The sequence below is a fragment of the Myodes glareolus genome, chromosome 9 (assembly GCF_982192425.1).
Source record: "Myodes glareolus chromosome 9, mMyoGla1.1, whole genome shotgun sequence".
NCBI lineage: Eukaryota > Metazoa > Chordata > Mammalia > Rodentia > Cricetidae > Myodes > Myodes glareolus.
The window spans coordinates 20,734,872-20,806,506 of NC_142034.1; the positions used below are offsets into that span (position 1 = coordinate 20,734,872).

The window sequence follows — 71,635 nt, forward strand, 5'->3', positions numbered from 1 at the left end:
ACAGTGTTTGTCTCGCAAGCACAAAGAACTGCGTTTGGTTCCAGAACCCATGTGAAAAGCCAAGTGTGGTGGTGTGTGTTCCAAATCCAGCTGCTGGGAAGGAAGAGATAAGCTGACCCCTGGGATTTGTTGACCAGCCATCTTAGCTGATGCAGTAAGCTCCAGGTCTGTGAGATCAGATCTAAAAAACAAGCTGGTATCCTGAGGGATAACATTAGAGGCTGGCTTTCACACGAACACACATTTACACACACACACACACACACACACACACACACAGAGGGAGAGGTAATAATAATAATTTGGGGCTAAGGTGGGCATCTTTCAATCCAATGGGGCCTCTACACAGTTAGGAAAAAGAAGACCCATGCTTCCTTATACCTTGACCATCTGTCTCTGCCAGCCTCCTCTTGCCTTGGGTACTAGCTCACTTACATTCACACAGCCCTATGAGGCCTCTCCTACCAATGACACTTCACCACTGAGGATAAAATCTCTCATTCTCTTTTGACCATAGTGCCCAGGGATGACAGGACTAGATTCTTTAAATGGGGACCTCGCACCGACCTTCAGCATCTCCAGACACAGGTGGCTGAGGTGGCCAGCTCAGAAGCCGGCCTATCTGGTCATGGAATGCCTGTTTGTCACGAGCAATGGGGGATATTTCCAGCATTCTGAGGGATGGCTCAGGTGTGGCCCAGCTGGGGGCCTCCAGGGTCCCCAGGACCTCCCCTTGACTTTTTTCTTTCCTCTTCCCCTTTCAGCTACCCCCAGCAAGACCAGAAGCCAGGGCCCTTCCCTTCTGGACCCACTCCCCTTGGCTGCAGCCAAGGGCTTTCTCTGCAAACAGACACCTCCATCCATCTTCGTCTCCTGGCCCCACAGGGCCTTGACAGGAACGGCTGACTCTGAGGAGGTGAAAGGTGTGGTGCCCGGCCTTCACCTGACAGATGGGCTGCGGCAGGAGGGGGCTGTTATTCTTTCCTGGCCTCAGAAGAGGGGCCTGTCAGGAAGATGTAGAGGTGGCGGCCTTGTGGTGCCCCCAGGGGGGCTGACAGACACCAGCAGCTGCTGGGGCACCAGGGTGCCAGGGCCTAGGTTCCCAGCACAGAGCGTCCCGCTGCGAGCCCGCCCCATGCCCTTCCTGACCTCTCCACCCACCCCACCATGACCCAGTGCCCACCCCTTCCCAGGGCAAAGGGCCAAGGGGGCCTCCCTGAGATGGGGACCCTGGGCCAGATGTGAGGAGGACAGTCCAACAGGGATCTGGTTACAGCCTGTCAGGTCAGGCCCCCGGGCTTCCTAAGGAGCCCGCCCCCTCCCGTGGGCTCCTGCCATCACACAGGGCCTCACAAGGGCTCTTCCTTTGGAAATCTCTTAGTGCTCTCCTGCCCACACGTTTTTCATTTAGATTCGCTGGGTTAACAAGGAGTGAACTTAGGAGCCTCGCTCATCTCTTGCCCACTCTACCTTTCATAAAAAGTTTTATTCAAAATTTCAGGTGACCCAGTCTGGGGGCACATAACCGGCAATTTCAGCGCTTAGAATGCCGACACAGGTGGGCGGTGAATTTGAGGCCAGCCTGGGCTACCAAGTGAATTCCAGGTTAGCCTGAGCTACATAATGAAACCCTTTCTCAAAAACAAAATACAGGCCAGGGAGAAGGCTCAGTGGAAGAAGTGGGTGCTACATATTCTAGTTTGGGTCCTCAGCACTCATGGAGAAGCTGGGCCCCGAGGCTGTGGTATAACCTTAAAACCCCAACATTGGTGTGGAGGCAGAGATAGGTCAGTCTTAAGGAATCGCTTACCACCAACCTAGCCAAATAAATGGTAAGCTCCAGGTTCAGTGAGAGACCTTGTCGAGAGACCGAGTGGGCAGGTGGATCTCTGTGGGTTCGAGGCCAGCCTGGTCTACAGGGCTAGTTCCAGGACAAGCTCCAAAGCTACAGAGAAAGCCTATCTCAAAATAGATAGATAGATAGATAGATAGATAGATAGATAGATAGATAGATAGATGATAGAGCAATCAAAGAAGACACCTGGCCTCTACATGTGCATGCAAAGATACACACACACACACACACACACACACACACACACACACACACCACTGCTTACAAATTAATTTAGGAGAGTAAAATTCCCAGGCAGTAGGCTGGTTCAGCCAGTGCAGGCTGCCTGGGTCCTGAAGCCCTTCCCCTATAATGTGGCCTGGTACAAGCTCCTCAGCCTTTCTTCATTCCGGGGGAGTCAGATGGTTAGAACAGTGCAGGCTGCTGAGAGCGCTGCTGCAGATGGGGGCAGGCAGCGGAGGTGGGGGGGCTCACAGTGGGTTTGGGGGTAAATCAACTGGAGAGACCCAGAGAGGTGAGGTGTACTGTCCCACAGACTTAAATTCACCTGGTACCTGCTGCTCCTCTCCAGGAGTCCTGGTGTCTGAGACCAGGGGTTCACATCGCACGGGGTTTCTGCCTTGCAGGGCCCTGCTGCTCTGAGCAGGGGGAACTCTCTCCAGAAACATGGTCAAACATCTAGAGATGGAGAAGCTAGCCAGTATCCTCATAGTATAGACCAGTGATCCTCAAACTATGGATCTCAACCCTTTGGGGGGTCAAATGACCCTTTCACAGGGGCCACCTAAGGCCATCAGAAAACACAGAGATTTCCATGACGATTCATAGCAGAAGCGAAATTACAGTTATGAAGTAGAAACAAAAATAATTTTATGGTTGGGAACCACCACAACATAAGGAACTGTATTAAAGGGTCGCAGCTTTAGGAAGGTTGAGAGCCACTGCTGTAGACTGACAAGCAAGGGGAAATGGTACCTGGGGCACACGAGCCAGGAAGACTCATGGCAACTCCCTTTGGAATGAACTCTCAGCGGATGGAGGTCCCTGGGTTCCTGTCTCCATGCCCGGGGTTCCAAAGCTGCATTTAGGGATTGAGAAAGAAAGGCAGGTGGAAGAGGTTGGGGGTGGGGGCAGGTAACAGGTGGAAACAACCCTGAGAACTTCAAGGACCTAAGAGCATTGGTTATGGAGACAAATCACTCGGAGGCTCTCTAGAGAAGAGAAGTCGGAGATTGAAGGTGGCTGCCACGAAACAGGTGATTCTTCCTTCTTCTTCTTCTTCTTCTTCTTCTTCTTCTTCTTCTTCTTCTTCTTCTTCTTCTTCTCCTCCTCCTCCTCCTCCTCCTCCTCCTCTTCCTCCTCCTCCTCCTCCTCCTCCTTCTCCTTCTCCTTCTGCTCCTCCTTCTTGTTATAGAGAATGTGAGAACAGCACTTTGGACAGAGAATTTTTTTCTTTTCTTTCTTCCTTTCTTCTTTTTTTCTTTTCTGTTTCTTCTTTTGTTTTGTTTTGTTATTGTTGTTGTTTTTGGAGTATGTCTTTCTTTACACCCCAGACCACACCACTGGTCTGCCAAGACTCACCAGATTAAAAAAAAAAAAGTGGGGGGAGGAAAATTGCTTTTTAAAAATTCCCCTCCTTTTTCTGTTTCCCCAGAGAGAAGTCGAAACCCTTTAAATCAATACACACTTTACAAGTTTGTCTCTTGCACCCACTTCCCCCCTTCTCCCCAGAATTTGGCATTTGGTGGATTCTGGATTTCACTGAAGGCTTTTTCTAAATCCAAGACTTGTGGAATTTTGTTAACAAGGCTATAAAAATAACTTTATTGTGTTACGGGAGGCACTCAGAAGAGCATGGATGTGTGTGTGTGTGTGTGTGTGTGTGTGTGTGTGCGCACGCGCGAGTGCATGCATGCTCTCTCTCTGTCCTTAAAAAAAAATAAAACAATGTTTCTTTAAAAGTCTACGTCTGCAAATGCCATTAGAAGTGGGTATAATGTTTCTGATGATAGTGTTGCCTGCTCGGGTTTTGGTTGGAGGGGACCTTGTATGAGTGGGCTGACCCCTCCCTCTCTCTCACATTTCACTTCAGAAATCTGTCCCTCTCTCCCCACCGCAGGATTTAAAAGTGTGTCTCTAAGGCCGGGTCCAGCCCTCTGCAGGCATTCACTCAGGGTCCCCGGGAAGGGAGCTCGTCAGTATGGATGCGTCAGAGATAGGACAGACAAAATGTTTAGTGCCCTAGGCAACAAATACATGCACAAGGGACCCCGATAGTCGGCGTGTGTCAGGGGGCAGGAAGGCAGCCGTGAAGCCTAGACAGGTGTGGGCATGCACATGTGTGTTACTGGCCACGTGTTTGTGGATGTGGAGGCAAAATTTTTGTTTCGTTTCCTGGGGAAATTTTTTCATTCAACATTTTCCTCTACTGTTTAATTTTTTCTTTTTTAATTACCAAACTCTGAGTAGAAAAAGTGCGGGGCAAAACCCTTGAACGGACTGAGGCAGGCAGCGGACAGCAGATGGATCCGGTAACCAACAGCTGCGTGAGGAACCCCCACCCTCCCGCCCCTGTCTGGGGCTGCCTTCGAAACCCCCACTCGGAAGGTAGCAGCGCTTCAGGGCTGTCCCATTATCCACCAACCCCGTTTTCCTTCCATCAAAAATCCGATTTCCCAGCGCCAGCAGCATACCCCGACTTCTCTGCTTCCTGCCTGGCAGCCACTCCACACAGCCTGCCCCGGACCGAGCGCCTCTTCAATGAGCAACATCCTGCCTTCCCACAGACCCCTGACTGGCACTTCCCCATCTCCGAAGTTGGCCAAAGGCTCAACCCGGGCCCCGCTGGGAGCGCCAGAGAGATGGGGGCCGGCAGCCCGGGCCTGGTGGATGGCACAGGAGGATCCGGTGAGGACTACATGATACTTGGGAGCGCTGCCAGTGAGCCTGAGAAGAAACTGTCCCGAAAGAAAAAAGAACGGTCAGGTAGGTGGTGATGGGAAGAATTTACCATGTCTGTTACTGCGTCACCCTGGGCAAGTTGTTTGCCCTCTCAGAGCCTAGGGGTCCTTACCGGAAAAAAGTGTTGTCTAACTTACTCCAGTGTGGGAGAAGTCTTATACTGCAGAAGTTCTAGAGTTCTCTGGTGATAGGGCTGGTATTTTTTTCCGGTCTCTGCAAAGAACGTGTATGAGAAAATGACATATGTGGCCAGGGAGGATTTGAAGGCTACATGGAATGGAGTTTCGGGGTTCCCACTGGTGAGGTCTGCAGAGGACTCTTGCTGAGCTAGGCTGCCTCTGACTCACACGTGACCACACTCAAGCAGCCTCAGTGGTCCCAGAGGCGTAGCTGAAGCTTATCATTCAGCCGGGACTGAGGCTCGGGGGTTAGGACCTGCGCTGGGTCTGGGTGCATATACCCAGGACCCTGTATCAGGAGCCCAGAGGCAGAGGAGCAGGTCTGTGTGGGGGATAGGAGAGATGAGGGGAAGAGGGAGAGTGGGGTTTGGGCAAACTGCCCAGAGGTATCGCCACACAGAAGTGGTGCCGACACTTAGCGGACAGCTCACCTTGACAAAGTCTGCCGAGGAGTCATGGAAGTCCTTGATGCAAGACATTCTCTTCGGGGATCACGTAGTCTTGGGAAAGTCAGAGGGGCAGGTGTGTGGGGGCAGGTGCCAAGGCCATCCATGGCTACTGAGGCCCCGGAGGTTGGACACAAATCATTTCTCTCCTCCCTAGGTTCTCATCTTCCCATAAGGCCTACCCGGCCTCTAGTCCTCTCTTGTCTGGTCCTCCTCTCCTGCTTTGGCCAGAAAATGCACTGGCCCGCCGCTCTTACACTCCTGATAGGGAATGCCCACTGACCTGACCGTATAAAGGATCTCTCTGGGTCTAATGGGGGACACTAATCGACAAAGGAGAACTTGCTGGGTTTCTCTTTGTAAGCCCCCTCTGACCTAGTGTACATATCCGGAGTATTCACCTTTTGCCTGAGCGCTTGACCCTAGAAAAGAGGTCTTGTCTCTCTGAAGAGCTCAGGCTGAGAGGAAGAGAAAACCTGGAGGTTGTGCCCTGAGGCCTGGGGCGGTGGGAGTGAGGGGGGGGAAGCAGGGTGGGAATGAAGGAAGGAAGTTCCAAGTGGTAGGAGCTACAGACAGCAGTTTTTGTTTGTTTGTATTTCAGTCCCACAAGTTTGCAAAGAGGGGACTGCAGGTTTGGCTGGTGATCTCCATTCCCCACTGTGAAAAAGGAGACGGAGTCTGAGGGAACCCTGGGCACAAGACCATAATCCCAGTACTCAGGAGACTGAGGCAGGAAGATCTTGAAGTCCAGGTTAACCTGGACTTTTTTTGTTTTGAGGGTGAAAGTCTCTTGTCTGGGAATCAGACAAATCAGCTTTGGTCCTCTAAGAAGTGAAATGAGCCCTGGATTCTAAACTCCAAACTCTGCACCTTCAGAAGATTCCTGCCCGGTCCTCATGTGGTATTGATCCGAGGCTTGAAGCTCCTTCTGGATGTACTGACAGTGGGTAGGGATGACCACAGTGTACCCCTGTGGCTAAGGGGAGGGGCCTTTTACACTCCCCACAGGGACTGTAGATCTGGCAAGTGGGATCAACCATTTTGACTAACTCAGCTGAATGAGTCTTTTGGATGGCTAGAGCAGGTGCAGGTCCCTCCCAGGGGGAGCCGTCACCTAGGTAGGGCTACAGCTCTCTCCTTGGCAGTGCCTGCCACTCTTGTTCCTCCGGTTCTGTGGACATCTTGCAGCACCTAGTCACTTTCCAGGAGACTGAGGGAGTAGCAAAATGAGCTGGGAGATTTCTGGACTCAGGCAAAGTCTCAGCAAAGCCCAATGACCCATCTTTCCTTTTGGCAAGTAGCCAATAGCAGGGCTTTAGAGAGTGAGCATGCACGTGGCTCATCAGAAAGCCAGCCTCTGACCCAGAAAGACTCCTACTGATGGGGGGTCCTGGGTCCTCTCACTTGGGACTCTTGCAGACTTCCAGTGGAGCAGACAGCAGGAGTGGGGCCCGGGAGCTGACTTTCCCTATAGCCCATGTGGCTGGTCAGCGGGGAGATCTTTATTGCCCAGGTGCTTGCCTCTGCTGTTGGAATTTAACTGCAGAGGAAGGAGGAGGCAGGCGGGTCAGCTTCCCAAGGGCCTCACCAGGGGGGGAAGTCACAGGCAAAGCTCACAACTGACTGCAGAATCTGGAAATCTCAAAAGAGACAAACCCACGGAAAAGTCCCCAAGTTCCCCGGGAGCTACAGTCCCCCCATCCTCTAATTAATGATTTTTATTGTTATTCATCATAGATTACTATGAGGGGCCTGGGAGCCCAACCTAGAGCCTGATACATGTCTGGAAAAGGTTCCACCACTGAGCTACGTCCCCAGATAGTTAATTTTGATTCTTGTTTGTTGTGTTTTGTTTACTTGCGACAGGATCTCAAGTAGGCCAGGTTGGCCTCAAGCTCATTTGTAGCCAAGGCTAGCCTTGAACTTCTTGATGCATTATTTGTCTTGATTGCTGGGATTCAGGGTACCTCATTCAGGTCCCCATAAGTCAGCCCAGGAAGGTTGACTAGCCTTGACCACTGTGCTACATTGTCAGCTGGAAGGATGGAGTTCTTGCAACTCTGGGAAAGCTGTAACCTTCTTGCTGCCTCTACTTCCGGAACTGAGAAATGGTACTAGAACAATGTCACTTACGCCTAGAGCAGCTGGGTTGTTAAGTGATCTGAAAATTTCACATTGCTTCTGGTACACTGTAAAAGTCCCATAGCAGCTGTGGCTGATCACAAGTCCACATTATCTGAACTAAGCCTTTAGAACAGTGGTTCTCAACCTGTGGGTCTCCACTCCTTTGGGTATCAAACAACCCTCTTCTCGGGGGGTCACCTAAAAGCACCAGAAAACAAAGATATTTACATTACAATCCATAACAGTAGCAATGAAAATCATTTTGGGGTTGGAGACACCACAATATGAGGGACTGTATCAAAGGGTCAGGGCATCAGGGAGGTTGAGAACCTTTGCTTAAAAACATAGAAGGGGGGCTGGGGGTGAAGCTCAGTGGATAGATTAGGGGAGCATGCCTGAAGTCTCCCCCTCCTCCACCCCGCAGTTCTATCCTCAATACTCTACAAATAAGATGCCATAGTGAATGCCTAGGATACATGAGACCTGGACAAATATATATCTATATCCGGAATAAAGTTCCTGGGTCCGTGGGATATATGAAGTTCTTGCAATCCTTTCGTCCTGAACCCCATTAGTGATCAATTAGCGCTTCAGTCAGAGCTGTAGAGGTAGGTGGAGGGCCGGATGGATGTTAAATACACAATTGCTGTCCCAGGAGGCTCCAGACATGGATTCTGCACCTATTTCTATCATCACCAGCGTCCGCAACCCACCCCTGCCCTGTTACTCTTCTCCCCTCCCCCCCCCCCCCGCCACACCCTGTTACACCCCCCCCCCAATTTGTTCCCTTGGAAGCAGAAGCTGATTCTCTGTCGCAGGCAGCCGATCAAGAAAGACGGGTGTCCCTCCCCTCACCCCAAGAGGTCTCAGGAGACCCGCAGTGCAATCTTATCTTACCTACCCCCAGCCCTGCCCAGGGGTGTTAAAGACCCCTACTGGCAGGGACAGCTGCGAAGCCATTGCTGTTTCCCCCTAAAGTGTCAGGCTACTGCTGTTGTCTTTAATTTATGGGAACGGGGGATTTCTCAGTGACTTCCTGACGGGGTTCAAGGGAAGGTTGCCTGTGATCAGCGCGGCTGCCGTGCTGCCTGGGAGCAGCACTGGGCGCCCACGGTCCCTGCGACCCATTCTCAATCGGCCAAGCGGCGCCTTTGTCAGCCTGGGGTGTCTCAGCTTCCTTCGGCGCCTGGTTCTGCGGCTCCTGGGACCTGGTCCTGCCCCGAATTCTACCCTCTGAGGTCTTCTCTCCAAGGACCGCATAACTACCCAAACCCTCAAACCTTTATTCTTTTCCCACCCTCTCTCCCTCTCTTCCTCCCTCCCTCCGTCCCTCCCTCTCTTTCTCTCCTCTCTCTTCTCTCCATTCTCTGTTCCCTACTCTCTTTCACTCTTTCTCATCCTGGGTTCACTCTTTCTCCCTCACCCCCTCTTCTCCTCCCTATCTCTTCCTTTTCTCCTCCCCCCAACCCCGCTCCTACAGAGCCCACCTTGTGCTGGCCTCCCCACACATCCCGTCTTTTAGTCTTGATTCCCTAATTTGGCCCCTTAGCCCTGGTGTTTCCCTTCTCCCAGTCTACACAGTCTCATATCCAGCTCAAAAGCCACCCATGCTGACCGTACCCTCCCTCCCCTGTTCAAAGCCTGCGGCTGTAATCATCCACAGCATCACACCAGCGAGAGCAAGGGTCAGAAAGCTTCAACTTGGCCGAGGTGTGGTGGCCGCACCTGAAATCCCATAGGAGGGTGGCAAAGTTGAGGCTAGCCTAAGCTCCGCAGAGAGGGCTGTCTCAAACAGGGAAGCTGCAGGCTGTAGCGTGGTTCTAGAACCTGAGCCGATTTCCTGCTTCCTGGCTTTGCTTGCAACTTCCTAAAGGGACTGAGATTTCTTAATGTGGACGATCTTTGGGAAATCTTTTTCTCTTCTTGTGGTCCAAAGCACACAACAGAACATTGGGCATCTTCACAATTTTGAAATGACCTTTCACAACAGCCAGTCACAGATCCACTGTCCTAGGACGGATTTCTAGAAGTGTTTCATCCTGTAAACTGGAGTTTCTCTCTGGACCAGATCCCCCAATCTCCTGGCAGCTGCCTGCCTCTCAGTAGGAGTTGGGAGTTATAGGTACCTTATACATGGACTCGGGAAGTGGGTGTCTTTTTTGTTACTGGCTTTATTGCACTCCGTGGCTAGGACTCTGTATCAGGTTCTTAGACCCTGAATTGGTCAGTCCTCAAGTTTCATTGACGTAGCACACAGCCAGGATTTCTTCCTTTTAAGACTGAGTAATATTCCACTGTGTGCTTTTGTCACATTTCCCTTATCGGCTCATCTGGTGATGGACATTTAGGCTGCTTCCATCACTAGGCAACTGTGAGTATGCTTCGGGAAATGTGTAAGTGTATCTCTTTGACCTAGATGTATATTCACAATGGAATGGTTGGGTCATATGGTTATTCTATGTTTAATTTAGGGAGGGAGGTTGTTTTTGTTTTTTGAGACAGGGTTTCTCTATGTAGCTTTGGAGCTTGTCCTGAACTTACTCTGTATACCAGGCTGGCCTCAAACTCACAGAAATCTGTCTGCCTCTGCCTTCCAAGGGCTAAGAGTAAAGGAGTGAACATTTATCATTTGTATATAGGCGGGTTACTGATTTTTTTAAGTTAATGTTTTTTGTTTGTTTGTTTTGAGACAGGGTTTCTCTGTGTGTCTTTGGTGCAGACCAGGCTGACCTCGCACTCACAGAGATCCACCTGCCTCTGCCTCCCGAGTGCTGGGGTTAAAGGCGTGTGCCACCACCGCCCAGCTTTTTTAGTTAATTTTGTATTCAACTACTTCACCAAAGTTGTTTATCAGCTGTGGGAGTTCTCTGGTAGAATTTTTGGGGTATTTTATCATATCATCTGCAAATAGTGATAGACTTCTTCCTTTCCAATTTGTATTCCCTCGATCTGCTTCATTTGTCTTGTTGCGCTAGCAAGAACGGCAAGCACTAGATTGACTAGATATGGAGAGAGTGGACAGCCTTGTCTTACTTCTAATTTTAGTGGAATTTCAGCCGTGTGTGTGTGTGTGTGTGTGTGTGTGTGTGTATGAGTGTGTACAGTCTCCCCCTTACCGCTTGTGACAGAGCTGTCTACTTCCCACTGCGTAGCATTGGCTACCTACTGAGGGCTCCCCTCCGGCTCCCCTCCTCTTTTCTATTCATCTGTTTTTATATCAGTTGATTATCATAGATTTATAATATGCTTTGAAATTAGGAGACCCAAGGCTCCCAGTTTTCTTTCCTTCGAAGATTATCTTGGCTATTTGGAGTCCTTTGACATTTCATTTTTATAAGAATTTAAGATTTGGAGGCTGGAAAGATGGCTTAGAGGTTGGAGCACTGACTGCTCTTCCAGAAGACCCAGGTTCAATTCCCAGCAACCACATGTCAGCTCACAACTGGGGATCTGACACCTTCACACCAATGCATGTAAAATGCACATAAAGTTAAATAAATTATTCTTAAAGGTCATGTTAAAAAAAGGAATTTAAGATTTGTTTATGGTCCAAAATGTTGGGATTTTGATGGGGTTTATACTGAATTTACTACGGTACTCTGCACAGTGTGAACATTTTAACAATATTCTCTTCTAGTCTGTGAACATAATGTCTTCTGTTTATTCATGTTTAATTTCTTCCAGAAACGTCCTGTGACTGTCAGGATATAGGCCCTCGGTCTCTTTGGTTCAGTTTATTCTTAAGTGTTTTTAATGCTGTTACTTTAACTTACCTTTGGGGTCGTTCATAGGTTTAGACACAGTGACTTCTATATTTTCTTTTACAACTTGATGAATTTATCAACTCTAAGTTCTTGCTTGTGGGACTCCTAACATTTCTTACACGCAAGATGGTGGCATCTGTGAAAATAATTACCGCTGGGTGGTGGTGGCACACGCCTTTAATCTCAGCACTAGGGAGGCAGAGGCAAGTGGATCTCTGTGAGTTCGAGGCCAGCCTGGTCTACAAGAGCTAGTTCCAGGACAGACACCAAAGGAAAAAAAATACTTTGCTTGGTTTTTTTATTAAAAGATTTAGAATTTTTTTCCTTTTCATGTGTGGGTATTTTGTCTGCATGTATATCTGTGCACCATGTGTGTGCAGTGTCTGTGGAGGATGTCAGAGTCCCCGGATATGGAGTTACAGATAGTTGTGAACCACCATGTAGATGTTGGGAACCGAACCCAGGAGCCCTGCAAAAGCCAGAGTGCTCTTGACGTCTGTGTCATCTCTCCAGCCTGGCCTGATGGCTCTGTCTGGGACTCTAGTGCTGTGTTACTGGATGTGACATGGGTGGGTATCTCCACCTTGCTCCTGATCTTAGAGGGAAAGCTCGAGACTTTTCACCCCTGAGTATGAATGATACTAGCAGCGGACTTTTCATGTAGGGCCTTTATTGGGTCGAGGTCATTTCCTTTCACTGTGAGTTTCCAGAGCAATCCTTTTTCTTCCTTCCCTCCCTCCCTCCCTCCCTCCCTCCCTCCCTCCCTCCCTCCCTGCTTGCTTTCTTTCTTTCTTTCTTTCTTTCTTCCAAGATAGGATCTCATATATCCCTGGCTGTCCCGGAACTCACTCTGTAGACCAGCCTGGCCTCAAACTCACAGAGATCTGTCTGCCTCTGCCTCCCGAGTGCTGGGAGTAAAGGTGCGTGTCACTACTCCCAGCAAGAATCCTCTCTTGGCCTCCCTTGCTGCACACTTGGACTGTGCCATATTCCTAGCTCCATGGTGACATCAACCCCAGGTGACCCTGCATCCAGAGTCACAGACGCCTATGACTCTATATCTTCTCTCAAATGGAAAGATCTAGAGGGCCAGAAGGAGGCCAGATTCTTCTTTCAAGTCTTCCTGGTGACACATTCGCACACAGGAGGCTCTCTTTCAACATCTACTCAACTGCAGCCTAGCATTCCTTGATCCCCTTCCTTCACTCTTTATTGTCTTGCCCTCTCTGTGAGAGCCTGCCACACTGTCTGGCACAAAGGTTTTATCCCGTGCCATGTGTTTGAAATGCATCAGGACTCTGGAAGTCTCGCTTATAAGAGTGTTTTCCAAAGTAACAAACTTCAGTTGTGAAATCAGCCCAGAGTCAAGGTGCATAAACACGTGAACTGGGCTGACTGAAGGACCCTCCGTGGAACAGGGGGTCAGAGGAGCCAAAGCACCCTTCTCTCTTCAGTCTCTCCCTGGGGCAGGCTGCATCTTGGGTGGCTGTCAGAGCCACGGCATCTGCTACCAGCCAGGCATGCTCTGTCCTTGGATTCACTGGTGAACTCTCACTGAAGTGCTGGGCCATGAGTGTTGAGGGATGAGTCGCTTTTGCCATTCTTCTGCCATCTCAAACCCGAAGCAAGGAGAATCCGCCTTAGGGCCCTTCATGGCCAGTGTGGGAGGAGAGATCAACTTGGTACTTGCCAGTGTCCCTCTGGGTGTCCCTTGCCTCTTATTACATTTACTGCCCTGCTCTTCCTCTGAAAAACAGACCCGGCTCCGGAGAGGTCCTTTGGTCTCGGCTGTGTCTGAACTCAGAGGCCTGGGCACAAGTTTTTCACCTGCTCGGGTTCCTGACCATGCAGAGCTGCAGAGTTCTAGAAAGAGTAGGTTTCTGCTGATGCAGAAGATGCTGCTGGACATCTAAGACGGAAAGGTCTGAAGACCTTTTAGGCCATGAGAAGGCCAGCCAAAGGGCAACATTGGCACTGTCCACTGTCTTGGCAGGGCAGAGTTCAGGAGATGTCTGCTCACTGGCCTGTCACTCTGGCTTGAATAAAACAGGGACACAGGGAGGAGGGGCTTTAGAAGCAGGTCTTATGTTCCCTGCAGGTCGCAGAGGCAGCCCCTTACCCTCCTTCCCTCTTTGCCCCCTCACTGGCTCTTCTATCCATCCCTCTGCCTCTGGCCCAGACACGCCCATCCTTGACTGTTCTGTGGTATTTTCCTGTTTTCTTTGCTCTCGATGTAAAGGAACTGTGTGGGCAGTGGCTCCGGGTCCTGAAGCCCACACTTCCTTTGGTGACAGTGAATGATGACATCTGAAACTCAAAAACACAAAGCCCAGCACTGCCTGTACCTTTCCAGTTCGTCCCAAAGGCTGTCCCCAGGCCTGGGGGCATGGCTCCGTCATAAAATGCTCACCTGGCTGATGAGGACCTGGACCAGTTCTCTGGAAACATACATGTGGTGGTGGGTAGGGTGGACACATACACACACACACACACACACACACACACACACACACTGATGCTCCCGCCTCCATTCCGTCAGCTCCCCTCCTGCACCCCTTTTGTCTCACTGCACCTTGAACTCCTCTACTGTCCCCACAGCCCCTCATGGCCTGGTCCTCCTCTTCCCATCATGACTGCCCACCCTCACTGCTCCACCCTGGCAGGGACTCTCAGTGAAGACTACCCTGGAACCAGGCATGCCTGGTTCAGAAGGATCTGGTGCCCCCTCCCTGCTAGAAACTCCCTGGCCCCACCACTGGGCTTCATGTCTCTTCATGCACCCACACACAGGACCTTAGTGGGGTCTAGACATTGGGATGGTGTTAGCACCTGGTGAAAAAGTCAAGCCGTGCTCAGGAAGACAGGCAGGTCCCAGATGTGAACATGCAACTGGCCTCTCACTGGCTCTGTCTGATTCCTGCCTGCTTTCGGGGACTCTCCATTCTCCTCCTGCAGGTAAAGGTACCAGGCCCAGGAGTGTAGCAAAGTATCTGCTTCAAGACAGCTCAGGAGACCTCAGACTCACCTTTCAGAGGGCTTGCCTAGGTATCATCCCAGATAGACCTTTCCTCTCTCCTCCCTGGGGAGTCCCACGGAGACAGACCTAGATCCTGACCCAGACATTGTCCCCAGAGCACCTTGAAGTAAAGCTTCTATGGTCATCATTCCCTGAGGTAGCATGACAAACGACTATTGCTTTATTAAACTGGCCCCTTAGGCAAGCCCTGAGGCCTCTGGATCTTAATCTCTTTATCTGTTTGATGGGTCCATATGTATCTTTCCTGCCTCACAGAATAACTAACCGGAGAGGCAGGGGTGTGGCTCAGTGGGAGACACTTGCCTGGTATGTATGAGCACTGAGTTCTATCCATAGCACTGCAAAAGAAAAAATAACATTGATAGTAAGAGGCTACAACAGGAAGCAGACTGATCTCTATGTAAGTGACTTCCTATCAAGGAAATTTGAGTTCGGGGCTCCATTCTACCACCAACTTGCTGCGTGTCCATAGGCAGATGCCTTGCCATCCCTCTGCTCCTCTGTGAAATCAGCAAATGGTGTAAGATCATTCCTGAGTCCCCTTCTTTTCCTGCTCCATCATTCCGTGATCCGGGTGTCAATTTGAAAGCCCCAGAGAAGTTTCTTTCCGGGAGAAAGAAATCTTTTCCTTCACTGCAAAATGCTGTTGAACCTAGTGCATAATGCTTTCCGTCTGACCTGTTAGAAATTATGGAAAATGGTGCAGTGCAGTTGGGGAGCCGAGGTGCAGCACTCCCGGGAGGCGTGTTCCACTGAGTCTGTCTACCCTCTCTGTCACCCTGATAAGGCTGTCTGCTAACTTGGGGAAATACTGCCAGGTCTGGCAGCTCTTTCTGAAATGATTTCCCTGGGCTGATGTAAAAGCCCATAGTGGGAACCACAATCACACGCACATCCTGTTTGCATTTCTTTGGGCACGACTGAGTGTCCCCTTGTGGTCCCTCTTGGTCTGAGGGCTGTGCAGTACGGGCAGATTGGGGGGGGTGCAGCTCCTCACTAACCACAGAGGGAGTCAGCAGTGTGCTCACCTCCTCCCTCCACAGTCCTGAGCAGAGGATGGTTACTCTGCCACAGGGCCTGAGTCCCATGGAAGGCTCTAGCAATAGCGACTGGCAGTGGCCACAGCTGCCGACCTACCGAAAAGAAGTAGAAATGGGAAAGAGGTGCTCCAAAGACTGATGTGTAAAAGACATCCTTAGCTCGTGCCTGTAATTCCCATTCTTGGAAAGCTGGGGCAGAAGGTTACACATAAATGTTAGGACGGTTTGAGATACATAGTGAGTTCTGGGAGGGAGGGAAGGAGGGAGGGAGGGAGGGAGGGAGGGAGGGAGGGAGGGAGGATGGATGGGCAGGCAGGTAGGCATGCATCCTTTGTACACAGGTCTGGGATGTGGTACCCTCTGATCACCTCTAGGTCTGTGAAATCATCATTCAAACATCATGGCCAACAGGATGTCTCCTGGCAGTTCTTTCAGACCGGCTCAACTGTGTGCCATGTGCCAAGCACCGTTTGAGCAGCCTTATGAGTGTGGTGGGCGCAGCTATTCTTGTCTTGTAAATGAGGACACTGAGACCTGGAGAACTGCAGGGCGGCTCCTCTGAGGTCAGGAAGCTCCTCCCTGAGGCCGGTCCCAGCAGGTGCCAAGACCCAGACTCTCCAGGGGGTTTTCTGATGCCTCTGCCAACATGCCTCCCCTCCTCAGGGTCAGGGAAGGGAACTCTGCATGCAGAAGAGAAACTCCCTAGGGGTGTTCTGAGCTTCGGGCTGAGGGCCATGGAAAGGTAACCGGGAGCTTTGTGACAAAACAAAGAACAATGCACGTCAGCTGTGACTCAAGGGAGCAAGGGGGACAGGCTAGACAAGAGCGTCCAGGGCTGGAAGGGTCTCCAGTCCCTCCAGGCCTGGAGGAGAAGCAAAAGAATTAGGGTAAACAGAGGAGAGTGTTGGGCTCATGGCTTAGGAGAGAACTCCGACATCAGTTCTTCATAGGAATGAGGATCCCCTCTGATCCTATTATTTTATACATGGGGAGACAGATCCAGAAAGGGGAGGCAGGAGGCTCTCAGCAGACATACACTTTGTAGGAGCTGGAGAGATGGATTAGAGACTATGAGCACTGGCTGCTCTTCCAGAGGACCAGGGCTCACTTCCTAGCACCTACAAGGATGGAGGCTCACACCCTTCTGTAACTTCAGTTCTAGGGAATCTCATGCCCTCTTCTGGTCTTTGGCATCAGGCATACACACACAGTGCACAAACATTCATGGAGGCAAAACATCCACATATATAACATTTTAAAAAAAAATGAATGCTACACTCTATGGTCAGTGCGTGAGCTCCCTTGAATGCACATGAACTTTCGCATGAACTGTGCATGTGTACATTTCATGTGCACATTCACACACGTGAGCTATGTGTGAATCTGAGTCTGTGAACTGTATGTCTCAGGCCGGAAGGGTCAGGGAAGCACTCACACACCTTGTTTGGATAAAATGTTGCAGGCTTTTTTATCCTGTTAGGACACAAATTCCCACTTCCAGTTCCTAGCTCCTTCTGCTGCTTCTGGCCGTCTCAGCATCTGTGATCGTGACAAGAGCTTGTCCCACTCTGGGAAGCTGATGAAGGGACCCAAGTGTTCTCACTGTGGGAGGAATTGCTGTATTGAAAGATCAGAACCCAAATCGGGGCACTGGGGTGCAGGAGATGACCTTTCTCCCTGGCAGTCTGTCCCCTCCCTCTCTCCTAGTCCTTTCTAGGGAGGATCGTGTTCAGGACTTAGGGGCATACAGCATTGTTCTATGGGGTGTTATAGGGCAGCTGTGCACACAGCCCTGGGAGAAGACGAAGGTGGATGCGGATGGGAACCCCCCAAGTGATGACCGGAGGGACCACAGAAGTGGGGACAGGCTATGTTCCATTTCCAGGCCCCACCTGGGGCAACCAGCCTGAAGATGGAAAATCTGACATCAAGGTTGAGAGAGAACCTTGGCTTTGGTCAAGTGGATCTGGATTCAAATCTCTCTTCTCTCACTTAACCACTGCTGAGTAAACTTCTAGGCCTCTCCCTCTACCCAGGGAGAATGTAACAAATGCCTCCAGTACGGCAGGTACTGAAAAGTGGTCACAACCCTGAGAGAGATCATTAGCCAGAGGATCCAGGCTAATCCACAGGGCCATGCCAAGAAACGGGTGATCAGAGTAGCCGCTGGCAAGGGGGTTTCGATGAGGATTGAAGTGGGTACACCTGACTGCAGCGAGCCTGCCAGCTGTCAGCCACACAGGGTGGCACGTGCCATCCGGCACTGAGCGGGCTGGAGCAAGAGAATCGTCATTTTGAGACAAGACCAGGTAGCATGAATTGACCCTGTCTGAAGAAGAAAGAATGGACGAGTAAAAGCCAGCTGTCATTCACCCCGTTCCGGATTTTTCAAGGGCGTCTCATAGAACTGAAACATTGGAACAATTAATATCTTGATATTTGCCCTGTCACGTAGGTTTTCAGAGCATTCCCACATGCAACCGCTTCTCTGGGTCTTCGTGAAGGCATGGAGCCCATGACTTCGGTGTTGTGTTTTAGGATTAGCCTTGACTAGGCAGTGGTGCATTAACTATAGGCCCAGCACTAGGAACGTGAAGGCAGGAAGAAGAGTTCAAGCCATCTTCCACGACCTATCAAGCTTGAGGCCCGTTCAAAAAGAAATTTTGCCTTTAAAAAATTAACTTTGCAAGTAGATGCTTTATTTTCTCCAATTTCTTGGAAAAGAGAGTGGAGATTGAATCCGTAGTAAAATTCCCCTGGCTCATCCACTCTCCGCAGCTGTGACAAGGAGGGGCTGGGGAACACCGTGGGCCCCCGGGACAGGAGTTTGTGGACACCGGGAATCTCAGCGGTTCCCCAGCTTCCTGGCCTCAACCGGCTGAGCAGTGCTCCAGGAGGCCTTCGCATCCGCTGCGTGACCGACCCTCCTGGGCCAGCCGCCAGAAGGGTTAGTGGCGCTGGTAGGCGCCAAGGCCAGAGGACTCCTAGGGGACCCGCCCAGGGACTACACGTCCTTCCCACCTTCCCATCCAGCCCACGCTCCAGCATCCCGGACGGGGTCTGGGCCCGCCTTCTCTGGACAGGAGCCAGCGGCCACTGGGCAGAGAGCCGCCTTTGCCGGCCGCTCTTCCCACTCCTAGCCTGGGGGAGTCCACCGCGGACCCCATAGGGAGTTGAGCCACAAGCACCCTCCCCCACCACACTCCCTCGCCAACCAGCCAGGCAACTCCTGAGAGGCTGTCCCCGACCCAGGCAGCTGGATGAGGAGATGTCAGCTAAAGAAACTGAGAAAGTAAGCAGCCAGGACCAGAGTTACAAACTGAATCTCCAGGTTAAAGTGGGGCCCCCAGCCGGCTCCACAAGTTGGCTTCGCAGCTGAGGGTGTGGGTGGTTTCCCTTGCCTGACTCATCGGCCTGCATCCTTCCACGTACTCTGCAGGTGGCTTAGGTTCAAGGTCTCTGAGGACCTCAGCTAGGTGTGGTCCAGTTAGTTCTTGTCAGGGAATGAAAGTATATAGGAGCAGCTCGCATTTCCCGCCTCATGGTCTCCAAGACTAAAAAGAGACATGGAAGAAGAGAAAGCCCAAAGTGTTATGACCCTTTCCCCAGGCAGGAAGGGTTCCTATGGCAGCCGACTGTCTGACTTTGTTAGGTAATTGTACAGGTCTGTTAGTCCCCTGCCTGTGGCCTCTCTGTCACTACTGTTGCTGAGGGAGAGGCACAGCCGCCTGCCCTTGACATAAGAAAGCCCTTTCATCCTAGATCCAGTCCCTTCTCTCTGCACCAGACTCCAGTTTGTAAAACTCTTCAAAGATCTCTCACATTGGGCCAGCAGTGGTGGTGCACGCCTTCAATCCCAGCACTCGGGAGGCAGGGGCAGGCGGATCTCTGTAGGTTCGAGGCCAGCCTTGTCTACAGAGTGAGTTCCAGGACAGGCTCCAAAGCTACATAGAGAAACCCTGTCTCAAAAACCAAGAAAAGAAAAAAAAAAAAGATATCTCATTATCTCATACTGGGATAGTGTATTGACTCAAACCACCTGGTCTGAGTCCTGCCTCTCACACTTAGTGGTTAGGTGGCTTTGTTTCTGCGTTTGGTCTGTGAAATGGGTCAATACTGAAACCACTCAGCTGGGTTAGTGTGGAGAGGAAGAGGCAGAGGCAGGTACAGACACTGAGCCCCTGTGTCTAACAGAAGCCCTAGCATTTCAGAATGTTCTGCAGGGTTGGCCTTCTGCGGCAGACTCCGGTGTGTGTGAACAGCCCTATCATAGCAATGCTGCTGGGGTTCAGGGAACATTCCAGCAATCTGGTCTTAGAGCAGAGGTGTATAACCTCGACCCTGCAGGAAGGCTGCTGAGAGGCCGGGATGGGCGATGGCTCCGCTGGCGAAGCGCTCGCTGTGCCTGCACAACAACCGGATTTAAGCCCTAGTACCCATCCTAGTTCCCATGTTTGGAAATAACATTCTGGCCGGATGGGGGTGGCGCACGCCTTTAATCCCAGTACTCGGAAGGTAGAGGCAGGTGATCTCTGAGTTTGAGGCCAGCCTGGTCTACAGAGTGAGTTCCAGGACAGCCAGGGCTACACAGAGAAACCTTGTCTTGAAACAAACAAACAAAAATTCTGGACAAAGTGATGAATGCCCGCAATGCTAGGACTGAGCAGATGGAGACAGGAGGATCCCTGGGGTGTGCCGGTCAACCAGTCTAGCCAAATTGATTAGTTCAGTTTCAGTGAAGGACCCAAAACTCAAAAACTAAGGTAGAAGGTCAGTGAGATGATTCAGGGAGTAGACACACAGAAGAACCCAACAGACTAGGGGCCGTCTCTGGAACCACACAATGAATGGAGCGCCCCAACTCCCAAGAGTTGGCCTCTGACCCCACCACTACTCCAGTGTTGACTTCTGGCCTCCATGCACACACATGTATACATACACATACGGGCACACAAACATGAGTATTCATGCACGCACACGCACACACAAAGGTTGCCGAGTTTCCCATCCTGCTTCTGGGAGTTTCTGATGTAACAGGGATTTCAATTGAAGCTGCTGCTGCAGGTCCCAGTGATGGGCAGCTCTCCCTTTCCCTGTCTCACCACTGAGTGCCCTGACCAGACCAGGCATGGGGCCCAGGGCCAGAATACCAAATACCCAGAATGCCCTGGAGGCAGGCTGGGGCTAGAGCCTTCAAACAGCCCAGCACAGCTTCACGTGCCTTGGGACTAAACATATTTCTAAGGGACAAGATGCTAGAAGAATTAGGGACACCATAGCTTCTCAGTGTACTTTAAAAATGAGAGAGGACAGAGGATGCTGCCCAGATGTTCACAGACTAACCGAAGGGAACTGGAGCCCCCACCTCTGCTCATTCGCGTCTCCCCCATTTGGGGCCTTCTCTTCGCAGATAACCAGGAGAATGGGGGAAAGCCGGAAGGCGGCAGCAAGGCCCGGAAGGAAAGGACCGCCTTCACCAAGGAGCAGCTGCGGGAGCTAGAGGCCGAGTTCGCCCACCATAACTACCTGACCAGGCTCCGTAGATACGAGATCGCCGTCAACTTGGACCTTTCCGAGCGGCAGGTGGGGCCCGCTCGCTTTTCTGTTCACCTCCCTTCCCGCCTTCCCGATCGCCCCTACCTGGACCCCCTTGCTTGCCTCTATCCAGTCAGTAGTTATCAACCACAGCTGTACCCGGCAATCAACTTGCAATCAGCCTTACTGGGGAGATCCACCCACGGAGATTCCGTAATTGGTCTGGGATGGAGTTTAGGCAGTCCAGGTTTCCAAAGGTCCCCCCAGGTGCTTCTCTCTTCCTTCCTCCCTCCCTCCCTCCCTCCCTCCCTCCCTCCCTCCCTCCCTCCCTCCCTCCCTCCCTCCCTCCCTCCCTTCCTTCCTTTCACTTTCACTCTCTTTCTTTCTCTCTCTCTTTCTGGTTTTTGGTTTTTTTTTTTTGTTTTTTTTTTGGTTTTTTTTGTTTTTTTTTTTGTTTTTTTTTTTTTTTTTTGGGAGACAGGCTTTCTCTGTAGCTTTGGAGCCTGTCCTGGAACTAGCTCTTATAGACCAGGCTGGCCTCAAACTAACAAAGATCCGTTGTCTCTGCCTCCCGAATACTGGGATTAAAGGCATGGGCCATGGACTGGAGAAATGGCTCAGCGGTTAAGAGCACTGACTAGTCTTCCAGAGGACCTGGGTTCAATTCCCAGCACCCACGTGGCAGCTCACAACTGTTTGAAAATCCAGTTCCAGGGGATCTGACACCTTCACACCAATGCACATAAAATAAAGATAAATAAATCATTAAAAATAAGGCATGGGTCACCGCCCAGCTCCCAGGTGCTTCTCATGTGGACAAAGATTAGAAAATCTGAGATCTGATTTCCACCAAACTTGGATCAGCATTTGCCTCCAATTCACCTGGGCAATTGTTTAAGTGGAGATTCTGAAAGCCAGGTGTTGTGGCACCCACCTGTAAACTCAGCCCTTGGAAGTTAGAGGCAGGAGGATTGTGAGTATAAGGCTACCCTGGGCTACATAGTGAGCTAAGGCCAGCCTAAGGAATTGCTTTCAAAGAAATCAAAAGATGAGCTGGGGATGGAGTTCATTGGTAGAGCGCTTGCCTAGTGGGTGGGAGACCCTGGATTTAATCCCCATACCACAAACAGCATGGTTTCATAGGTTTGTAATCCCAGCACACTGGGGAGCCTGAGGTCAGAGGACCTTAAGTCAAGGTCAGCCTTAGCTACATAGTGAGTTCAAGGCCAGCCTGGGCTACACAAGATCAAATTTATAGATAGATAGATAGATAGATAGATAGATAGATAGATAGATAGATAGATAGATAGAATGCAGGTCCCAGGGAACAATTTTGCAGTGATAATGAGGGGGACTGGGAATCTGCCCCCAAATTAAGTTCTCAGGTGGCGCAGATATGCAGCTGGGTCCTGGGACACCGAGGACAGGGTCCCTTGCCCTTGGCTTAGGCATTTCCTGGAAGCGTCACACCTGCTCCTGTGTCATAACAGGGCTAATAACAACATGTAATAGCAGTCTCCAGCTGCTAGCGTGCTCCACAAGAGTGTTGGGTTTTGAATTAGAAGGCTTAGATTCAAATCTCGCCCCTGCCACATCCTGGCCCCGCGACCTCTGGGTTTCCATCTCCGCAATAAGAGCATAACCCTAATGTCACGTGATCATGAAGGTCAGATCTTTTTTAAATGTGTATTGATCAGAGCTCTAGGAACTAAGAGGTGATTTATCAGTGTACCAAAGGGTGAGGCTAGTGATTCTGTCCTCAGTTCTTAGGGGAGCAGAGGCTGAGAGATTCGGGGCCTGTTTTGGAGGAGCCTGATGTCAAGGAGCGGGCAGGATGCGTAAAAGGAGGGACAATGCAGAGTGACCTTTCAGAGACACCCCTTCTGCCTGACATCTGGAGACACGGGCAGGCCTCTGGGCAGATCTGTGTGTTCTCCCTTCCCTCTCAGTCCCTGGATCCTCATGGGCTGGAGAGCCACAAGTGAGGGCTCCAGATCCTGGAGCCACTTAGCTTGAGCAACAGCAGGGTGAGCCCAGGCTACCCTGGCCCTGGAGTGAGCTGCTCTTCTGCTTCCTCCCCCAGGTCAAAGTGTGGTTCCAGAACCGGAGAATGAAGTGGAAGCGGGTGAAGGGGGGCCAGCCTGTGTCCCCTCATGAGCAGGACCCAGAGGATGGGGACTCTGCAGCTTCTCCGACTTCAGAGTGAGATGCTCCAAAGACCCAAACCCAAGAAAGACTGAACCCCCTTTCCTGCTCCTCCCACCCGGTCCTGCCATCACCTCTTCTGGACTGACCCAGAGAAGCCTCTGCGTGTCTGATGTTGACTCTTAGATGTGAAATTACCCAGTACGTGGGAGCCTTGAATTTCCCAGATGTTATAATCCCTTTCCCAGAGCTTCAATTTCCCAGACTTTCTTGAACTCCACAGTACCTACTGGTCTGGGAAAATCTAGAAACAGAATCTGGTACACTTTTTTTGTGGGTCTCTTGGTTGCTACCCACACCTTCTGCCATCCTCCTCCTAGATCAGGGTCTCCTCTGGGTCTGGCCCCCATCTGGCCTGTGCACAGCCCCTCCTTGGTACCAGCTGGTGACTCGTGAAAACACAACCTTCTCCAGATGTTTTCACCGTTGAGCTGAAGGCTAGAAAGCGGCCCCTGTATCTAAGGATGGAGAGGCTAGCACAAGAGCTGATGGACGAGGACCGACCTAGACATGTGGGCCTCTGGAGTAGACAGTTCTCAGGCTGCGGCATCCTGTGCTCTCCAATGACTCTGAGTACAAACGAGGACAGGAAAACAGCCCTCTCCCTCTGTGGATGCCTTTTTGTCCTATCCTGCATGTTCCCTAAAGGCTGTTTTGTGAGAGAAACGCCCAGGTTCACACGCATGCGCAGCTCAGACCTCAGACCCGGCTTCTAAGGATACTGCCGCAAAGAGCCTTGGGCAACAGCCGCCTTGGAGGAGACCCCTGTGTGCCGCGGTATTAGATGCTGAGTCCCTGCTGGTGCTGCAGACGGAGGTCAGCAAGTATTTTAAGTTCTTGCGTGTAGATTTGATCATGGGTGTTTAAAAATATAACCCAAGTCCCCCACCCCATAAAGACAAAAGCTGTGGAAAATGATTGTCAAGTGGGATTGGGATGGCAGGTTAGAGCATGTATCATTTTCCCCCGAAAGTATGCTTCATATGGGTATTTTTTTTTCTAAGATTACATCAAGCTAATTGTGCAAGGTCAATTCACTTTGTAAGAAAACTCCCAGAGAAATAAATCAACAAAAAGAAAAATGCAAGGTTTCCGGCCTTTTCCTTTATAGAATTTGGAGTCGTGATTCTCATGTGTAATGCTGATTCTCATCTCTTGATCACCCAGACGATGTCTAGAAGGAAAGAGAGAAGGGAGAGAAGTCACTGAGACCAAAGAACCCTCCCACAGGTTCTCCGAAAGGTGGATGCCAGGCTGGAGAGATGGCTCAGCCGCTAGGAGCACTTGCTGCTGTCTCAGAGGACGGAGTTCAGTTCCCAGCACAGACATCAGGCCGTACAGTACTGTCTGTAACTCTGGCACCACGGGGATCTGACATCCTCCTGTGGCGACTATGTACCCAAATGTACATAATCCTCAGTGCTATCTCTTTCTCTCTCTCTCTCTCTCTCTCTCTCTCTCTCTCTCTCTCTCTCTCTCTCTCTCTCTCTCTGAAGACAGCTCAAGCTAGCCTACTTGGTGATTTTCCAGACAGTTAGAGATTTTGTTGAAGGAAAAAAAAAAACAAACGGGGATGGAGAGAGATGACTCAGTAGTTAAGAGCACTGGCTGCTCTTCCAGAGGACCCAAATTTGATTGCCAGCACCCACATCATGGCTCACAACCATCTGCAACTCCCGTTCCAGGGGACCCAACATTCTCCTCTGGCACCCTTGAATTCCAGGCACTCAAGGGGCGCACATACAATACATGCAGGCAAAACACCCATACACATAAAATAAAAATCTTTTAAAAATTAAAAGGACAGTGCCCAGAAAATGACACCCGAGGTTATCCTCTGGCCACCACACCCATCTGCACACAAATGCATGTGCACCCATCCATGTTCGCATGCACACACCCACAGAAACACAGAGAAGAACTAAAACCTGTAGCAACGTAGGACAGGTGATATGGCTCCTTGTCACCAAGTCTGACAATCTGAATTTGGTCCCCAGGACCCACATAGAAAGAGAAAGCTGACTCCTACAAGTTGACCTCTGACCCCCACATGTGCACTATGTGCACGGCCAGCCACATGTACACAAACACACGTAGTTAAATTTTTTAAATTGTATAAAGGTGGTCCAGCTACTTTTCAGTAGGAAGGCAATGTACAACATTAGCCAACAATATTCATTTCTGAAACAGGAAACAAAATCCTTCAGTGTGAGAGCTGTAATCCCCCAAAACCTCCCCCAGTGACTAAGTCTGTTGGGTCTGGCAGGAAAATGAGGGTTTTTCAGACGACACATCACACAAATGCTCTCTGGGTTCTTTTGCACACTCCCATCTCCCTCTCCATCATGTGATTGTGTTGACTGAAGTGTCTGTCCTGCCCGATTCCCGCAGTTAGGCCCCAAAGAAATCACACAGAGGTCTGCATTAATCATAAACTGATTGACCCATTAGCTCAGGCTTCTTATTAACTCTTACAACTTATATTAGCCCAGTATTCTTATCTGTGTTAGCCACATGGCTCAGTACCTTTTTCAGCGGCGTAGTCACATCTTGCTTCTTTTGACGGAGCTTCCCTCTTCCCAGAATTCTCCTGTTCTCATTGACCTACCTCTACTTCCTATCTGGTTGTCCTGCCTCTACTTCCTGCCTGGCTACTGGCAATCAGTGTTTATTTAAAACATAATTGACAGAATATAGACAATTGTCCCGCACCATGATTGATCAGTACAGGGTGAACTGTAGCTGGGGCCAGCTGCTCTTCATGTTGGGAAAACCGTCCACTAGCTGGGTATGGTGGCACTTGCCTGTAATCCCAGCACTTGGGAGGCTGAGGCAGGAGGATCAGGAGTTCAAGGTCAACCTTAGTTACATCAAGAGTTTAAAGCCAGCTGAGCTACTTGAGAGCCTGCCTCAGAGAGAGAGAGAGAGAGAGAGAGAGAGAGAGAGAGAGAGAGAGAACAAAATCCCTCTGCTATCTCTCTATGGTGAAGATATTTCAGGGAAGCATGGCCACCCCTGGTGACTCCCTGATGGGAGCCACTGACTATGGCAAGAGATGGTGAAACCATAGGAATCCAAACAACTGAGAATCTGCAAATGCTACCTTTTTAGTAATGACTTTCTCTCTGCTTGAGAAAACGTCGGGACGAGCAAGTATATATGACTGCCCTTCTGAGAGAGGTGGGGAGGTGAGCGAGAGGGTGATAAAGGGAGAGAAGAATCATTTCCAAGTGAGAGCTCCTGAAGGGACCCCGGGCTTCAGAACGCTGCCCACTCTTGGCTTTTCTGACAGTGCCTCCACCCACAAGAAAACCAGAGTTAGGTTTGAATCCATGCTGCCTGTCCAGGCCCAACGTACTGCCATCCTAGCAACCAAGTGTACTAAGCAGGGCTCTCTAGAGGAACTTAATCAATGTGTGTGTGTGTGTGTGTGTGTGTGTGTGTGAGAGAGAGAGAGAGAGAGAGAGAGACAGACAGACAGACAGACAGACAGACAATGGAATTTTTCAGATTGAGTAACGCGACAGGCCTGAGTAGGTTAGCTATGGCTTCCATATGCTGGAGAAGCTGAGAACCCAGCAGCTGCCCAGTCCACCAAAGCCCCAGTCTTTCACTGAAGGCACAGATTCCTTCAGTCCATGAAAGACTGAACTGATGTCAGTGGAGAATGGTGGTGGTGGCAGCAGAAGCAGCAGCAGCAGCAGCAGCAGCAGCAGCAGCAGCAGCAGCAGCAATAGACACGCTCAGTCAGGCAGCATGCCCTGCTCCCTGCCATTTTAGGTCTGGTCTATCTGTTGGAAGGTGCTGCCCACTCGCAGGGTGGGCCATCTCGCTGCAGCCAGTTAGTTCTCTTTGTAAACTCACTCACAGACATGCCGCATGTTCTCTAGGTGACTCCAGATCCCAGCAAGTTGACAGTCAGGATAAGCTCTGGTACGTGGCTTGGATCTCTACTTTTGTATGGAAATCTTGTCCATTAAGAGCTGTGTTCTCCAACCATGCAGAGGAGCCTGTGCCAGCTAAGGCCTCCCTCCCAGTCCCTAATGAGGCGAGTGCCATTGCACACTCTCTGGGCCACCTCTCATGTTCCTTTGTTTGCTGTGTGCCCCTTCTCAAATCTGTTTCCCACAAACCCTGACCCTATTCACTTTTTTATGCTCCTTCAAAATGATCCCCAAACTCCCATCTAATGCTGCTATGCCTTCCATAGCTGCTCTTCATCTGTGCCTTCCTGTCTGGAGTCTGTGCGCTTATGGTCACTGTTTCAATCTATCATTCTTCTATCTGGAGGGAAGGGAATGTATTTATTTCTCTGACCATTTTATTCCTAGCTACTGGTGTGAATGCCTGAAGCATTCTGCATCAAAATGTAGTAACTGAATGGATGGATAGACAAACGGATGGATAAATGAATAGATTATGGATGGATGCACAGATTGATAGATGGACAAACTGTATATGAATGGAAAGATGGATATACAGTCAGGTGGAGGGACAGGTGGATGAATGGATGGATGGATTGATAACTCAATGGATGAACTGTCAGACGGAGGGATGAATGGATAGATGGATGATGGCCATCAATGGATGAATAGTATGAACAGACAGAGGGATGGATGGAAATGAATGGGTAAGTGGCTGAGTGACTGAATGGATGGAGAATCTGTTAAATTAGTGGTATTGCCTGGCTTCTTGACTCCAAGACAAACAGACCATGAACTGGAAGCGCTGACCCGAAGGTCAGTTAGACGATGAAGCACAGTCCAGGCCTTCAGAAATCACGAATCTGGCAGACCATGGCCTTGAGGAGGGGACACCACCCTGATTCTACAGCCCAGGAGAACTGTAGTCTGGGGCCAATATTCTCTGCCAATCTCTTGCTCACCTTCCCAGCCCTGTCGGAAGCTAGGACAAGACTTTTTCCTTGGACCTATGGTTGGCAAAGAACCAGCTTCCAGGACCTGACCCCTGCCGCCAGCAAGCCTCAGGGGCATGGCTGATAAGAGGCTTGTCAACCATTTCCACACATCTGGAAGGGTGATGCTTAATAACTTAAAGGTGACATCAGGGTTGGGAGTCATATCCGATTGAACACAGAGAGACATGACCTAACGCGTCTCTCCCCACGGTTCTGGCTGCGAGAGTTTGTCTTTATTAATTTCCTAACTGGAGCTGCTGGCTCAGAATTCCAGGCTGTCCCCAGAGCTGGGGCCCATGCTGGGCTTAACTCCAGCATGGCTGTGAAGGCAGCAGGCTGAACCGGGACTGAGAAGGGCACCCACCATGGAGTAAGAGCACTTCTTGGCCGGCCTTGGTTTCTACCACCAAACAGATGTCGTGCTGGAGGGAAGCAAACCCACACTTTCTGAAGGGCTCCTGGATCACATTGCAGGCTCCCTGGTGGCTACAGGGATGTAACTTTGTGCTCTTAAAGGTGATTTAAACCCAGTTTTCCAGGAACACAAATCCTGTCTAAAGCACCCAGTGCACCTGGCTGGAGAGCTGCAGGCTTGTGTCTGAGCCTGTGGCTGCCTCGGGGAGCAAGCAGGCTTTAGTTATTTTCTTTCACAGTCTGTCCTGTAGGCAGGAAAATAAAAATTCTTCATTACTTTCCTCCTCGGCTTCCACTTTGCACGCCTCCAGAGCTGACAGGCTTAGGGCCCAGCACAGACTCTGTACAGATGAGCTGTGTGGCTTTCATAGTTGCCTACCTTCCCCGAGCCTCAGTTTCCCTATCCCTAGGCCTGTAGGAGTTGTGGTACTCAGAGATCACACTTTATTAGTAGTGATATGAGGATGAGAGCCGTTGGCATCACGAGCGTATTTCTCTAGTGTTGACTATCTGCCAAGCCCTGGGTACAGTGAATGGAGACAGACAGGTCGGTGGAAGCACAGTCAGCCTGGCCCTGGGATGGCAGGGTCACGCCTGTAGGATGTAACACAGCACGTGGCTCAGAGAGGGCCTTCAGGGGGCATGAGCTCACCTCCTCGCCTCTCCTCTCTTAGACTTATGACTAGTGGGGCCTAGGGAGGGACAGCTTCTCTAGTGATGTCCCTTGATAGGAATGGGAGAATAAAGGCCCAGAACGCTGCCAGCTAGCTTCATCCTCCCAAAACGTCTGTCACCTTAGCCTTTAATCCCAGTGCTCGGGAGACAGAGACAGGTGGATTTCTGTGAGTTCGAGGCCAGCCTGGTCTACAGAGCAAGTTTCAGGACAGTCGGGAATATTACACAGAGAAACCCTACCTTGAAAAACCAAAATGAAAAGAAAGAAAGAAAGAAAGAGAGAGAGAGAGAGAGAGAAGAAGGAAAAAAGAAAGTCTCTCAGCTACTGAATCCGTCTTCATCATCTCTCCTGTCCACTTTCCCTGCCCTCTGTCTTCCCGTGGCCCAGCTCTCTAAGACCCCATGCTTCTTCCCAGAGGAGACACCTTATCAAAGATCTCCCCAGTGGCGTGGAGACCCCTGACAGTGCCCTTACTCATGGGTGAGTGTCTCTGCAGATGTGGGAAGTAAGTGTAATGCTTATGCCTCTTCTGGGAGAACATGGGGACCCAGCCCATTTTAAATGAATTTTAAAGGCCTCTCAGGGTCCAAACTCAGGGCCTGCGGTGCCTGAGACTTTGAGTGGATGGGGGAGGATGAAGGACCCCTCAGCCAGGACTGAGCTCTTTCAGCTCAAGAATTTGTGACCCTTCTAAAGGTTGTGGCACAGGATGCAGTGCCTTCATTCCCCAAATCCCCTCTCTGAGTCTCCCAGCGGATCTCTGCAGAGCAGATGCCAAGGGTGCAGGGGAGGATACAATGCCCCTCTTTGTGGGGGGATCCAGGCCAGCGGTCAGAAAGGAAATTAGACAGTGCTTTTGACAGCAGTTCTGTCTGGGGTGTCTGTGAAATATGGACCAGAGGGGCTCCTTCCCGAGGCCAGTCATGGCTGCAGACCACCCCCGTCCCACCCTGAGCAAAAAGGACATTGCTTGTTTGGAGAGAAATGATATATGGCCCTCAGCTTCCTTCCCGCCTCTCTTGAGGGGCTGGAGGGAGCTCGTGGCTGTTCCTGGTAGGTGTATGTATATGTGCATGTGCTTACACACATGCATGAGTGTGTGTCTGTGTATGTGTAAGCACACGTGGGTTCGTGGGTATACTGCCTGGCTGCTTTTTGTGTGTAGGGAGATAGTTGACCATGCAAGCATGAGGACCTGAGTTCAAATCCCCAGAACCCATGTAAGTCTGGGAACGGTAGCATGTGTCTACAATCCCAGTGCCTCTATGGCGAGGTCAGGGGCAGAGACAAAAAAAATCCCTGGAAGCTTCTGGGCCAGAGCAACGGGCATACTCAATGATAAACAACAAAGAGACCATGTCTCAAACAAGGACCAGCATCTGAAGCTGTACTCTGACTGCCACAGGCATGCCATAACACAAGTCCTGACTTACGTGCACCCTATAGTCATGCATGAGAATGCATGCATGCACACACTTCATATACATGTACAAATAAATAAATAAATAAATAAATAGCAAGATGGTACCCACTTTTAGTATCCCTGCCTTTACATAGAGCCGGCTGAGGACACACAGGAACTGGGGACCTATACAAAATTCTTTAGAGAGCCAAGGTGTGAGAGGACAGGGTGGCACTCAGCCCTTTCATTCTGTCTTCTAAGCCATCCATTCATAAGGTAGGAACAGTTTCCAGGGCTGGAGCAAAGCTCCGATCTCAGGAAAGCTCCTGGGGCAGCTGTGGCCTTCGGCGCCTCCAGTGGCCCCTGAACCATTTATCTTCCAGGGAGGAAGTGGGAGATGTTCCCACACACCCACCTCCTTTGTGGCCAGCCAGGTCTCCACATCTGGGCCACAGCTGGCGGCTGAGCTGCCCTGTAGACCCTCTCTCCCCCAAAGGACCAGAAGAAAGAGAGATGTGAACAAGCATGCTCCAAAGACCCCTTGGTTCTCCCTCACACTCGAACCCTAAAGGGTCAGCCTCGTTTTCCTTGTGCCTGAGCTGGGGCTGAGAGCAGAGGCAGCCATGTCTTCCAGGGGGCGGGGGGGTGATGAAAGACTGTCAGACTGGCAGCTCATGTGAGGGATGCTGACATGTTGCACCACACTAGGGATGCCATGAGTGCAAAGACGAAAATGAGTTCTTGGCATGGAAGCCTGGCAGGGTCCTGCCCCGGTCCATCCCCGCTTGAGATGGACTGGTAATCTCAGACTAAGAAGCCAAGAAGCTGAGTGTTGGAGGGACTTGCACAGACAGGGTCAAGTCTGTGTGCCCGAAACGGGGCTTGAGGCTTCTCAGCGAGCCGTATGAAGCTACAAAACTGTGAACCAGGACTTGAATGCTCCCTGTTCATATGCTCCCTGTTCATTTGTTCGTTCTCCTGGCCTGGCTACCGGAAGACGGGTAGATGGCTCACAACCATCTGCAAGTCGAGTTCCAAGGGATCCCATGCCTTCTTCTGACCTCAAGGGGCACTGCATGCACATGGTGCACAGACATACACACACGTAAGGCAACCATACACAGGAAATGAAAATAAACCACAACAAATTTTTTTTCAAAATCAAGTAGAGGGAACTGGGGGATGGTTTGGATGATAAAGGTACGAACCACACAAGCCTGACAACCAAATCTGATCCTCAGATTCCCACCCCACCCTCCAACAGCTGGGTATGTAGGTGCTGGGGATTTGGCTCAGCAGTTGATGTGCTGTTCTTGCAGAAAACCCAAGATGGGTTCCCAGCATCCACATCAGGAGGCTCACAATCATCTGTTACTTCATCTCCAAGGGATCTGACACCCACAGAGACACAAGTACACATAAATAAAAGAAAATAAAACTGAGACTACAGAGACAGCTTGGCATAAAGAGCACTGACTGTTCTTCCAAAGGATCCAGGTTTGATTCCCAGCATCCACATAGGACTCACAACCATCTGTAACTCCAGTTTCAGGGAGTCCATGAGCGTGAGGCACAAATGTGGTACACAGATGTTTATGTGGGCAAAACACCCATACACATAAAATAAGAATTAAAAATTAAAGTTTTAAGTTTCTATAATTTTACTACTCCTACATGATAACTGTTTTTAAAAAAAATAAATACCCTTTACTAAAAAGCCAGATGTGATGGCACACATCTGTAATTCCAGCACTCCTATGGCAAGATGGGAGACAGAGAGACAGGAAAATCACAGGAAACCTGCAAGTCAACTAGCCTGGAAAACAAAACCCTGCAGCAAGAACAAGAGTCTCCGTCTCAGCAAGAGTCTCATCTCAACAAGGCAGAAGACAACAACTGATATACCAAAATCTTCCTGTAACTTCCCCACAAGTTGCTGTGGCAGGTGCCCACCTAGGCACAGACACACACACACACACACACACACGCACACACACACACACACACTCACACCATGCACACACATATGCGTGCACACACTCACACACATGCACACACACTCTCTCACACATGCACACACACTCTCTCACACATGCACACGCACACACACATGCAAACACATACGCGCACACACACTCACACACATGCACACACACATACACACTTTTTTAAAGAGCTGGTGAGCGACTGAGGGAAAGAACTGACAAGAACCTCTGGCCTCCACGTGTACACTCATGCATGTGTATACATGCCTGCACACATGAATGCACATGGATAAATGTGTTCACACATACACCAAAGTCCATGTCAAGAAAAACACAATCCTCCCTGCCTCCCAAAGGAATCTATGATGGGGTGCACCACTATACAGAGCGGAAAGAGCCTTGGAGATCATCTCATCCAGCTCCTTTGACTAATGGGGAAACTGAGGTCCATAGAGAAAGATTGACTCATGGTCACACAAGGCATTCAAGACAGACTTCTGATTATCCCCAGTGCTCCATACATCGCCGTGGCCTCATTTGGGCCAGGAAAGGGCCTAAATGTGGTAGGGGACCCTGCTCCTGTCAGACGGAGGACAGAAAAGGGACAAGAGGAAGGGCTGGATGACAGCATCCAGGGCGTGACTGAGCTCCTGCTCTTCCGACCAGGGCCTGATATTCTTGCGAACAGTCTGATCCGCCTGCAGAAGCAAGCTGGCTGGCGCTGAAGGTCCCTATCTGTCTAGACTGTGCTGGCCCATTCTGCAGAGAAACTAGACTCAAAGGGGGGCTAGAGCCGGCAGGATGGCCTCGGAGGTCCCCGACAGCTCCGGAAGTCTGCACATAGTCTCTGGAAGACAGAGAGGTGTTGTCTGTGCAGAAAAGCCATTGGACATTTCCGTGTGACGGTGACACAAACCATTCCTTCCTCCATAATCACCCCTCACTGCCGCCCTGGCTCAGGGCAGACAGCCTGCAGAGAGCACGGGCTTTATTTTCAAATCCCTCTTGATTTTTTTTTTTTAATATCCCTGTGAATGTCTGAACTCCCAGGCAGAGGAAAGCATTTGAGCCTGTCCTTGAGTGTGTTGTTGGTGATGTGATGTCCCAGACGGGACTCTGGCTGGACTCAGCTGCAGGAACAAACCCTCACTGATGTAATTTGAAAGAATAACCTCCCAATTTCCCCATCTCCCTCCGCTGGATGCACCTTATCAAATGACAGGGGAAGCCAATGTTTGGTTAAATGGTTCGGAGGTTAATTCTCAACAGATGGGAAGAGAGTTTCCCTTTATTCCCTCCCTTCCAGGGGATCTGGTCAGTTCTTCTTGCTAGATACATGAAGCTGGTGAGGGAGCATGGGGAAGGGCCATTCTTCTTACCATGCCCTTAGAGAGAATCCATTTCCCATCGAACCACAATTGACCCCTTAGGATCTCAGACTGAGTCCATGATCTCTGTGAGACCACAACATCGGCAGGGCCAATCAGCTGCAGATTTTAGTTTTTCCATGGCTCCAGAATATTCTGTAACTTCCAGCTGCCACCCACTCTTGTTTCTTCCACCCTCTAGCAATTCACTAATCCCCGTCTTGTCTGTATGGGTTATAGATTTGCCAATTCTGGGTTTTTCTTATAAAAGAAATTAATTATAGAGTTGAGGAGAGAGCTCAGTTGGTCGAGTGCGAGGCCCTGCATTCAATCCCCAAAATCCCACACTAAAAAATAAATAAATAAATAAACAAAACCGAAAGACAATAACAACAACAAAGCCCTAGGTACACTTGAAATCTCAGAGCAAGGACATTGGAGACAAGTGGACATCCAGTGCCTGCTGGCCAAGTAGTTTGTCAAGTTTGACACATTCTAGGCCAAGTAAGAGATTTTGTCTCAAACAAGAAGATAGGGGCTCGAGAGATGGCTCTTGCAGTGAACTCAAGTGCAACTCCCAGCATCTGCACCAAGTGGTTCACTACTGCCTGTAACTCTAGCTCTAGGGGGTCTAGTTCTAGGGGCGCCCTCTTCTGGCCTCCTACGATACCAGCATACATGAGGTGCATACACACACAAAGAATTTATTTTCAAAAGCAAAAGGAATGTGGATGATACCTAAAGGGCAGCATCCAAGGTTGACTTCTGGCCTCCACACACATGTGCACATGCATGAACTACAGGCATGCACACATGGGTGTACATACATACACACACATACACATACATACATACACACACAGAGAGAATTATAAAACATGTCATCTTCTATGTCTGGCTCCTTTTACTTAGCTTTCTGTGTGTTTATGACACAAGATCTCACTGTCTAGCTAAAACTAACACTGAATTTATAATTCTTCTGTCCCTGTTTCCTGAGCAATGAGGACAAAAGACGTGTGCCCCAACTCCTAGCACTTTGCATGGTTCTGAGGGGCACTCACTCTATAACGTATATTAGCACTCCATTCCATTTTATAGCAAGGTGATATTCTATCATGTTATCGTGTTTATGGACCACATTGTGTTTTTCCATTTATCGGATGATGAACACAGGTTGTTTCTAGTCTTATTTAAAAAAAAAAAAAGCAAAGTATTCTTGTACAAATTCTGGTATAGACATATTTTTATTTCTCTTAAGAATATACTTTAGAGCTCTTTCTCTTCCGGTCGCAGGCGTTTCGGGAGCCGCCGGTTACCGTCCAGCCATGGCCAAGTCCAAGAACCACACCACACACAACCAGTCCCGGAAATGGCACAGAAATGGCATCAAGAAACCGCGGTCACAAAGATACGAATCTCTCAAGGGGGTCGACCCCAAGTTCCTGAGGAACATGCGCTTTGCCAAGAAGCACAACAAGAAAGGCCTGAAGAAGATGCAGGCGAATAATGCAAAGGCCATGAGTGCCCGAGCAGAGGCCATCAAGGCCCTGGTGAAGCCCAAGGTGGTGAAGCCCAAGGTGCCAAAGGGCCCCACCCGCAAACTCACCCGGCTCGCGTTGATTGCTCACCCCAAGCTTGGGAAGCGGATTAGAAGCTATATGGCCAGGGGTCGTAAGCTCCAAAAAACAAAACCCAAGGTTCAAGCCAAGGCAGAGGCCTCAGCTGCAGCTCAGGCTCCCAAAGGTGCCCAGGCCCCTGTGAAGGCCCCATAAAAAAGGTCTCAGTCTGCCAATGTGAAGACAGATGGACTGGTGTGAATATCTACACAGTATTTGCAGATGATCAGGACCTTATGCTGTTTTTACAAATAAACTTGAGGCAAGATCTATTAAAAAAAAAAAAAAGAATATACTTTAGAAGTAGAATTGTGCCCAGGTGTAGTGGTGCATTCCTTTAATTGTAGCACTTGGGAGGCAGAGGCAGGTGGGTCTCAGTGAGTGAGTTCAAGGCCAACCTGGTCTACAAGATCTAGTTTCGGGACAGCCAGTAATGTTACATAGAGAAACCCTGTCTCAAAAAACAAAACAAAAAAGAGGAGGAGGAGGAGGAAGAAGAAGTGTAGTTCACATCTCTCTTGGATATATAATTAATCACAGACAATTTTATGCTTAATTTTTTAAACAACCAAACTATTCTTCAAACCAGCCACCACACTCTCTAGTCTCACCAGCAGTGCATAAGGATTCCACTTTCTCCCTCCTTGCAAACATTCTCTTCTCCTCCTGCTGCCCCTCCTCCTCCCTCATCACCATCACCTATGGCAACCTCAGCAGACGTGAATGGTTTGCCATTTTCTTTCTGTGACAAAACACTTGACGAGAAGCCAGTCAGGAAGAAGGTGTTCGTTTTATCTCACAGTTTCATGACATGGTGACACGCCATGTTCCTGGGGCTGGAGCCTAAGGCTGTTTGCTTATACCTTGGCCAATCAGGAGAGAGAGGGAAAGAGATGAGAAAGACAAAGATTAGATTGTAGCATTGCCAGGTTATAACCCCTAAAATCTGGCTCTCAGGAACCCAGTTCCTCCATCTAGGGTTCACCCCCTAAAGATTCCTCAGTCTCTCACATCAGCACCACAAGCTGGGACCACGTGGTCAGAGCCTAGCGGAAATATTTCACGCTCAAACTGTAGCAGGCACTGTGGTTGAATATTTCATTATAATTTCACTGTTCGTTTGTGTATCTTCTTTGAAAACATCTATTCAAGTTGATTCCTATATTTTAATTGGATAACATTTTCATTGTTGAATTGTAAGAGTTCTTTATATAGTCAAGCTCTGAACCACTATCGAAGCACAAACCGTCCCTCCCATTCTGTAAGTTGTCCTCTCGCTTCTGTTTTGTTAAAGAGTTGTTTGTTTGTTTGTTTGTTTAGTGTACATTGGGGGTTTGCTGACATGTATGTCGGTATGAGAGCGTCAGATTCCCTGGAACTGGAGTTACAGACTTGTTCTGCATGGAGCTACTACCATGAGGATGCTGGGAATTGAACCTGGGTCCTCTAAAGAGCAGCTGCTGCTCTTAACTGCTGAGCCAACTCTCCGGCCCCAATCCTTTCACTTCTCGACACTCTGATGGACAAACATCTCTAGTTGTATGGTGCCTGGTTTATGTAAAATTTTGTTGCCAGTGCTTTTGGTGTCAAGACTAAAAACCATTGCCAAGCCCAATATCGTGAAGACTTACTCTTTATTTTCTTCTATGTTTTGACTCTTGTTTAGGCTACGTGTCTGTAGAGAGCTAGTTTCGTGTGTAGCAGAGGGTTAGAATTCATCCTGCCCTTCTGTGTATAGCTGTACAGCAGTACTCACTGATAAGGCTATTTTACCCACAGAACGGTCTTGGGAACCTTCCTGAAAATCAGTTAAAATACACATTTCCCCCAGTTTCTCAATTTTCCGTTGTTGACGAGACAGTCTTGCTATGTATCCCTGCTGGCCCTGGACTAGAAGAGGCCCTCCCACTTCAACCTCCCAAGTGCTCAGATTCCCAACATGTGCCACCATGCCCAGTCAAACTCCCAGTTCTGTGCCCTCGGTCTGTGTGTCTATCACCATGTCAGCACCTTGATTTCTTTTCTATTGCTGTAGCTTCAGAGTTAAGTTTATGGATGTGAGTCTTTCAGGTTTTTTTCTTTCAATATTGTTTCCATGACAAAAAATTTATTACAATTTCATGTGAAGTTAAAAATTGGAATTTTCATTTCTATGAAAACAACTATTGAGATTGTGATAGAAGTAGCATTGAATCTTGTGTTTGTCAGTGTTCTTCAGAATCAGTAGGGGACAAAGATGGATGGGTGAATGGAGAAATAGGTATATAGGTAGGTGATAGATAGATAATAGATAGACAGAAGATAGATAAATAGATGATAGATAGATAGATGATAGATAGATGGGTAGATAGGTAGATGATTGATAGATAGATAGATAGATAGATAGATAGACAGACAGACAGATAGAACAACCAATGGTCGAGAAGGGTTCATTAGATGAATTTTACCATGTGATTCCAAAAGCTGAGAAGTCCCACTCTGTGCCATATGCAAGTGGAGAACCAGGGAAGCCAGCAGTGTGACTCAATCCAAGTCTGAAGGCATGGCCTGACATGTGACCCTTGTTCCTGAGAACTTGAAGAGGGGTGAGGTGGTGCAAATACAAGTCCAAATATCAGAGAACCTGGAGTTCTGGTGTCCAAGGACAGGAGAAGGGTGTCCTGGCTCCAGAATAGAGAGAAATTTCCTCCCCTCCTTTGTTTATCCCAGACCCTCAATCCAGTGGGTGAGGCCTCTCGGATCTGGTGGAGTGTGTGTCTTCCTAACTCAGTCCACTGATTCACAGTCCAAACTCTTCTGGAAACATCTTCCCAGTCACACCTAGAAATAATGCTTTATCTCCCATCTGACTGGGTGTGCTGGCTAGTTTCATGTCAAGTTGCCATAAGCTAAGGTTATTTGGCAAGAGTAAACCTCAACTGAGAAAATGCTCCCACCAGATTGGCCTGTAGGCAAACTTGTGATGTGTTGATGGGACCATCCCACCGGGTGGGGGGTGGGGGAGGACAGTGCCACCCTTGGGGAATGGTAAGATGGGATAAGAAGGCAGGCTGAGTAAACCACGGGGACAAGCCCATAAGCAGCACTCCTGCATGGCCTCTGCTCCAGTTTCTGCCTTCGGGTTCCTGTCCTGACTTCTTTTTATGAAAGACTTTGATGGGGACAGGAAAGCAGAAATTAAGCCAGGCATAGTGGCACACACCTGCACCTTTACTCCCAGACGGAGCCAATTGGGTCTCTGTGAGTTCGAGGCCATCCTGGTGTATATAGTATGTTCTAGAACAGCTAGATGTACACAGTGAGACCCTGTCTTGGAAAAAGCAAACAGGGGGCTGGAGAGATGGTTCGGCGGTTAAGAGCATTGCCTGCTCTTCCAAAGGTCCTGAGTTCAATTCCCAGCAACCACATGGTGGCTCACAACCATCTGTAATGAGGTCTGGTGCCCTCTTCTGGCCTGCAGGCATACACACAGACAGAATATTGCATACATAATAAATAAATAATTTTTTTTAAAAAAAAGAAAAAGCGAACAGGGGCTGGAGAGCTGGCTCAGTGGTTAAGAGCGCTTGTTGCCCTTGCAGAGGACCTGGGTTTGGTTCTCAGAACCCACATGGTGGCTCACATTGATGGGTAATTCCAGTTCTAGAGCACCTAACACTCTCTGAATTTATCAGGCATCAGACATACATGTAGTATACATACATGCATGCAATAAAAACGTGAGTACACATAAAATAATGAAATGATTTTAAAAACAGAAACAAACTGAACTAAACCCTTTCCTCTCCAAGTTGCTTCTGTCCATGGTGCTCTATTGCAGCAATAGAAACCCTAACTGAGACTCTAGATAGCCCCGCCAACCACACCTACAATTAACCATTACAGATCTATAGACCACTCAAGGAGAGTATCACCAGCCAAATGATGATAAGCTGTCTGATCCATGAATACTGGGGTCTTTTTAAAAATTATATCTTTAATTCCTTTAGGAATAATTTTTAGTTTGCACTGTACAAAGCTCCCAGTTACTCATTACTGAACCAGAGAAACATGATTGATTCTTTTCTCTTTTTTTGTCATAATTTGAGTATGGGGCATGATTGATTCTTAAACACATATCTCATCCCTGACAGTCTACCTAGTTAGAATCCTGGATGTATTTCATTTGGGGGGGGGAGATGAATTTATGATATGGCATTGTGATTTAGGAAAGAAATTTTCCTGTTGCAAATGTATGACCAAGTTGATATATATGTGTGTGTACGTGATATGTGTGTGTGTGTGTGTATGCATGTACACATGTGTGCATGTGCATAGAGGCCAGAGATCACCATTGGGCATCTTCTTCAATAGCTGTCCTTGTTTTTTGATATGATCTCTCATGCGACTCACTGATTTAGGGGGTTGGCTAGGTCTAGTTAGCTAGCCATACACCTGTCTTTCTTTGCCCCTGTGGGTATTCTCTCTCTGGAGAACACCGGCAAATGTAAGATCGTTTCTACTAAAATCCTAAATAATCAGCAATGCCCAGGAACCCTCCTGTCTCTGCCTCTCAAGAGCTGAGATCGTAGGTACACAGCTGTACCTGGATTTTATGTGGGTGATGGAGGTCTGGACTCAGGTCCACATGCTTACATGGCAGACACTTTATCATCTGGGTCATCTCCCCAGTTCCTGGGGAAAAAGTTTAAGTTCAAAGCCAAATAGCCATGTTTTACCAGCGCACCATAGTGGGTTGACCCTTGGTATTTTAGTCCATTACAATAACTGAGACTGGTTGATTTACAAACCACAGAAATTTATTTGACTCGGGGTTCTACAGACTAAGAGCTCTTCAGGGGCTGTGTCTGGCGAAGGCTTTCCCACTGTGCCACCCCATGGTGGAAGGCAGAAAAGTCTAAGAGCACAAGAGTTCATGGGAGTGTGCCAGCCTGGCTCTGTCTTCCTCTTCTTTATAAAGTCACTCGTGCCATCATATGGACCCCGTCTTGGTGTGGGAGAATTCTCTGTATTCTGTCAATCATGTTTTAAATAAACGCTGATTGGCCAGGTATGAAGTACAGGTGGGACAACCAGACAGGAAGTAAAGGTGGGGCAATGAGAACAGGAGAATGCTGGGAAGGAGGAAACCCATTCCTCCCCAGTCCTGCCCAGACCACCAAAGAAGCAGGATGTGACCTGCTCCACTGAAAAAGGTACTGAGCCATGTGGCTAACATAGATAAGAACATTGGGTTAATATAAGTTATAAGAGTTAATAAGAAGCCTGAGCTATTGGGCCAATTAGTTTATAATCGAAAGTAGACTCTCTGTGTGATTTTCTTTGGGACCTAACGATTGTGGGAACCAGGCAGGACAGAAACCCCAACAAGCAGTCCCTCATGTTACACCGTCTTCAGGTCCCCATAAAGTCTAGGAGGTAAAGGGGTGTTCTTCAGGACGCTGATACTAGGGAATAGTAGAACCAATAGGAGGTGGATCCTGGGGAGACATCCTTAGATCCATGAGCTGTGCCCCTGAAGGGAATTTTGAGATTCTGGCCTCTTGCTCTTCCTGTTGCTTACTGACTCAGAAATTGAGCAGCTTTGTTCTATGTATGACACACTCTGCCTTTGACAAGTATCCCTTACCAGAGACGTCAACAGTGAGAGGGTTGATCTTGGAACTGCAGCCTCCAGAACAGTGAGACAAAGGGAGCCTTTTCCCCCAAAATTACATATATATGCACAGCTTGGCATGTAGCAGTATTGAATAAACCCCAAAGAGAAACTAAACTCATTATTGGGTTTAGCTGACCCTAATGATGAGTTCAATGTCCCGCCCCCTTCACCTAGCTGGTAGCAAACACGTTTGAACAGTGCAGTCTCAGCTATATTCCTCAAGCACGGGGAAGCAGCCGTAAGAGGGAATGGCCATAAGCTTTTCTAGCATCTGGGGAAGTAAGATTGTAGAAGTGTGGCAATGTTTCCCTCTCCAGGGAGCTTAGTAGGGGAGGGATAAGTGGGTGCTTCCAGGGTGAGGAATGATAAGTATACAGGATAGAAATAAACATGGTGTTGGAGGGCTGAGGGTGTAGTCCGATTGACAGAGTGCTCACTTAGCATCCAGGAAGCCTGGATCTGATCCCTAACACCACACAAACCAGGTATGGTGGTGCACAACTATAATCCTAGATGTTAGGAGGTAAAGGTGGGAGGATCAGGAGTTCAAGGTCACCCTCAGCTACATAGTATGTCTGAGGTCAGCCTGGGCTACACAAGACTTTGTCTTAAGAGAAAAGCAAAGAGAAAAATAAAGGAGAATAAAGGAGGGGGAGAAAAGAAAGAAAAAGAAGTGCAGGTGACTTGGAACCCCAAGAAGTAGTAGATCACAGTGTGTGTGTGTGTGTGTGTGTGTGTGTGTGTGTGTGTGTACATGTGCACCAGCATACAGTGCAATTTCCTGAAGGAGGCAAAACAACAGAATCCATACTATAGAAGCCAGGCCAGTACCAGAGGGTCCTGGGGTTCCTGGAGTTACAGGAGCTTAAGACCAACTGCTGAGTTGGAAAGAAGGAGGGGAAAAGCCAAGGAGGTCCTTGAGTGCCTTGCTGGAGCCCAGGCTTCATCCTGTGGCTGCTCCTGAACCCTGAGAAGCAGCCTGGTGGATACTTACTGGGTGGAGTTTGGGCCCATGATGGACACATTAGACTCTGGAGGCCACAGCAGCAGCTGGAGTAAATCCCGTGGGGAATGAGGGGGCCTGCACTTAGGCAGCGGTTATCGGTGCTAGGTCACGGGGCACAGTCAGGAGGTGAACTCAGCGTCCTATGAGCCAGAGAGCAAGGGAGGGGAGAAATTGCCCCAGGTTTCCAGCTGTTTGCTCTGGGGAGAGAACGCTTTACTCTCCAGCTCGTCTCTCCCGCCCGGAGCCCCCGGGGACCCCCAGGGCCCCCTCCCTGCTGCTCTGCCCCATTTTCCCTCCTCCTGCTGCTTGCCTGCAGTACCCGAGCAGGGATGAAATCATGGAACAAAGGGATTCGAGGCGCATTTCTTCCCCTCGCTACAATGGAAAACTCGCTTGTTGGGAGAAGGAAGCTTTGGGAGAGCCAATGAGGTTGAAAACCGAGCCGTCAGGAACTGCCACTCCGATGGGCCACAGCCTTCTTCTCGGATGTCTCCAGCATAGAGGCCCCTCCTTGTCCCTTTCCATCTGGCTGACCACCCGTGAGGGCTCCCACAGCAGTCCCTTCTAAAAGAGACGGAATCCTCATGGCAAGATGGGGGAGAGGAGAAGGAAAGGCAGGACAAGCGAAGGTTTTGATTGAGGCACCACTTCCGGTTATCCACACATAGAGCACTGAGACTGTCCGAACCCCGAAGTTGTCATCAATCTGTTGCTTGGATGCAGGGTCTCATGTAGCCCAAGCTGGCTCCAAACTTGGTAGATAGCCAAGGATGACGAACTTCTCATTTTCCTGCCTCTACTTCTCCACTGTAGGATTACAGGTGTGCACCACCATGCCTAGAGTTAGTTGTTTTTTGTTTTTTTTTTTATGGTACATGAAAATAATTACAATCATCTGTGGGTATCAGTTATCCATGGTCAACCATGATCCAAAAATATTAAGTGGAAAATTTCAGAAATAATGATCCTTAAGTTTTAAGTAACTTTTTTTTTTGGGGGGGGGGAGTTCAAGACAGGGTTTCTCTGTACTGCCCTGAAAGTCACTTTATAGACCAGGCTGGCCTTGAACTCAGAGATCCACCTACCTCTGCCTCCCAAGTGCTGGGAGTAAAGGCATGTACCACCACCACCTGGCTAAGTTTTAAGTAACTTTTATCTAGTACATTGTTATGACTCATATTCTAGTTATAGCTGTCACTCTCTTACGATGGCCTATTCATAAACTGAACTTATCACTGGTGTATATGTCCAGTAGTACATAGGTCATGGCACTGGTCACTGCTTCAAGTGTCTGTGGAAAAAGAAGGATTGTGTATCTAGCTGATACGCAATAGTCTGTGGTAACGAAAAGAGACTGTATCGTCGTGAGGAGTCATGGGTTAAGAGGGGTCTGGAAACTAGGACCCCCTCAAACAGATGCAGCTCCTGGGGAGAGAGCACAGATGGAGAACCAGCTACCTGCATCTAAACAAGAACCGAGAGTCAAGTTTAACAGACATTTAGTGTGTCTTGGAAGCATGACTTACCAGAAGCGCCGGGACCAACTAAAGCAGCTCTCAAAAGAACGCATAGCAGTGGGCACAGGAGAAGTAGAGCGGACGTGTGAACAAAGTGAAAACAGAAAGATTTCCAACCATCTAAGGATGCACCTCGAGGGTCTAGAAAGACAAGAAGAATCAAACTCCAAAGCAGTTGATGGCAAGAAATAATTACAATCAAGGAAGAATAGTGACGTGGAGACTGGAAAACAATGCATGGTGGCTGGAGATGTCTCAGTGTCCAAGAGTGTATCCTCCTTTTCCAGAGGACCAGAGCGGGACTCCCAGCACTGCTGTCCATAAGGTGACTCACAGCTGCCAGTAGCTCAACTCCAGATGATCCAGTGCCCTCTTCTGACCTCTGTGGGCACATGCACTCATGTTCACATACCCTGTCCCCCAGCAAAGTCGTATACGTATAATTAAAATAATAAAATATTATTAAAATAGCAATGCAAAGAAATAATCAAAGAGTCAGCTTTCGGTATAGGTATATACATACATACATACATACATACATACATACATGCATGCATGCATACATAGTCCACCACTAAAAGATAAATATTCTAAGATACTTGGAAAGCTAGATTTGGGTTTGGAGTCTCTGGATCTATGGGAGAATGTGGCACCACAGACTGGGGAGGGGCAGCTTTGGCTCCGCCCCATGCTCACTCCTCTATTCTCTTCCCACCTTACTAGGACGTGGGAAGGGCTTCCTGAAACTGCAAAAGGCAGCTCTAACCACCCCGGCTCTGATGTCTACATGCACACACACACACACACACACACACACACACACACATCTGGTGGCCAGAGGTGCACTCTGAGCATCCTGGGAAGATGGATTTGAGGAGAAAAGGCCTTATAGCTTCCAGGAGATGTTATAGAGCTCCTAGGGCAGGAAAGGCCAGGGACCTAGGATGGTGCAGTATAGGGCAAAGAGAGCTACCTCGGCAGGTCATATCCTCTCAGCCCCATGGGCTCCACATCCTGTGGCGGGATGCCTGTGTGGGGCCTGGACAAAGACCGCATGCTCTGTTTGATACTCTAAAGTTCCTGAGTGGGAAGGATTATTCTTATCTCACCCGTCCCCCAGGTTGTGGTCATGCCCCCTCCCCCTCTCCCAGGTTGTGGTCATGCCCCTCCCCCTCCCCCAGGTTGTGGTCATGTCCCTCCCCCTCCCCCAGGTTGTGGTCATGCCCCTCCCCCTCCCCCAGGTTGTGGTCATGCCTCTCCCCCCTCAACTCTCCACTCCTATTATATTTCCTTTAGGAAAGACCGGAGATAATTTACACAGCAGCAGATCAGAGGTGTGGAAGAGCAGATGTCCTTGGGGACAGATGCACTGGGATGCCAAGAACATTTGGGTCAGGTTCAAGGCTCCTCAGACCCGGGAGCTGCTAAGCCTCTCCCTTCCCTCATCACTGGAAGACTTAGGGACTTGTTATTTATTATCTGAGAGCAGAGAATCCTTAGAGTCTGAGCCAAGAGCATAGCCAAAAGCCTGTGGGGAACTGATTCAAGCTCGGTGAAGAATGAGCGTTGGCCAAGAGAACCTAGAGAAAGACGGTGATGCCTGCCTGGACACCCTGAGGCCTCCTGCGCTATGACCCCAACACCCAGAAAGACTGCACACCTAGACCAGATGAGATCACAGAGAATCACACAGAGATGCCTGAGGTCTGGGCCAGGAGCAGAGAACAGGTACTTAGACCTGGTTGAACCAGTGGTGTGCATTCTGGGAAAAAAAATATCATTTGATGTCAGCTACCAACCATGGAAATTGGAAATCTTTCCTTATCTGACCCTCTATTTCCTTATCTGTAAAATGGGAATAGTGGTCTTTTCTTTTCAAAGTAAAGATTTAGTCATATAAAGCCCTGTACCTGGGACAAAGAAAGGAGTCAGTCAATGGCACCCTGTGGTTATTATAACCATGGTAACAGTGCCTGGAAGATGTCTCCAAAATGCTAATTGAAGGCTGGAGAGATGGCCCAGTGAGTGAAGTACCAGCTAGCTGTGGGCATGAGTTACTTTTCTTTTGCCATGACAAAGCGCCCTGCCCAAAGGCAACTCACGAAAGAAATATTCATTTTGGCTTGTGACTCCAGAGAGACACCAGATCTCCATGGCTGGGAGTCATGGCAGCAAAGAGCAGGCACCATGGCAGGCGCAGGAAGCTGAGCGATTACATCGTCCACCACACGCAGGAAGCAGAGAGCGCACGCTGGAAGTGGAGAGTCATGGTGAGTCTTGGTTGTCTACATCAAGGGTCAGCTAAAACCCAAGCAGCTGGGCACACCCATGAGAGATTTTCCAGTTGGATTATCTGAGATGGAAGACCCACCCTAAACATGTGCGGTGCCTTCTGGTGGCAGCCCATGAACAAGGACATGGGTTTTGCCTGCTTGCCCTCACTCCCGCTGCCCAGTTCATCTATCCTGAGTTCATCTCTCCTGAGGCACTCCTCCACTGGAGAACCTGTCTTCAGGATTCCAATGCGGACTTAAAGGACTCAAACCCAGCAGCTGTGCAGGACCTCTCTGGTATGCCAGCAGCATTTTGGGACTGCTCCATCCAGTCTCGTGGACTGAACAACTACCAGGTCCTTCATCTTTCTATCAGGGGACAGCCATAGTTGGACTACACAGACCACAGCCTGGAAGCCCCTCTAGTGAATCCCTTTATAGATATTATTTATTCTATCAGTGTTTTTCATTTAGAGAACCCTGACATGGGGCAAGGCTTATAGACGATCAAAGCCTGTTCCGGTGATATACTTCTCCCAACAAAGCTTTCTCAGACAGTGTTGCCAACTGAGAACCAAGCGTTCAGATACCCAAGTCTACGGGGAGCATCTCTCATCCAAACCACGACACCACGTAAGCCTGATGACCTGAGTTCAATCCCTGGAACTCATATTTTTAAAAAAATGGACGTGGTGGCACCCATCTGTAATCCCAGCTCTGTTACCCAGATGGGAGGCAGAGGGAGGAGACTCGTCAGGAAGCAGGTAGCTTTCTGGCCAGCCAGGCTGGAGAAGCAGAAACAAAAGAGTTTGTGTCAGAGTTTGCCTGACACTAACAGCAATAGACGTGGCTGAGTACCATCTGGTCAACACAGCCCAAAGCACACAGGAAGATGGCACCCTTGGAAGTTCAAATCCTGTGTGTGTGGTGTGGTGTGGTGTATGATATGCATGCATGCATGTATGCTTGCATGTGTGTGCACATGGAGGCCAGAGCCTGACGCTGAGTGTCCCCTTCCTTTCTTTTCAAATGCAGCCCTTACTTCACCTGGACCTCACAGACTTCATCTAGGCTGGCTGGCCAATAACCTTCATGGGCCTACCTGGCTCCATTATCCCAACCCATATGAGGTGATTATGGGCTCTACCCTCATACCCAGTTCTTAATATGGGAATCTGAACCCAGGTCTTTGTGTTTGCCCTGCAGGCGTTTTACCACCTAGACCACCTCCTCGGTCTTCAGGTCCCTTCTGAGGGGACTCTGCTGCTTTCTATTCAGCTACTAGAAAACCTGGGGCTCAGGGGGGTTCAGTAATTTGACTCACATCACACAGAAGGACACAGGAAGTTTGGACCAAGCCTGTTCTTCCACCTGGAACCTCTCTCTCTTCCTCCCGCCTATACATCCCTGCAGCAGGAACCAGACAGCTACATGGACAGAAACTCCAGGTCTACCTGAGTAGCTCACAGCCACTCTGGTGCTCCCTCCTCTGAGGCCGTCACCCTGTCCCAACAGTTTCGACTCTGTGGCAGGGATAAAGTCCCTCTGGGTCTAGATTTTCAGGAATTCATGGCAGGAAACAAAGATAAACAAATCAATTAGCAAAGGGACCATTCCTGAGATCATTTTCCTTCTCTCCTAAGACATTGACATTCTTGCCTCCTGGCATCCTTGTACTGCAGGGGATCTTCTGGGCTGAGATGGCTGTCCCATTTCACAGCTGAGAACCCAGCTATGCCCAGAGGGATGCAGTACACCTGGGGCCCACAGCCTGACAAACTCAAACAAAGAGACAAACTCAAGGCTTGTACCTACATTCATCAGCCTCTATGAACCCTGCTTCTTGGACCCATTTCATCAACAACACCCTCTGAGGGGTCCCCAGCCCCACCTCTGCCACTCGGGGACCAGCTGCACCGTTTGCTTTGCCTCTTGGCAGGGCTCCGCAATGCTACATTCAGCGTTCCTTTCTGGCTTGTTTGTGGGCAGTAGAAGTCTCCAGATTGCCGTGAACGGAGGCACCTGGCTCTCCAGGGACAAGTTCTAAGTCCATCTCTCCACCTTGCTTATTTGTGAAATGGGAACACAGACACAACGGGTGTATGTTTTACATTAAGCCGAGCAGGGGTTTGTGGCATTTCTGTCTGCACTTGAGACATGTTTATACTGCCGGGTCCATTATGAATCTGGTTAATATCCTTCGAATTCTCTGAGTCCTTCCGTCCCTGCCGCCAGGAAGTAGGTAATGTGTGCACAGGGAAGAAATTTCCAGGCACTTAGACCTTTAAGCAAATGAGGACTTTTTCTTTCCTTCTTTAAAGTGATGTGGGGGGGGAACTTGGGGAAGAGAAAGAAAGAAAGAAAGAAAGAAAGAAAGAAAGAAAGAAAGAAAGGAAGAAGGGAGGGAGGGAAGGGGGAAGGAGGGAGGGGGAGGGAGGGAGAGAAATGGAATAAGGGAGAGAGGAAGGAAGAAAAGAAGGCAAGAAGGGAGGATGGGAGGAAAGAAAAGAAGAGAAAGAAAAATTAAAGTCTTCCTGTTCAAAATGGTTGTTTCCACTGACCCTTTCCTCATAGCAGATTGCCCCAGATTCCAGAGAGTCACAAGGGAGGGAAGTCACCAGTGGGTAGGGAGTAGGACCATGACAACAGCATCCCTTTGCCTGGGACAGGCCTGAATGGAGACTTGAAGGTAACCCCCCCTCTTCCCCAGGGACAGGCGAGATCTGCAGCCAGGAGTTCCAGGTCGTCTGAGGGCTGCCTTTGTTGGCTTCTGCAAAGCCTAATCCTAGCGGCCTGGGAACAGGCTTCCCACAGGGCCGCTCCCTGCTTGTTGGCAGAACACACAGGTATTATTTTAAGAAGAAAAATGAGATCGCTGTTATTGCTATATCCCTCCTGTAGAAATGGTAGCTTGGCCCAGCCAGGGCTGAGCTGAGAGGCAGTCAGTGCCAAAGACGGGTGAGCTCATCTCATGAGGGGATGTGGGTGTTTCCAGAAAGCAGAGTGTGAAAGAAAGGTTCCATGCTTAGGATCCCAAGTCCTTTGTTGAAGCAGAACCCTTCCTCCCTGTATCACCTCTTCCTGGTCATCTTCATCCCCTCCCGTCTGATCCCTCTGTCTTCTTGTGTCTCTGACCAAATGCTCATCACTTACCATGTTATCTTGCAGCAAGACTAGGAAGAAAGTGGGGAAATACCTGGCACCTAGTAGGTGTTTGTGTAATATTTCCTTCCACTCTTCCTCCGTGTGGAAACAAAGGATATTTTAAGGATATGATATAATTAAGGAACTGTGAGCAGTGTGGTGGTGCACCTGTGTAATCTCAGCATTTAGTCCAGGTTAAGTGGGCTATGTATGACCTGTCTCACAAAAAAAAAAAGAGAAAGCTGGGTGTGGGGCCATACAATCATAGTCTCACCCCTGGGGAGGTTGAGGCAGATAGACCGCTGAGACTCACTGACCAGCAATTCTAGGCAAATCAGTGAACCCAGGCCAATGAGAGACTCTGCCTCAAAAACAGAAAGAAGGCGGGAGCCAGCGAACTGGCGAGGCAAGTAAAGGCTCTTGTCGCTAAGCCTGACACCGTTTGATTCCCAAGATCTGCATGACGGAAGGGAGAACCAGTTCCGACAATTAGCCTGGACCTCCACATGTGCAGCACAGCACCTGTGTGTCTACACAGACGCACATATATGCACACAATAAAATAAATACATAAATGGAATGTTTAATTTCTTTTTAGAACAAAGTGGGGGGCTGGAGAGCTGGCTCCGCAGTTCAGAGCGCTTGAAGCTCCTTCAGAGGTCTTGAGCTGGGTTCCCAGCATCCACAGCAGGAGCTCACAAACTCCTGAAACTGGTTCCAGAGGATCTGACATTTCTGGCCTTCTTGGGTACTTGCACACACATGAACATACACACACAGATACACACACATACACCTAATTAAAAATAAATCTTTTTTTAAAAAAAAAAAGTGTACAACACCTAAGGAACAATGTCTGAAGTTGACTTCTGGCCTACATACACTTACACACCCACACCCACACCCACACAGTCACACATGCCATTGACACACATGCCATTGACACACATGCTCATATATCACTCACACACATGTATTTGTTAATCCTACACATTACACATGCCATTGTCACATACACAGTTGCACACACACAAGCACACACATATATTCACACAGGCCATTGACACACACGTGCTCACGGATGACACACATGCATGAACATCACACATGCCATTGATACACACACAGTCACACACACAACTAACACACACAAATGCACACACAAACATGTATCTGCAGAAAGAAAGGAAAGAAAAGTGAAAAATTGTGAGACTTTGAATCTGCAAATGTCAGATTCCCACAGGACTCTGGGAAATATGGAGACATGGTTATTTGCTGGTCTCGTCCCCAGATTCCTGGCAAGAGCCTCGGAATGACACAACCCATTCTAAACTAAGCCTGGAATTGAATTAAGAGGTTTCAGGACATTGGGGAATTTTTCTGCTCCTTCCCAAGAAAGGACCGCTATGGCCAGCAGCCAGGTCACAGAGGGCAGGAAAAGCAGAGGATGCTGGCTGGAGAGGAAGAGCCTGGGAAACCCAGAGCAGGGGACTCCAAGAGGTGGCCACCGAGCTGCACCAGTTGGAAGTTCTACAAGGTGACTGCTCTGTGGAGTGAGTCACCTCTGCGAGGCACAAAGCTCTGGCATGTGGCTACTTCAGGCCAGGCCCTGAAACACCCTCCGACCAACTCTGATTTTCCAGCTCTGAATCACAAGGCGGTGTTAGTAACATTAGACCTGCTGGAAGCTTCCTATGGAAGGACCAAATCCCTCTGTTTATGTGTCAATGAAAAAAATGCAAATGCCATCAGTATGTCACTATAGCTTTCTAAATACCACCACTCTTGGGCCAGTGAGAAGGCTCAGAAAGTAGAGGCGATTGCTGCCAAGTCCAGTGACTTGAGTTCAATTCCAGGCCCTTCATAGCGGAAGGAGAGAACTGACTCCCACAAGTTGTCCTCTGACCTCCACGTGTGTGTCATGGTCCACACAATTCATTAAATGTAACTTTAAAATTTGTAAAGTAATTTTTAAAAAATTATCATTTTTACTGGGCATGGTGATGCACACTTTTAATCCCAGCACTTGGAAGGCAGAGGCAGGTAGATCTTTGTGAGATTGAGGCCAGCCTGGTCTACAGAGTGAGGTCCAGACCAGTCATAATGAGATCATTTCTCAAAAAATGTCATTATTTGTCATTATTGCTCTAGACTTCACCTTCTCTGATTTCCAGTACTCTGGGGAAAATCCCCCATCAGGCTGCCCTGGATATGCCTGCTGTGGTTTGCACCTGGGCATGGCTGCTGGGGCGCATGACCTTGAGGGCTTCATTTCTTGACCTCCTTGGGCTACCGTCATTCATAAGTTTTCCTAATTCATCTCATCTCAACTCTGCCAGGGAACGATCAAGAGAGACGTGAGGCCATACTTCAATTGAACGGGGACAGAGGAGAGACCAGAGGTCCCCAGGGCCTGGAGTGGGGATGTCACGGAGTGGCAGGGGAGTGCTTGGGGGTCAGAGGCACAGGCTGAGATCTAGGAGCGAGTAGGAATCCAACTCAGGGGAGGGTTCTGCCATCCTCACACTTGGACCTGAGATGGGCAGGGGGGGAAAGCAAACTCCAAGAGCTCGTGTGGGCATCTTTCTACTCCACTGTGATCTCCCTCATCCCCTAAAGGGTGTTTTTGGGCCAGCAAGTTGGCTCAGTGGGTAAAGGGGCATGCTACCAATACCGACAACCTGAGTTCTTCTCCGGGGACCCACATGATAGAAACAGAGAAGTAGTTCTGCAAACTGTCCTGATTCCCAAATGTTCACCATGGAACTGGTGTGTGTGTGTGTTATAAATACAACAGTAAATAAATGTAATAAAATTCAAAAAATATAAGTAGTGTAGTGACCAGGTGGTGGTGATGCACCTTTAATCCCAGCACTCGGGAGGCAAAGGATCTCTATAAGTAAGTTCAAGGTCAGCCCGGTCTTATGTAGCGAGGACAGTCAGAGCTGTTACATAGAGAAACCCTCTCTTGAACTCCGCCCCCAAAATAAATAGGGACTGGAGAGAAGGCTCAGCAGCTAAGAGCACTGGCTGCTCTTCCAGAAGACCTGGGTTCAATTCCCAGCAACCTCATGGCAGCTCATAACTGTACCACCAATCCCAGGGGATCCAACACCCTCACACAGAGTATAGATAGGCAAGTACTAGTGAACATTAAAAAAATAAATAAATCTTAAAATAAATAAGTAAAAATTTAAAAGATTAAATAAATAAAATATAGTGTCAGCCTCATAGTTCAGTTTTTTAAAATTTTTGCTACATTTTATTTTTTTTTTGGTTTGAGTATATTCTTGCCACAGTGCCCCGTGGCAGTCGGTGGAGAACCTGTGGGGGTTGGTTCTTTTCTTCTACTGTGTGGGTTTCAGGGGTCAAGCTCAGGTCATCGGCCTTGGCAGCAAGCACCATTCTATAAGCAGCCATCTTACCACCCAGTCTCCATCTTTACAGCCAGGGCTAGGGCCATCTCACCACGGGAATCCGTGTTCATCCCAGGCTAGGAGCTCCCCACAGCGGTTGTCATCAGAAGGTGGTGTGTCCAGTTCTGCGTCATCCCAGGGGCCACAGCTGAGCCACTTGGTCAAACTCAGCTGCCAAGGAGGCTGGGAAACGCGGCCTCTAGGATGCATCGAGAATGTTCTGCTTCTAAAAAAGAAGGTAGCGATGGAAACAAGCGGGGGCCATTGTCACTTCTTGCCATGATTCTCGAGAGGAGAGAGATGTCAGAGCCCAGCAGCCCCCTCCTTGAGACTCTAGGTTTTGGAACTGTGGAAAAGCTGAGCTCCGTTCAAGGATGTTGAGGTCTCTTGCTGTTCAGCCCTTGACTCTCTCTTACCCGAGTGACCTTGGAGCAGAAGAGTGAGTGGAATATGTTTCCCTACCCTGGTGACATTAGGCCTGGCCGTCTGACCTGCGGTGACATGAACAGAAGTGACAGGCTGTGGTGCTAAGCCAAGCCTGAAAGGTTACCCTAGGTTTCCACTGGAGTCACTTACCATGAAAAAGTCCTGTCCCAAATAGCAACTTGCCCAAGAAAATGAACAACTATCAAGAACAAAGCTGAGGACCCGGCCTTCTAACTCTATTATCTTGGGGAGTTTACTCAGCTCAAGTGTCTTTTGTAAAGACTCATGTGACTTCCAGAAGCCACCATTTTTCTCTTCCTTTAACAACAGACCCTAAAATTTCCACTGAGGATTTGGCAGCTTGATAGAGATTACGGTTCCTGACTCCCTTGCAGCTATATATGGTCATGTGACTGTTGCATTCTCGACAAACCAGAGAACAATGTGTACCTTCTGGGTACAAGAAAACGCTATTTGCCTTTGTTTTGTGACCACCTGGAGAGACAGATTTGAACCCCATCCAAAATGTGGTTGAGATATCAAGGCAGATGATGTCACCAAAGGGTTACAAAGACATTTATATACTCACAGAAGAGAGGTTCCTAGATTTCTAGAGGCTGATTAGGGACTGGCTTGAGGTCACTGGAGTTTGGGGGTGGAGCTGGAGTAAGGTCTCAATGGAGCTGAAATAAGGTCTCAACTTCCAAATCTTCATTCTAACATGATGGCTGGTGACACCTGTGCCCAGTGGCCTGCAGGACACAACAGGGAAGGGGACTGGATGAAGTCCAAACTCGTTCATCCACTTACTCTCTCAGCAACCTGACTGTCACCTGCTGTGTGGCTGACACCCTCACGAACCACATAACTCCTTAAATAGTGGGACCCAGAGCCATCTGCCTGGGGGCCTGGCACAGCTAAAACTGCAGCTGAGCACAGTACAGACTATACTGCCCAGCCTCCCTTATGACTAGATACAGTTAGGAGACTGCTAGGCTGAATGGAAGCAAGCAGAAGGGCCCTCCCTAGGACATAAAAGCTTTGCCCACCCTGGTGGCCAGTCGTGACTGTGTGCCTGTGGTGGCCTTTTCCTGGGCCTCTGTTTCCTTAACTACCAAATGAGGATAACAATGGAACCCTCCTTCTAAAGCTCCCTTTGCTCCTAATGTTCCCTAGGTGGTGGGGCGAATGTGGCTGACGATAACGAGTTGAGAATTTCAGAATTGCCAGGATGCTCCCAACACAAAGGAAGGGCAGGCTATGTCATTCATTACCTTGATCTGCGCATTATACATTGCATACGTGTATTGAAATTTCACGCTGAACCCTATAAATGCATACTCCATAAGCCATACCTGGTGGTACAGTTCTGAAATCCCAGTACTCAGGAAGCTGTAGGTGAAAGTTTGCAATAAAGTTGAAATAAGCCAGCATAGGCAAAACAGTAAGACTCAGACCCAAAATAAAACTAACAAGGGGGCTGTGGATATAGCTCAGTGTAGAGCACTTACCTAGCACACACAAAGCCCTAGAATCAATCCCCAGAACCTCTTGAAAATTAGATCTGTTTTATGTGTAAGGACACTTGGACTGCATGTGTGTGTGTACCATGTGTGTGTCTGATGCCATCAGAGTTCAGAAAAGAGCATCAAGTCCCTTAGAACTAGAGTTATGGATGGTTATAAAGCTGCCATGCGGGTGCTGGGAATTGAACCTGGGTCCTCTGCAAGAGCAACAAGTGCTCTTAACTGCTGAGCCATCTTCCCAGCCCCTTCTGTATCCCTCTTGAAAACTGTACAACTATAAATGAATTAAAATGTTTTCTTCAGCCACTCTGGAGGCCGGCAAGATGTCTCAGCAGACAAAGGCATTTGTGGCAAAGCCCTATGACCTGAGTTCAATGCCCAGGACTCACATGATGGATGGAGAGAACTGCCTCCTACATGTTGTGCTCTGACCTCCATATGTATGCTGTGTGCACACACTACACACACGCATGTGCACGTGTGCACACACACATAGATAGGTAAACTATTTAAAGCTGTTCTGCTCCAGTAGGCCAGGGAAACCAGCACATCAGTGTTTTCCCTGGGGTTTCATTTTCATTTCAACCCAAAGCACAAGAACATTTAAGAGTAAAATGGATAAACTTCCACATGTCAGTTGCATGGCTTTTTAAATTTTGTTTTTAAGACTTTTGGAAGATTTATTTTATTTTATGTGTCTGAGTGTCTTGCCGGATGTACGTATGTACACTTGTGTGCAGAGCTGGGGTCTGGGGAGATCAGAAGAGAGCATCAGATACCCTGGAGGTGGAATTACAGAGGCTTGTGGGTCACTCTGTGGGTGCTAGGAACGGAACCCGGCTCCTCTGGAAGACCAGCCAGTGCTCTTAACTGCTGAGCCATCTCTCCAACCCCCTCAGTTTCACGGCTTGGTGGACATGGTGAAGTGAGAACGCCAGGAGACAAGAACAGCAGACCAAACTGATGATAAGTTAAAGCCGGTCAAAGCCCTCCAAGGAGTGAGAGTGGAGCATTGGGAGGCGTGCGCTGCACTCGTGAAGTGAGCCTGCGCCAGCTGTCTCTCGTCCATATTTTTAGGGATATACTATATACTGAAAAGCAAGACGATTGCTATGAATGTCCTGTGCTGGAAAGGAGCTGGCGACCTGGCAGGGACCACAGGCAATCCCAGAGGTGAGTACAGTCCAGTGTGCAGTGTCACCAGGGCAGGCAGATCACACATCTGCAGTGGCCTAGCGGAGGATCCTTCTGCAGACCAGTAAGCCAGTTTGATGCTAGGAGTTATATTCAGGGCCACAGGGTTGATTGAACCTATTCATTCAGTGTTTTACAGTGCAAGAGACCAAGCCCGCCACCCCCCAACTAGGCCTGCTGCCTGCCCAGCAGGGGCCCAGAGAGCCTGCCTTGGTCCAAACATGCTCAAACTCTTATCTAGTTAACCAGGCTAAAGTGACACCTCACCCACTAACCACTTCCTGTCCTGTGCAAATCCCTCCACCTCTTCCCACCTGGATCTCCCCCACCCCAGGCAGATATGAGCATTGGTAGGAATAAATGACATAGTGCCTGACCTATCACAGAGCTACCCAGAGCCTCACCCTCTTCCTGCCACTTTGTAAACTGAGTTCTATTTTTAAACAGCCGGAGAGCTGTCTGTTTAAATCGTTTCTTTGATCGGGTAATGATTTCATCCGTAAGCATTCCTGGGCTTCAAATGCCTGAAAGTCCAAATGGCAGAAAGTCAGAGGCTCTGGGTCGGAAGAACTCTCTCTGTCCAGCCTCCATCCAGAACCTTCTCTACCACTTCCCTATAAAGTACCAACTTCTGCTTAAATACAGCCAGGAACAGAGAGCTCCCCACTCCCCAGCAGTTCCAACAGCCCAACTGAACAGCCTCCCTGCCGTTTTCTGTATGTTCTCATATGCATAGGTGCATGTATGCGTATGTATGTGCATACACACTGTGTGCACACATGTGGAGGCCATAGGTCAGAGTCATACAGTGAAGCTGTTTCCTCCCATATGATGGACACTGTCCGTTATCATGTGACATACTCTGGGCATTTTTATGGGCATGTTTATCTCAAGGATGATTTGTTCTGACCTTTGATTGCCTTAAACCCCTCTGTGCCCCATGGGCTGCAAAGAAAGCCTAATCATCCATCATTGTGAACTTGTGCTGAGTGATTTGTGTGTGTGTGTGTGTGTGTGTGTTGTCAGCTGTGTACAGGTGCAGATGTGCATGTGTGTGGAGGTCAGAGAACAACCCCCAGCAGCATTCCTCAGACACTGTCCACATTGGTTTGTTGTGGTTTTGAGGCAGGACTTCTCTTTTGCCTGAATCTTGTGACCCAGACTAGGCTGGCTAGCCAGCAATCCCCAGGAATCTGCCTGTCTCCTCCTCTCCAGGACTGGGATTACCACTACTCCCCACTGTGTCTGTCTTTTTCACAGGATTCCTGGGAACTGAATTCAGCAAAGACAAACACTGAGCTGTCTTCCCCTGCATGCCCTTGTAGCTTTTAAATGCAAATACAGGAGAGTGTGGTACTCTGGGAAATAGTTCCCTGCCTACCCTTGCCAGGAGGGCAGCCTACAGACTCAGTTCTGTATGTACCACGCCCCCTTCACCAAACACACGCACACCAACTCTGAACTGTTTTGTGTGAGAGCTCAAGCATCTACACAGTCTGAACCATTCTGTTGCCTAAAATGATGAATCAAGGGGCCGTGGCTCAGTAGCAAGAGCACTTGCCTAGAATGTGTAAAGTTCTGGTTGAGGGACAGATGTGAGAAAAAGAAGCCAAGATGGGATAGAATATACCTGTAAACCCAGCAGTCCGCAGGCTGAAACAGGATGAGTGTGAGCTTGAAGCTAGCCTGGGCTACGCTGTAGGAACCTTTCTCAGAAGTTCAAGGGCTAGGTATACATCTCAGCAGCAGCAAGCACAGTGCCTTATGTTTGAGCTTAGAGAACTTTAAAAGTGGGGGGAAGCTGGTGTGGTGTGTGTGTGTGTGTGTGTGTGTGTGTGTGTGTGTATACATTCCAAGAAAATAATCTTTAATAGGAAAGAACATAGAATTGGGATGCAACTCACTGCTCTGGCAATTGTAATCACCTAACAACAAAGCACATTTGTGACTCTGGACAAATAACTCACCCACTTGGAGCCTCAGTGTCCTTATCTTTAAAACAACACTCAGAAGCCTTGTCATGTGGCACACACCCCTAATCCCAGCACTAGGTAGGCAGGGGTGAGTGAAGGTCTGTGAGTTCAAGGTCAGCCTGGCCCAGGGGCTGGACTGATCACTCTGTGGTTAAAAGCACACACTCCTCTTGTAGAAAATCAGAGTTTGGTTCCCAGCGCTCATACTGGGTGGTCCCCAGCTGCCTTTATCTCAGTTCCAGGGGAATCTGATGCCCTCTTCTGGCCTCTATGGGCAACTGCACGCACATGCACATACACAAAGATACACAGTTACAAACTTAATTCAAAAAATAAGATAAATCTTTTTTTTAAAAAATTCATCTCACAGAGCTTGGGGAAGGAACTGATCAGCATACATAGATAGCATGTATGGTGAACATACACTTAACACATGAGAATCTGGGTCTGATTCCCTACATCTGTCACAAAGAAGGTGGGGGAGGCAGGCAGTCATTGGAAATTTAATGTGTACAAAGCAAGTGATAAAATCAGGTGGCAGAGACCAGAGGCCTTTAATCCCAGCATGACTTCAAGCCAGCCTGGGCTATAGTGGGACTTCTTAAAAAAAAAAAAAAATTAGGTAGCAGACTTCAGTCAGGGGCCTACTTAGCTCATGCTAACTGTGAAGGGGAGGAGGGGGCAGGGGAGTGTGCAGTGTGGGGCATATGTTGGCTGTTGTCATTGCTAGAGTTCTAGGCTGCTCTGACTGGTGTGACTGCCACGCCGTTGGACACCTTCTTGCCCTGAGTGCTTTCCTTCTTTTGAGTTATTTCCTTGGGACAAGTTCAAACTCCTTTCTCCAGCTTGCTGCAGTTGTCAGCTCCAAGAAAAGCAGGTAGCCATAAATCCTGCAGCAGCTGAGGTCCAGGATGGAGCTGTGGCAGCTCCCCTGCTAGGAGCCGCCGCAATGGGTGACCCACGGCTGCTCCTCGCTCCTCGCTGAGGCCCATGTGCCAGAGATTACATCATCTGAGGGTGGAATCCTCGGCAGTGGGGTGGGAGGGCTGGGGCTGGCAGGAGATGTTTACTCCCTTGGCCTTGCTGTCTCCCTCTGAGGGAGAGAACTAGTCTGGATGCCATACACCAGGTTTCCTCCATAGTCCTTTGGGACCGGTCCACAAAGTTCACACGGAAATGCACAAATCACATCTCGGAGTGGCCCAGAGGGGCCTGAAGTTATGGGTGAGACTGTGAGTCCTCAGATCTGCTGTGTGAGAAGTGCGTGAAAGAGACACGAGGACAAGGCCGAGCCCATCTCGCGTTCTTCTCCTCAGCCTGGGCTCCAGAAGATCCTAAATCTCAGAACTGTATGTGTTTTTTCATGTGTATAAGCCAGATGTTAGCTAAAACATCCCATCTTGGGGCTGGAGAGGTGGCTCAGTGGTTAAGAACACTTACTGCTCTTCCAGAGGACCCAGGTTCAATTCCCAGAACCCACATGGCAGCTTATAACTGTCTGAAGATCCAGTTGCAGGGGATCTGACACCTTCACACCAATGCACATAAAATAAAGTTTAAAAAAAAAAAAACCATCTTCTGGGCTGAAATAAAATTGGTGCGTGTCCCTCCTGCATGTCCCTGGAATTCTGAGGCCTAACGACTATTCTGGTTATCATGGCTTCATAGTGGCCCAAGTTGATTCACCGTGGGGATCTCCCTGTTTCCTGCCACCCATAGGAACAGCCCTCCGCTGCTGCTCCAAGTGGACCTGGGTAGAAGTCAGCTCCCTTCCATGATTTAGTAAAGTAAAATTAAAACATTTAAAAGTCACTCATCTACAAGTACATTGCAAACTTAAACTGCAAGAGGAATAGATAGCTAGTATGTGTATGTGTGTGTGTACACATGTGTGCGTGCATGTTATCTGCATGTACATGTGTGTGCAGGTACACACGTACTTGCATGTACATGGTGGAAGCCAGAGTCAGAGATTCTATTGGGAGCCTCTATTGCTTTCCTTTTTCTTCCTTTCTTCCTTCTTTCCTTCCTTCCTTCCTTTCTTCCTTCCTTCCTTCCTTCCTTTCTTCCTTTCTTCCTTTCTGTTTTGTTTTTGTTTGTTTGTTTTGATAGGTCTGTCTCTCACCCTGGAGCTCAGCTAGTCTGGCTGGCCAGTAAGTGCCGTGGAACAATCTTTTTGTACACTGTGAATATTTGTCATTCTTGTTGATCTAATAAAGGGCTGAATGGCCAATAGCTGGACAGGTAGACGTTAGGTAGGACTTACAGACAAAAAGAGAGTGTGGGAAGGAGGAGGGCAGAGACACCAGGAGCTGCTGAGAGAAGCAAGATAAAGGCGCTCTGCTGAAAAAGGTCCCACCACATGATAGAGCGCTGATAAGAAATATGGGTTAATTTAAATTGAAAAAGCCAGTTAATAACAAGCCTAAGCTATCAGCCAAGCATTTATAATTAATAATAAGTCTCTGTGTGGTTATTTGGGAGCCAGCTATCCCAACAAAAAACTCCGCCTACAAGTAAGCCCCTAGTATCCTCTGGTCTCTTCCCCCAACACTGGGCTTACATATGGACAGCTGAGGAGTGAATCTAATTAATCTTTAACAATAAAAAAGAATGAGGAGTCAAATATTGTGGTAAGAACCTGAAAGATCAGAGAATCAGGCTCCCTCTACTGTTTCTCCAATCGAAAAGGACAGAGACCCTCTCAGCCCTGCCTTACCACTCCCAGTGTCCTCTCTCTCTAGTTCTCCAAATCTCTATGGTCAGCTAGTGGCTAGCTCCGCCCTCTGACTCTAAGCAAGCTTTATCTGTCAGAACACCATCAAAATAACACACAACAAACAGCCTCTTGCCCAGTTTTCCCATGGGTGTTAGGGACCCAAACTCAGGTCCTCATGTTTGTGCTGCCAAGCACTTTATCCAGGGAGCCACGTTCTTAGACCTTCCCCACATGGTGGTGGTGGTAGTGGTGGTATATGTGTTTGTGTTATGTGTGTGTTGGAAAGGATACCTTTCTATTCTTTTCAATATCTGATTTCTTAAAAGGTAGAGACCAGGCTGACTGTAGTGGTGCACACACCTTTAATCCCAGCACTTGGAAGACGGAGGCAGGTGAATCTCTGTGAGTTGGAAACCAGCCTGGTCTACAGAGTGAGTTCTAGGACAGTAAGAGCTACATAGTGAGACCATGCAGAGAGAGAGCTAGTTTTATATCAGTTTGACACAAGCTAGAATTATCTAGAAGGAGGAAACCGCCATTGAGAAAGTACCTCCTTAAGAGCAGGCTATAAGACATATTATTAGTTAGTGATGCGGAAGGGCCCAGCCAGTTGTGGGTGGGGCCATCCCTGGGCTGCTGGTCCTGGGTTCTGTAAGAAAGCAGGCTGAGCAAGCCATGATGAGCAAGTCAGTAAGTACCATTCCTCCATGGCCCCTGCATCAGCTCCCACCTCCAGGTTTCTGCCCTGTGTGAGTTGCTCTCCTGACTTCCTTTGACAACAAATGGTAAAATGGAAGTATGAGCCAAATAACCCTTTCCTCCCCAAGTTGCCTTGACTACAGTGTTTCAACACAGCAATAGTAGCCCTAACTAAGACAGCAGACTTTCTCCAGCTCCATGGGTTATTAGTTTTTTATTTGTGCTTATTTATTAGTGTGGTAGGGGGCAGTACATGTACCATGGCACATAGGCAGATGTTCAAGGACAATTTGCCGAGTCAGTTTTCATGTGGGTTTCGGGGATCAAACTCAGGCTATCTGGTTTGGTGGCAAGAGCCTTTCCCCACTGTAGTCCGATTCCATGTTTCCTGAAGTGTTATCCCATAAAAACTCTCAGTACACCCAGCCTGAGGACTAAGCCCTTGACCACAACTTGGCTCGATTCAATTGCTGCCTCTCATTCTCTTATACTTAGCAGGGAGTCAGGCCTGAGGCTGCTGGGGTCTTCTTTCCAACTATGGGAAGGATACCTTTCCACCAGGAAAAAGAAAGAAGTCAAGACCAAAAGAAACTGAGTAAAGAGAGCCACTTGAGTCAAATGTGAGAGCTGTTACCCTGTGAATGATACTCCCTTGAGCTTAGCTTTCCTGATTTTCTTCAAAAATTGGGGTTGGGAGCTGGAGAGATGGCTCAGTCAGTAAAACACTCCCCATGTAAACACAAAGACCTGAGTTCAGTCCCCAGAACCGTGTAAAACATTTGGGCGTGGTGGTTCATGTCTGTGATCCAGCACCAATGGCGGCTCCTACCTGTGATCCAGCTCTAGAGACAAAGACTAATGGATCCCTTAGGCTTGTCAGCCAGGCCAGCCTACTATGTGAGCCCTAGGTCCTAGTGAGAGACCTTATCTCAGCACACAAGGTGAACAGCTCCCGATCTCTGGCTTCCACAGGCATGAACACACATGAATGTACACACACATGGAACAAGCACAAAGACATGAACATATACCTACACACAAATCATAATAATAACAATAGATAAGACGTGAACATATACCTACACATAAATAATAATAATAACAATAGATAAGAAAAATAGAAATTGGGGTTGAGATTAAATCACTGACTCCCAAAAGACTGTACAGAAGTGGGAGCACTCCTATCTGTTCCCCAAGGCTACGGTGTCCTTTGGGTATTGAAGCCATAAAGGGGACCTCACTTCCATGTTTGACTCAAACTAGAGCAAAACAAGGGCAGTACCCGCAGGACAACAAGGTGGTCCCATCAGATCACTTCCCAGAGACAACTGCTTTCTCAAAAGGAACCCAAATACTCAAATTATCATTGCCTCAGAATGGAAAATCCTATACCATAAGGTTTGATTTTGAGGTCATACACCCTTTAATCCTAGCACTCGAGAGGCAGAGACAGACAGATAACTGAGTTTGAGGCCAGCTTGGTCTACACATCAAGTTCTAGGCCAGCCAGGGCTACACAGTGAGACCAACCCTGTCTCAAAACAAAAACAAAACTTGGTTTCAGACCAGCGAAATGGTAAGTTAAGGTTTTTGTCACTGAGTCTAATGACTAAGCTTGATTCTCAGGACCCCTATGGTCGAAAAAACTCCCACCAATTGCCCCCTGACCTCCACACACACACTGTGGTACATGTGAATGCTCCATATGCACACAAATAATAATAATGAGTTGATCATTTTTTAAAATCCTGATTTGGGAGCCAGAAAGACAGCTCAGTGGGTTAAGAACTTGTTAACAAGCCTGATTACCAGAATTCTGTGCCTAGGAAGAGTTATTCTCTGACTTCCGCATGCTAACTATGACACACATATGCATGCACACATGTACATACATACATACATACATACATACATACATACACACACATACCACACACATGCACAGGAACACGCCTACACACACATAACAATTAATCAATTTTAAAAATTTAAAATCAGCTTCTTGTACAGAATTCTTTAAAATGTATAAAAATGAACCAATACTGTGGAATAATCTCTTGTACACTGCAAGTATTACTCTCATTGGCTAATATAGAGCTAAATGGCCAACAGCTAGACAGGCAGAGATTAGGTGAGACTTTCAGACAGAAAGAGATCACAGGGAGAAGAAGGGCAGAGTCCCAGGAGTTGCCAGGAAACCGTAGAGAAGCAAGATGGACATGCCATGCTGAAAAAAGGTAACATCACATGGTAGAGCGTAGATAAGTAGTTTGAGTTGTAAGAGCTAAGTAGTAACAAGCCTAAGCTATTGGACAAACATTTAAAAGTAATATTAAGTCACTGTGTGGTTATTTGGGGAGCCAGCTGGTGGGACAGAACTTATCATCAGTCCTGACAAAAACTCCATCTGGAAAAAACAAAAACAAAAACAACAACAAAAAAAAAACTCCATCTACAAACCAACCTCAGCCTATGCTTATAAAATACATATGAAACATAAATGACTATCCCCAAGATGCCTGACCATATAGACACAAATGTTCCAATATTGGGGTGAGAGGATCCAAAATAGTTCTTGTCCTAAGCATTCAGGGAACCAACCGACCCACAATCTGCGTATGCTTTTCCCCACTCTGCAATCTGTGTATGCTTTTTCCCATGTGCATTTTTTCCAGGGATAGGGTTGGTGGCATTCACCTGCTTCTCACCAGCTTCTGAGGCTTGGAAAACAGATGGGAGGAGACACATTTTCTGAAGGAAGCAAGAAGCACTGCCAGAGAGAAGTCAGGGACAGATGCTAAGGGTAGATGACAGGCTGCTCTTCCAGAAAGGTCCTCTGGCTCTATGAATATTCTTAGCCTCAACACCCTTTGTTCAAGCAAAATCTTTGAGGAAAACCCAGTTTGTGAAGCAGACAAAAGGAGGTAGGTAGGTGTGGGACAGGAAGAGGGGGAGTTGACCCTCAGAGACACCTGGGAAGAGCAGAGAACAGCTTAGGGGCAATCCCTAAACCTCCTCCCTGTGCCTTTTAAAAAAGTCCTTATCTAGCTGGGCAGTGGAGTGGTGGTGCAGGCCTTTAATCCCAGCACTCAGGGAGGCAGAGACAGGCAGATCTCTGTGAGTTCAAGGCCAGCCTGGTCTACAAAAGTTAGTTCCAGGACAGGCTCTAAAGCTACAGAGAAACCCTGTCTTGAAAAGCCAAAAAAGGAAGAAAGGAAGGAAGGAAGAAAGGAAGGAAGAAAGAAAGAAAGAAAGAAAACCCTTACCTAGATAACTCAACTCATTTTATAGGTGGGACACTGAAGCCCATAAAGAAATGAGTTGACCATGTTGTAAGCTAGTTTGTGACATCATAGAGACAAGATCGCAAGAACCCTGGCTCCAAGTCTCCTGTGGAAATTGCATTTTCTGTCTCCAAAACCCTGGATACTCAGTCTCTCATACCCCACATTCTGGGTTTTGCCTTCAGGCCCTTGAAATGATCCCTGCTCCAGCTCTGTGCCCCCCCCCCCCGTATCTTCTAATCAGGCCACAGGAATCTTCCTCACCCCAGACAGTTCAGAGCTGCTGGACGCTGAAGCCAGCGTCACCTATCAGACTAGTGTCCTCCATCAGCGACCAGGGAGGAGCCAGTGTGAACCCAGCTCCCGGGAGGGACAGCTGCTACAGGCTGAGCCCCAAGATGTCTCACTTTACAAGGATGAAATTTCACGACTAGCGGGTTTTAATTAAATTTTTTATTTTTGTGGAATCTCGGAAAAAAGTTTCCCCTCCTCTCGCAGCTCACTCCTTATTATTAAAAACCATGACAAGACGAGGGGGAAATGCTTGTCCAAGGGTCCAGAATGAGTACATATTTTAGCAAAGATCCGGCCACACTGCACCCTTGAAACCTCCTCCCTGCCTCCAAACACTGGGGCCACCACCATGACTCCACAGATCAGATTTTAAAGTCCGGGGCTTATTGCTTTCTGAGCCTCCTGGGATATAGAGGATTATTCTGAACTTAATCCTTTAATAATTTTTCCTCCCTCCTGTCTAAGGTCTGGTTTTCCGGCTGAACTCAGACTGGGTAAAAGAACTTGTGTCCAGCTCCGGGGGGCCCCCTTGCATGCTGTTGTCCTCGGTTATTGTCAGGGAGTTCGAAGGGGCTATGCAGGAAGCTGGCCACATCTGGGACATGTAAAGACCAAGACCGAAGGCCAGATTCAGGCTTGAAGTCTGGTCCAAGAGAGGAGTGACTCGTGGCACACCCTGCGTCTGGAACCTGGTGTATTGTCTCCTCTTGAGTCCGTACGCCATGGAAATGGCGGTAGCACTCCTATTTCCTTGAAGAAGCAGCGGGGGCTTGGTGACAACCTATAACTCGTTCGAATACACACAGGTGGCAAGTGGCAGAACCAGGCTTTGAACCCTCTCCCGATACGCTCTCTGAGCTGTGGTAGAACACTGAAGGTGTTGTTAGGAGAAGCAAGGGTAAGCTGCAGAGATGATTAAAAAATTGGAGACAGCAGGCATGCTGAGTCTTGCCTAAAAGCCCAGTGTTCCGGAGGCTCATGCAGAAAAATCCTGCAAGTTCAAGGCTAGCCTGGGCTAGAGTGAGACCTCGTTACACAAGAATAAAGTATAAAAATTAAGAGAAAAGAGTAGAGACATGGTAGCACCCACCTAAAATCAAACTCGTGAGGATGAGGCTGGTGAATCTGGAGTTCAAGGTCATCCTTGACAACATGGCAAGTTTGAGACTAGCTGTGGGCTACCTGAAACTCACCACCTTTAATTCCAGCACTTGGGAGGCAGAGGCAAGTGGGTCTCCAAGTCTGAGGCCACCTGGTCTACAAAGCAAGTTCCAGGACAGCCAAGTCTGCTCAGAGAAACCCTGTCTCGAAAAACCAAATTTAAAAAAAAAAAAAAAAAGACAAAGGGTTCCTTGCCCCTATGAGACAAGCACTGTACCACCGAGACCCAGCCCCTGAACTGGCTTTACTGTTGGGTCGTGAGGAAAGAGAACATCTACCACACAGGGTCACTGGACAATAACACAACAGCAGGCTTTGGAAGGTGGGAACAAGCAAGCAGAATCTAAAAACAGCCCCACTGAGTTGACTTGCCGTCACTCTGTTTGTCTGTTTTTGCTTTTGAAGACAGGGTCTCTCTGTGTAGTCCTAGTTGTCCTGGAACTTTCTCTTATAGACCAGGCTGGCCTCAAACTCAGAGATCTGCCTGCCACGGCTTCCCAAGTGCTGCTGGGATAAAAGGTGTGCGCCACCACTGCCGGGCACCGCTCTTGTATAACAGCTAAACTAAAGGTGATTTCCTTACGATGTTAAAAAAGATCAGATATAAACCCCTGTTTTTGGAACAAGCCCATCTGTTTTGGAATCTACCTGCCTCCTTAAAGCTATAGTTTGACTATACAGAATTTAGTATAAGTGACTATTTTGTATGGTCTGCTCAGTTGGAGCCAGTTCAGCAGCTCAGATCAAACAATTGCCTGCTGTGGTTTCTGATAGACAGACGTGTCCTCAAGGAGTTCATAGTTTGGGTGGAAACTGAGATCTGGCCTGACTATGAGTCCAGAGTATTCAGCAGCAAGAGACTGAGCATGGACTAATTCAAGGCAAGGACGTACGTATGTGGGAGGGCTCTATAAAACCCTATCTGTCCTAGCGCAGGGGAGGCAGAGACAAGAGGACCCCTCAGATTTGCTGGCCAGCAAGTAAGGCTGAATCTGTGAGCTCCAGGTTAAATGAGAGACCTTGCCTCAAAAAAATAAGGTGGAGAATGATTAAAACACAAACATTGCCGGGGAGCACACCTTTAATCCCAGCACTTGGGGAGCATAGGCAAGCGGACCTCTGTAGTTCAAGGTCAGCCTGGTCTACAGAGTGAGTTTCAAGACAGCCAGGCTGTTATAAAGAGAAACCCTATCTTGAAAAACCAAATTAAAGCAAAACAAAACACACAAAACATTGACTTCTGCCCCCCCCCCCCACACACACACGCTATGGAATCAAAAGAAGAGCCATGTATTCTTTCATTATGTGGCCTTCCCAGGTCTCAGAGGGACAAATCAAGTTGAATTTTCCTGCTGGCACCTGAACCACTGGCCTGAACCATGAGCCCTGAAGACAAGCTCTCTTGCCCAACAGCCTCCTCCAGGAGACAGGTGCCTTCTCCAGCCTAGAACGCCTTCTATTCAACTCTGCAGCCAGCCAGCCTCCTCTGAATCCACAGCTCACTTAATCTGCAAGCCTCCAGTGAGCTGCTTCACTGTTCATGCAGCTGGCTAACCCACAGGCATAGAGAGGGGACCGACAGTCCCAGATGTCCCTAGGGGAGGGCACAACACACAAGCGAGGAGCTGCAAGCTGGCAGGATGAGCGTTATCAAGCGCTATGCACAGGGGCTGTGGGAGCATCTGCGTCCTCTGAGAGCTCTTTAGAATTCACATCTGCAGGCTTTCATCCGAGTCAGATCATTCAGAACGTGGGAGCAGGCCCACCAGCAGCACTTTCAAAAACATTTACGTGATTCTGCCAGGAGTCGGTGTCCGAGACCCAGTGGGTTCTATAGGACCACAGAGCATCACTAACCCTGAATGAAGTGATGGGAGTAGGCTGCCCAGAGGAAGAAGCCCCTGCAGTAAAGAAGGAGCCAGATTAGAAGGTCACACAACGCCCCGCGTGGACACGTGCTGTGTATTCCGGAGCACGGAGTGGGGAGGAATTCAAAGAACAACAGGGTACACACCTGTATCCCAGCACCCAGAGGTGGAAACAGAGGGTTTTGAGTTCGAGACCAGGTGGTTACATAGTGAGACCCTATCTTTAAAAGGGGGTGGGGGAGAAAAAGAAAAAAAGTGGGAGGGATATGGTAGGGAGGGGTATGGTAGGGAGGGGTATGGTAGGGAGGGGTATGGTAGGGAGGGGTATGGTAGGGAGGGGTATGGTAGGGGTAGGGTGCTTGCACAGATGCACAAAGCCCTGGGTTTGATCCCCAGGAGTACCAACTAGATGTTGTGGTGTGTGCCTGTAATCCCAGCACTCAAGAGATGGAGGCAGGAGGATCAAGAGTTCAAGACCTTCCTCAGTTACACAGCAAGTCTGAAGCCATTCCCATTCTTGGATACATGAGACCCTGTCCCTACCTAAAATTAAAAGGGGAGGAGAGCTAGCTAGCATGTAGCTCAGTCAGTTGAGTGCTTGCTTGACGGGCTTGAAGCCCTAGGTTCAATCCCCCACCTCGGAAAACCAGGTATAATGGCATACACCTGCAATCCCAGTACTCAGGTGATGGAAACAGGGAGATGAGAAGTTCAGGGCCTTCCTCGGCTACCTAAGGAGTCCAAGGCTAGCCTGAGAGACTCAAGACCCTGTCACAAAGCAAACAAACAAAAATACAAAGGGGCACTCTGGACGGTGAACGGCTCCCGATGAGGAGAGGGGCTAGGGTAAGTGAAAAGCCATGGAAGAGAGAGGAGTGTAAATGCTTGATGAACCCTCCCCGCAGTAAAGAACCCTGCTGGAGTCAGGCTGGACAGATACCCCAACCTCCCGAGGGCTTGGAAGCCCCCCACCTCCATCCGGCACCTCCTCGGGTTGGTTAACCAAAACTGCATGACCTCATGTGTTATGGCTGCAGAGGCGCAGAGGAGGCCAGATCCGGTGTTTGTATTGAAATTAATTGGGGACTCATGGATGATGGAGGCTTTAAGGAATGCATAGGCCCCCTATGTGATCCTTCAAACAATGGTGTTGCTTACGACCACCAGAGTCCCCCAAAGGCCATATCTGTACATCCACAACCCTCCTCTTGAAATAATAATCATAGACAGATTCAAAACTTTAAAATATAAAGTTGTACCTGAAGGTCCTGGGGGTGGGAGAAGAACGGGTAGGGGGGTACCATTTAGCCAAGCCGCCCCACCATTTTATTAGCCTAGGACACAGAGACCCCATTTTACCAAGGCAACAGCTTGTCAATCAGGAAAAGCCCATTGCTCACCCCCAGACCTGATTTATGGTGATTCAAACGGGAGATGCTGCCAGGAACAGGCCAGGGCCAGGAAAGTTTCATCTGTCTGGAATCCGACAGGAAAAATGAGGCTGGAAATTTCAGAGGAAGCTGGGATCTGTGCCGGTCACAGCGCCTCTGTTTGTGCTCGCTCAGCTGGCTCCTGTTAGCAGCTCAGGGGCCGCGGAGGAAAAGCGCCCGCCAGGTTTTTCCATCTCTCCAGAACCTTGAGCCTGATCCCCAGGCAGCAGCTGCTCCTGTGACCTCCGACCCCAAACTACAAGAACCTTCGCCAGGTTTTCCCCAAAGCCTCCAGCCCTGGGCTGTATCTTAAATCAACATCTTTGTTTCTTCTCTTAGTATGAAAAATGAGAGCGTAGCGAGTCTATCTTTCGGGGTTGTTTGTTTAATCGGACACTTAGCACACTCAAGAAGCAGGGTTCAATGTAAAGAATAATTAATTCAATTTTGTTTTAATTTCCTCCCTTGGAATGGCCAAGCTCTCCAGAGGTGGCCTTTATTGTTCTCCTTGGGCTGGGGGCACCAGGATCCCTGACCTCCAAACCTGATGTTCCGAGCTCTGCAGGGAGGTCAGGGGTCAGAGCTCTGTCCAGATCTGGCTGAGGAGCAATGAGGAAAAGGCTTTTCTTTCTCCTGCGGTGTTTGTTCCGTTCATTCCCTCACTCATTTAGGCCTGTGTCGTGCCAGGCCCTGTAGAGCGGGTGCGGGGAATAGAGTGGAGGATATAACAAGGGTATGACCTGCCCTTAAGGAGCTCACGGAGCCCACTAAGTAAATAACCAAAATGTAGAGACACAGTGGGATACTGAGGTGGGGGAGGGGGCAGGAACAGAGATTGAAGCTGTTTCAAAAGGCAGGTGAGGGTCAGTGAGAAGGTTCAGTTGGTGAGAGAGCTGGCAGCCAAGGCTGATGAACCGAGCTCTGCCCTCAGACCTCCACTCTCAGGCACCGTCAAAAACAAACACCAAATAAACAAAATAATGTTTAAAATAAGAAAGACAAGCGGTGTTGGGGGGGGGTCACATCGAAGGAAGGGACCAAGAGTGAAGCAGGAAAGAGTAGGGGTGTACACACACCCACACCATGGGGAGTCTGGCTAGACTGTAAGGAATAGGAGGGTTAAGCCTTCTCAGGCAGGCTATTTGTTCTGCTTTTAAAAAGAATAAAAGAATTACTGAGCTGGAGACGTGCTTCCATGGTTAAGGGCGTGGGCAGCACGCTCTTCCAGAGGACCCAGGTTTAGTTCCCAGCACCCACAAGGCAGCTCACAGATACCTGTAAGTCCAGCTCCAGATGATCTGATGTCCTCTGCAGGCCTCTGCAGGCATTGCATGCACACGGTCCACAGACAGACACGCAGACAAAAATTCATCCACACAAAATAAAAATAAACGGAAATTTTTTTGAAAGGAAGAAAGAGGATCGGGAAAGATGGCTCAGTGGTTAAGAGCACTGGCTGCTCTTCCAGAAGACCCAAGTTCAATTCCCAGAACCCACACGGCAGCTCACAACTGTCTGTAACTCCAAGATCTGACATTCTCAACAGATACACATGCAGACAAAACACCAATAATAAATAAATACTTTTAAAAAGAAAAAGGAAACAACAAGATGGTAAGGAAGATAGGGCTGCTACGGAGTGCTTTGGCCACAGGGGAGAGAGAGCAGACTCCACTGTGAACACAACGAGGACTGCAAGGCTGATAACCAAAGACTAGAGCAGAGGCAGTGGGCGGAAATCAGTAAGTGGACGCATCGAGGCCATGGGATTCCTGTTGAAGGCAAGCAGGACGATGGGCTGCCTGATGCCTGGGGATGGGGGATCTGACCAATCACAATCAGGAGTGGGGGATTTGCTAAACTCACCCAGCAGAACTCTCTCTCTCTCTCTCTCTCTCTCTCTCTCTCTCTCTCTCACACACACACATTCTTTATATATATATATATACATATGCACACATATATCCATAGATATAGATATATGACTATATGGTTGTAAGAGAAGGCCAAGGGCAAGATTTGGTCAAAAGGATGTCCCAGAGAACCCTGACTCAAGTTTGGTCAAAAAGAATTGATGTAAATTCAGGCAACAGGGAGTCTGAGCAGAGGGCACTGGAAAGTTTCATTGGGAACCAGGGAGATGAGATGTGCAGGTGCCCTGGGTGCCATTGTGGAAGCTGGGGTTCAAAGGGCAGGACTGGCGGTGAGGAATCAGTCAGGAGAGATGGCGGGAGCTGCCACACTGGACCTGGGCAAGGTAGTGTGTACCATAAAATCAGCACTCGGTATGCAAAGGCAGGAGGATCACAATTTTAAGGCGGCCCTGGACTACACAGCAAACAGACAAAAATCCCCTATAGAAATTTCTAAGAAAAAGAAAATCTAGCCCTGTCCCATATACACTGCCCAGTCCATCTCTCCAATCAAGCTTAGCACTCGGTCTCAATAAAACTTTATTTTAACAAACAGGCAATTGACCCATAAACAATAGCCCTTTTCTATCTCTCTTTCTCCTTCCCCCT

At 48.8% G+C, this 71,635-nt stretch overlaps 1 protein-coding gene and 1 pseudogene across 1 annotated transcript; both read left to right on the forward strand.

Moving 5' to 3' along the window:
- Positions 1 to 3,997: 3,997 nt before the first annotated feature.
- On the forward strand, positions 3,998 to 24,222 carry Meox1 (mesenchyme homeobox 1). Its single transcript, XM_048445760.3, has 3 exons — positions 3,998 to 4,840; positions 20,817 to 20,989; positions 23,025 to 24,222. The coding sequence occupies exons 1-3, from the start codon at positions 4,378 to 4,380 to the stop codon at positions 23,145 to 23,147; spliced, it is 759 nt and encodes a 252-aa protein (XP_048301717.1). The 5' UTR covers positions 3,998 to 4,377; the 3' UTR covers positions 23,148 to 24,222.
- A 10,963-nt stretch (positions 24,223 to 35,185) lies between these two features.
- LOC148120776 (large ribosomal subunit protein eL29 pseudogene) lies at positions 35,186 to 35,792 on the forward strand (annotated as a pseudogene).
- The last annotated feature ends 35,843 nt before the right edge of the window (positions 35,793 to 71,635 follow it).

Excerpts from the sequence above, each read along its gene's own strand:
- Meox1 (XM_048445760.3), top strand. The coding sequence starts at position 4,378 with ATGGATCCGGTAACCAACAGCTGCGTGAGGAACCCCCACCCTCCCGCC. Across the intron at positions 4,841-20,816 it reads AAAGAAAAAAGAACGGTCAG|ATAACCAGGAGAATGGGGGA; the intron begins GTAGGTGGTGAT and ends TTCTCTTCGCAG. Across the intron at positions 20,990-23,024 it reads TGGACCTTTCCGAGCGGCAG|GTCAAAGTGTGGTTCCAGAA; the intron begins GTGGGGCCCGCT and ends TTCCTCCCCCAG.